Source organism: Quercus robur, chromosome 10 (genome assembly GCF_932294415.1).
Source record: "Quercus robur chromosome 10, dhQueRobu3.1, whole genome shotgun sequence".
In the NCBI taxonomy this organism is placed as follows: Eukaryota; Viridiplantae; Streptophyta; class Magnoliopsida; order Fagales; family Fagaceae; genus Quercus; species Quercus robur.
This window is the reverse complement of record NC_065543.1, coordinates 19,028,615-19,091,846: the sequence shown is the minus strand read 5'-3', so window position 1 is coordinate 19,091,846 and position 63,232 is coordinate 19,028,615. Positions and strand designations below refer to the sequence as shown.

Genomic DNA, 63,232 nt, shown 5'->3' with positions numbered 1-63,232 from the left:
ACTCTCTAAACAGTAAAAAAATTTAAACATGCTCCAAACACTATCTTTCCCTTCTCTCTCTCTCTCTCTCTCTCTCTCTCTCTCTCTCTACCTAACTCTCTCACTCTATTCTAAAAAAAAAAAAAAATCTCACTCTATCTCTTCTCTCTCTCATCCATGAATGATGAATCCACATAGATCGTCAATAATAGAAGTGATTTTTTTTCCCAATTCTTTCTTATCGTCTCTTATTCCAGCTACCACTTTTTCTATTTTAAATTTTTATTGGTAACTTCAATCTTAATATCACGTAAAAGATGTTTAAGTAAACTTTTTTACATTTTGGTTTGGAATTGTAGTCTTGTTGAGTTTTATTAATTTTTTAAATATATTTTTGGTGTTTTGGATTGTTGGGAGGAAAAAAAAAATTGGTTTTAAAAAGTTTGTTTAAAACTTGAAAGAATATTTTCAATTTCTAACATACTTTTTTTCTAATAATGCACAAGATGTTATAAATAACTATTTTTAAGGAATGAATATTTCTCTTAAATTACATTTTGATTTATTGGTAGAATATATATATATATATATATATATATATAAACAAAGTTTAGGTACAAAATTGGTTGTAATCTAAAGTTTCAATCTTACTCAATAAAATAAACATTACTACATATTTTGAAAATATAACCGTTGAATTGCATGTTCTTTATACTTTCAATACACATGTCAAATTTTGTGTCAATCATATATTATTTATTATATAATCTATAAGTTTATATTTTATGCATAATTTTAAACTATAAAAACTTGCAATTTAAACAATTTATTGATGACATTGTTATTGATCTTTAATTTTCTAGAAATTTTGCAGACATGGAGAATATAAGAGGAAGATGTAATCCAATAGTGGATTTGTCAAAATTCACCTCCAATAAAAAGATATTGAATAAGTTTGTAGCCTTAAACTATAACTAATTTTGTAACTAAACTTTGTCCTATATATATATATATATATATATATATATATCATCTTTATATAAAAACTTTTCTACGTATTACATATGTAGATACCTCATTTTGTTTTGACTTATATTCGAGGTCCCCGGTCCCAATAACAAGAAATCAGTTTGCTTCCAAAATGATTAGCATCATGTATGGAACCCAATGAGCCAATAAACCCAAAGGTGGCCTAACATAACCAAGCCCAAACCTAAATGTGACCCAAGAACTAAGCCTAAAAACCCATTTCTGACTAAATTTGCCTGAGGTTTACAAAAGGTTCGTACACTGGCTATGTGATGCATACGCATCTTCTAGATAGAAGTCTCAAATCAGTCCATTTCCATTTTGGTGAGAGGCTAGGGCAACCATCATAATCAACTAGCTGCCCAAACGTCTCACCTAATCCTAGAACACTAATTGTTTTATAAATACCCCGTTTTCACCACCAAAAGGGTCCAAAAATTCTTACCTACTAAAACTCTAACGAAATATAATCATAAATACATGATTTAGAGCTGCAACTTAGAATGGTAGAAGTGGTGGGCATTAGATTGATCTTTAACATTCACTTTGTTAGAAAGTAGTTTCTTTCTTACTAGAATTCTAACTTCTAGTTCATGTCACACCCAAGTTTGCAAGCATAGCCATTTAGCACCCTAGTTTTCAAAATGCTTAAAAGTTAGATTATTTGAAATCAAGCTAAGACAAAAAAAAAATAGTGTAAGACCCCCAAATAGTAGATAATTTAAGCAAAAAGCTAGTTTTTAATTGGTTGTCTAATGCGTGCCAATTTCAAGAGAAGGTATTTTGTGCATAAGGCATATGTAACACTCCTCTCACCCAGGGATGGGTTAATCTAGTAGCTTATTTTCATAATGTGAACCCAAAAACAAAAAATAAAAACTTCCAAAATGCTTAAAGTTATATTATTTGAAATAAAAATAAGACAAAAAATAGTGTAAAACCCTCAAATAATAGATAATTAGCAAAAAAACTAGTTTTTAATCGATTGCCAAACACACACCAATTTCAAGAGAAGATATTTTGTGCATGAGGCATATGTAACACTCCTCTCACCTAGGGATGGGTCTCATGGTTATGGGATCTACTCCCTTGTGACAAGGATGTTACATAAGCTCGATATATATGTGAGTGGTAAATAGTCGATTGTGAACGGTAAAAAGTCGATTTTACATAGACTCATCACTATTATTTTTCCATCACTTACTGTCAACCACTTCGGCATATTGTGAAATTGGATATGTCCTAGTTAGCGATAGAATAGTGTTGAAGAGGACAATGGATTCTGTGGGGGTGTTTTTTTGCATCTTGCAAGTGGAAGGGGTGGAAGATGGTTTGAAATGGGTTGGTGTCGAGCAATGTGGACTTTGAGAGTGTGTGGAAAAAGATAAAAAGCAATTTCATTTTTTTTGCAAAAAAAATTAATTTTTAACTTTTTTATATAAATAATTCTAGCTTTTAACTTTTGTCAACATAAAAGTTACCAATTTTTTTTTTTTAATAAATACTATGCATATAAGATACCGAAAATTGCAAGGTACCCAAACGAACGATTAATCTTTAGGATAAAACTAGTCATTAACCCATGATGCAACGAACAAATTTTATGTATTGAATTTTTGATAGCTAGAAATGACTATTTATGACCAAGAGCCTTGTAATTCAACTAACACTTCTTAGTGTTTCCAACGAAGACATTCAAGATTTAAATCACCACTCCCTCAGTGAAATTATCCAATTAAGAAAAAAATGACTATTTATAAAATATAAAATAAAATAAAAAACCGTAGTAGATGTTATGTTTCCGTTAGCAATTCCAATCAAAATTTCAAGAAAGCTAATTTGGCAATTCTCATGATTGGCTGCTGTAGGGACACGATTATTTAACGGCCCAGGCATGTCGTTGGGCTCGCACATAAAAGATCCCTCACAATATGATTTGTAGAGAGTGGGCTTAAAAGGCTTGCCGTTAATCACGGGGCGATGGTCCGGACCTGATTTTATTCGAACTCACGTAAAGAAAAAAGGTTACCCGGCGGTGGGTTTTTTGTGGTGTGCATATATCGTTAAGGTGTTTTCACCCCTGGAGTCTTTCTCCTAGAGGTGGGATGGGAGGCTCTACTTTTTTGGCCATTATTCCCCCCCCCCCCTTTTCCTTTGGCTTTAGTTTCCTTTTATACTCGTTTTCCTCCTCTCTTTAGGGTCCACGTGTAGAGTTATATTTATGGTCCTGATACTTGTCCCATCAGCCCATCCCTAAAGTCGTTGGGGGTGGTTGTAAAGGCTGGAAAGCAGGGTTCATTTAGTTGCAGAGCACTTAATGCATTGGCAGCAGCTTTTTCTTGGATATTTACATGCTTCTTTTTGTCCTTTTCCTTCTTAGTACTTATCCTCTTTCGTGGAGTGGTCTGATGCATCACTTTTCTCCTCGGCCTGGCCTGTCCGAGGAGGAATCCTTCCTTGGGCTGAGTCCTTGGGCCTTGACGTATAATGGGCTTGGGCCCTGAATTCTCAGGCCCCACAATAGCCCCTCAAAATCCTGCTGCCCGACTTTTTAGTTGGGAATGAGGGTTTTGGTGATGCTGAGCCCACCTCGTGACTTGTTCAAATTCCATGTCTTACTGCTGCTTGTGTCCTTCCATTTGCGCGGGAGATGTGCCGAATTAAGAGGCATTACTTTATTCTTCATCCGCGCAGTGCCTTTTGTCATTACAGTATTCGAGGCGCGCCTTCACGAGGACCTTTAAATCTTGTGGTGGAGGATGGTGTTGGGAAATTGTGTCAGAGCTGCCTTGTCTGCAGCGTTTCTTGGGAATCTGCTCAAATTAAATTAAATGACACCTCCTTACCCTTTATATAAGTAGGACAGGTGGCTGTTCTCCTGGCATATAAACCCTTCTGCTCTCTTCAGAATCATAACCCTTTCTCCATAACTAGATCCCACTTCCAGTATCGTCTCCTCTTAGTGCAACATGTTTGAGGCCAGGGTGAAGGTGGAGGGACTTCACCCGCCGCAGAGGCACCGGATCCTTCCAAGACTTAAGGTGATGTGGTCTGGGCAGGGGAGGCACAGATTTAAGGTGTCCTCTCGCTTGGATATGGTGGGGGCGGTATCCCCCCTCTCTTTCAGTCAAAATTCGAAGCAGGTTCTGGTCACACCAGATTTCTGGTGTGTCAGAAGAAAGGTTTTCCGCCATCAGCGCCGTCTGCGGTACCGCAGGCGTGGTTCCGTGGAGGCTCATCAACCTCCGGTTCCCTGCACCTTTTCTTCAACGGTGCCGGCCCGAAGTCGGGCTCTTTTGCTGCCTGAGTTATAGGCATGTAAAAGTATTGAGGAATGGTTTTCCTTGAACAACGTCTTGAAGCAGCAGCCAACTTCTCCTCTGTGCTACTTCCTCGGCTTTATCTTTATTCTTTTGTATTTTTCTTTTCGCTTATATAGTTAGCTTTAATATAAGCTTATTCCAGCTTTTCATTGTACGCTGTACTATTTATTTATCTTAATAAAAGAGGAATTTATTTACTTGTTTTGAATATTTTTCTTTTTTTTTTTGCAACAATTACTCTGTGAATGTATGTGCTCCGTGTGTGTTTCTCTTCAGTAACACTTAGAGCAGGAAACCTAGAAACATAATCTGACTAACCCTAACTTACCGACATTACCAAGCATAATAACGATAATTCGCAGTAAATTAAACTTAGGAAACTAACCGAGATAACAGCTGAATATTCCGTAATACGTGCAAGGAGACCGTCCGAGAACAATAAACTCTGAATGATTCATCCGAGTGGGTAACTGAACAGTAAGGGACTCCAATTGCGTTTTTGGTAACATATTGCTCCATATTGCATCAATCCCTTTGGTACCGAGGATCCGAGAGCAGACTTGGGAATCCCTGCAGTTTAGGGATTAACCCAATTGTTAATGGAGAGTTCTCTTCAGATGGATTCTAAGGTCAATGCATCGTAGTTTTTCCTTTTGAGTACTTGGTTTTCCCATAGGCTTGAGTCCGAGGACCATGCAAGGCCTTGGTTCTGTCCAAAACTTGTAGTTTTTCTTTTTTGTACTTGGTTTCCCCATAGGCTTGAGTCCGAGGACCATGCAAGGCCTTGGTTCTGTCCAAAACTTGTAGTTTTTCTTTTTTGTACTTGGTTTCCCCATAGGCTTGAGTCCGAGGATCATGCAAGGCCTTGGTTCTGTCCAAAACTTGTAACTTTTCTTTTTTGTACTTGGTTTCCCATAGGCTTGAGTTCGAGGACCATGCAAGGCCTTGGTTCTGTCCAAAACTTGTAGTTTTTTCTTTTGAGTACTTGGTTTCCCCATAGGCTTGAGTCCGAGGACCATGCAAGGCCTTGGTTCTGTCCAAAACTTGTAACTTTTCTTTTTTGTACTTGGTTTCCCCATAGGCTTGAGTCCGAGGACCATGCAAGGCCTTGGTTCTGTCCAAAACTTGTAGTTTTTTCTTTTGAGTACTTGGTTTCCCCATAGGCTTGAGTCCGAGGACCATGCAAGGCCTTGGTTCTGTCCAAAACTTGTAACTTTTCTTTTTTGTACTTGGTTTCCCCATAGGCTTGAGTCTGAGGACCATGCAAGGCCTTGGTTCTGTCAAAAACTTGTAGTTTTTTCTTTTGAGTACTTGGTTTCCCCATAGGCTTGAGTCCGAGGACCATGCAAGGCCTTGGTTCTGTCCAAAACTTGTAGCTTTTCTTTTTTGTACTTGGTTTCCCCATAGGCTTGAGTCCGAGGACCATGCAAGGCCTTGGTTCTGTCCAAAACTTGTAGTTTTTCTTTTTTGTACTTGGTTTCCCTATAGGCTTGAGTCCGAGGACCATGCAAGGCCTTGGTTCTGTCCAAAACTTGTAGTTTTTTCTTTTGAGTACTTGGTTTCCCCATAGGCTTGAGTCCGAGGACCATGCAAGGCCTTGGTTCTATCCAAAACTTGTAGTTTTTCTTTTTTGTACTTGGTTTCCCCATAGGCTTGAGTCCGAGGATCATGCAAGGCCTTGGTTCTGTCCAAAACTTGTAGTTTTTTCTTTTGAGTACTTGGTTTCCCCATAGGCTTGAGTCCGAGGACCATGCAAGGCCTTGGTTCTGTCCAAAACTTGTAACTTTTCTTTTTTGTACTTGGTTTCCCCATAGGCTTGAGTCCGAGGACCATGCAAGGCCTTGGTTCTGTCCAAAACTTGTAGTTTTTCTTTTTTGTACTTGGTTTCCCCATAGGCTTGAGTCCGAGGACCATGCAAGGCCTTGGTTCTGTCCAAAACTTGTAGTTTTTTCTTTTGAGTACTTGGTTTCCCCATAGGCTTGAGTCCGAGGACCATGCAAGGCCTTGGTTCTGTCCAAAACTTGTAGTTTTTCTTTTTTGTACTTGGTTTCCCCATAGGCTTGAGTCCGAGGACAATGCAAGGCCTTGGTTCTGTCCAAAACTTGTAGCTTTTCTTTTTTGTACTTGGTTTCCCCATAGGCTCGAGTCTGAGGACCATGCAAGGCCTTGGTTCTGTCCAAAACTTGTAGTTTTTTCTTTTGAGTACTTGGTTTCCCCATAGGCTTGAGTCCGAGGACCATGCAAGGCCTTGGTTCTGTCCAAAACTTGTAGTTTTTCTTTTTTGTACTTGGTTTCCCCATAGGCTTGAGTCCGAGGACCATGCAAGGCCTTGGTTCTGTCCAAAACTTGTAACTTTTCTTTTTTGTACTTGGTTTCCCCATAGGCTTGAGTCCGAGGACCATGCAAGGCCTTGGTTCTGTCCAAAACTTGTAGTTTTTTCTTTTGAGTACTTGGTTTCCCCATAGGCTTGAGTCCGAGGACCATGCAAGGCCTTGGTTCTGTCCAAAACTTGTAGTTTTTCTTTTTTGTACTTGGTTTCCCCATAGGCTTAAGTCCGAGAACCATGCAAGGCCTTGGTTCTATCCAAAACTTGTAGTTTTTTCTTTTGAGTACTTGGTTTCCCCATAGGCTTGAGTCCGAGGACCATGCAAGGCCTTGGTTCTGTCCAAAACTTGTAGTTTTTCTTTTTTGTACTTATTTGTTTTTCGAAGGTCAGCCCCTAGACCATGGCGGGGAGAGTTGGCTTGAGGCCGGAAGCCCCTAGAGCTGCCCACGCCGTTGGCACTGCAGGGCGTAGCCCCTAGCAGAAGTTTATGTCGGAGCAACAAACTGCAAGTCGCCGAAGATGGAGGAAACCCCGCGAATCTCTGTTTGCTAGAGAATTGACTCAAACGCCACCTGCGCCAACGCGCAAGCCTTCCCACAGACGGCGCCAATTGTAGGGACACGATTATTTAACGGCCCAGGCATGTCGTTGGGCTCGCACATGAAAGATCCCTCACAATATGATTTGTAGATAGTGGGCTTAAAAGGCTTGCCGTTGATCACGGGGCGATGGTCCGGACCTGATTTTAGGCGAACTCACGTAAAGAAAAAAGGTTACCCGACGGTGGGTTTTTTGTGGTGTGCATATATCGTTAAGGTGTTTTCACCCCTGGAGTCTTTCTCCTGGAGGTGGGATGGGAGGCTCTACTTTTTTGGCCATTATTCCCCCCCCCCCTTTTCCTTTGGCTTTAGTTTCCTTTTATACTCGTTTTCCTCCTCTCTTTAGGGTCCACGTGTAGAGTTATATTTATGGCCCTGATACTTGTCCCATCAGCCCATCCCTAAAGTCGTTGGGGGTGGTTGTAAAGGCTGGAAAGCAGGGTTCATTTAGTTGCAGAGCACTTAATGCATTGGCAGTAGCTTTTTCTTGGATATTTACATGCTTCTTTTTGTCCTTTTCCTTCTTAGTACTTATCCTCTTTCGTGGAGTGGTCTGATGCGTCACTTTTCTCGTCGGCCTGGCCTGTCCGAGGAGGAATCCTTCCTTGGGCTGAGTCCTTGGGCCTTGATGTATAATGGGCTTGGGCCCTGAATTCTCAGGCCCCACAGCTGCTATTCAACTTCTCTTGCAACTAGATAAATGTGATTTGTGAACAAACCATATAAACAAGGATGGACCCAGGATTTCAAGCTAGAGGAAACCGGAGTATAAGAAGAAAAAAAAAACTCCAAATAAGCATCCATATAGTATTAACAAGTTATAAATACCCAAAATCATTGTTTCTTAATACATTAAGATGCAATAATTTATCAACAAAGACAAAAGTAAAAAACAAAAAATTGTATTTTATTTTTAACAACTTACTATAATCTTAACAGTTTACTGTAGTTGCAAAAAATTTAGCTTTAACTTCACCAATAACACATGGTTTTTTTTTTTTTTTTTTTTTTGGCAAACTAGTTTATTTTGCTAAAATACAATCACCATTATGAATGTTTTTATTATTTTTCTTAAGTTTTTGAGTTGGATAATTGCTATTTGAGGAGGGCTTAAGGTTTTGAAAGGGGGCATTTATATATATATATATAACAAGTAAAAAAAAAAATTGGACTAGGGGGCGCCCAGGCCCCCACTTGGGTCCGTCCCTGCATGTAAACTTATATAAGATGGACATTGTTTTTTATTTTGTTTTTTTAGAGATTTCAATCTATGGCGTTTAATCCTGATGATAACTCTTTATCATAAAATGAACCATGCTAAGTCTACATAAGTTGGAAATAGTGACTTCTCAATTCAAATTGTGCATGTGTGTAAAGTTGTGTCTTGTGTGAAATAGAGTGTGCCTAACAAGTTTTGGCCTTTCTTTTCTTTCTTTTTTTCCTCTTTTTACTCATACTCGGCATACCTATAATAAACAAACATCAAAACTCACCAATCATAAAACATAATTCATATCACCCACCACAAATTAATGATTCAATTTCAGTTCATTAAACTTTGTGATGTAATAGGTATAAGTTTGCCAAAACTAATCACAAGTAGGAATATTGATAACACACATTGGTTGCATTTGGATATGACGTTGGTGGAGTAAACATAAACATGGAATTCAGTGCAATTGTTGGAGATATATTCTGAAAACTGCTCAAATTAATTAGCAAAAATATAAATCAAATACAATGATATTAGTGGTATGGAATAAGTATGTAGAGAAGATAAACTTATCAATAGCTGAGGCACGAAACTAAATCTGGTGTCCTTAAGAAATGATTTCACCCCCACTGTAATGATATTTGATGCAAATGGCTTAGACAATCGTTCTCCAGGATACAACGGCAACTCTATTAGTATGCACTCACAAACAGAGCTTCAAACTCGTCACAAGATGCCCAATCGGAATTTTCAAGTATGAGAGAGAGGGAAAGATATTAGATTCCGTTCTATATTGATCTTTTTTGGAACTAGTCTTATATAGAAGAGCTGACTTACATATAATAAGAAATTACCCACACTCACGCAATTGGCTGGCTCCATTTGAATTTGCTCTCCATGGAAAAATACCCAATTGCAGCTGTTAGTTTTATGATCATTGAAAGTTGTGACTTTTTTCAAGAGTGAATAAGGAAAGAAAAGAATGATAGGGTTTAGGAGATTCTCCCAACAAAAGAGGAATTTAAGGGATTTCATCCCTTTGATAACATTGTTGCCAAAATCACAGGTTTTAGGAAAGGAAAGAGATGATATTAGGGGATTTATTTACACTGTGTTTGGTTGGGTGGAATTTAGAAAGGATGAAAAATATAAGAAGGAAAATGGGGTGGAAAACTGAGTTTTCCTCTGTTTGGGAATGGGAAGAAAATAAGAAGAGTGGAAAACCCGGGAGAAAATTTTCTCTCCCGGGCCCACAAATTTTTTCCTCCCAAATCGGGAGGAAAATCAATGAGAGAAAACGGCCTCATTGTTATTTTACCATAATGCCCTCCCACCTACCCTCATTCATGCCCTTCACCTACCCCACCTGAAAACTTTTGCCCACAAATCCTTATCACTTTTTCTCATCTTCTCATCTTACCTTCAGCACATCGTCCAGTGGTCCAGGTTCTCATCTCTTTTCTTTTCTTTTTTCTTTTTTTTTTCTTCTTCTTTTTTTTTTCAACGTGATCTATTGTTTCTTGTCCTCATTATACTCCTCATTTTACATTATAATAATAAAAATAATAATATAAATTTATATATATGATGTGGTAAATTTTATATTATATAATGAGTACAAATAAATCTATTTCTTACATATTATGTAACAAATGTATAATAGTCAATTTATATAAATTACATTTTCCATCCTTCCTTTTTTCTCTCCAATCAAACAAAAGAGTTTTCCACCATCCTACTTTTCCACCCCTCCAACCAAACACATAAGGGGGAAAACTAAATATTTTCCATCCTCCCACTTTTTCATCCTCCCACAATTTTCCATCCTCCCACTTTTCCACTCCTTCATCCAAACGGAGCCTTATGCTTTCCACATACTAGCTGACTTAATAAGTCATGGGCTTAGGCTTAATCCAAACATAAAGGGCCATCATAGGTGCATGCAATAGGATAGGAAGGATCCGACCTGTGGGCCTAGGTGGTTAGGATCCGAATGCTTCTACTCTGTTGGTCCTATGACTGACATTGCAATGTAAAAAATCCGCATATGAGCGCCAATACAGAGAGAGAGGCACTAACTAAGCCAATGCTTTGCCCCTAATCAATGGAAGCGGGTAAGGAAGAAGGGAAGCGTGCTATAGGGCAATTCGAGTAGGAACTCTTTGCGCAGTTTCATAATGTTCTTCACCAACGATCCAAGGTTAGAGCATAGTTGAAGTTGAATCTAAAAGATCGACTGCTGGATAGATACCTTTGGCAGCTAATCCTCTTGATAGTACGGTAGTAGCATCTAAATGTGCAAATGTCGTGCCAGGAGCAGGATCGGTCAAATCGTCTGCAGGCACATAAACTACTTGAATAGAAGTTATGGCCAGAATCTTTTCGATTACTCGTTCAAGAACTACGATCTTTGCCTTTGGAACTTAATCATTTCCTTGTATCTGAGAAGAACTTCCAGATGAATAGGAACCTTTAGTACGCCTCCTTTTTGTTCACGCAAGCTGTCTAAGGTAGTGTATCGAGGAGACCGAGAGACACGTCTTTCTTTATGGCATAACCCGAAAAGAGTTGTCTTAGTCTTTCTCCTTCGGTCAATGACTAGTACGTCTTATTCAAACAATTTAGTGGTCGCCTTCGACTTATATAAAAATGGCCATAGGTTCCTTAAGGTGAGTGCAAGAAAGACCCGCCCAAGGGGGCACGAGTGGAACGGTCCTCATTAGCAGCTGTAGGTAGTTGGGCTTCTAAAATAATGGGTTTAGAAAAGTTTTAAATATATCCAACAATTTTAGCCTACATCATCTATTTTTATCTTGAGAGAGCAATGATAGATAAAAAAATTAAAAAAAAAATTCACAATTTTTGAACATGACTAATTATGAGTGGTGGAAGCATGTAGTAACCTTTTACCTCTACTACTTGTTGAACAAAAGAGGAAAACATGTGCAGAAGATAACAAAATTTATTTCACAATATTGACAAGTTGAAAGTATACTTTTACAATGACACGAGTCACACACTCACACTTGCTTAGAGACACACGTTATTTTATTTTTGCCTTTCACGTCTCCACTTATTTACCTTTTACAAGACGCACGTCAACTCACATAAATACACCTAGACACCTACACACACTAGCTCTTGTCTTTCTTTTCTTCACTTCACACACTTCACCTTACACAAGTACTTCAAATAAGTGGGAACCAAATGTTCCTATTTATACTATGGATTTATTAACGTTTGTCTTTAGGGTATAAATTAACATTTTAAGAAAATTTTTATAAGAAATTAAAAAAAGTTGACAAAATTTTTTGTTAATTTTTTCAATTTTTCATAAAAATTTTCTTAAAATATATGATTAACATGTATTTTAAGAGCATTCCAGCCCTTAAAGTTTCTGCAGTAGAGTTTTAGTAATTTCTAGACAATAGCTTTTTTTTTTTATTTAAATTGGCATTCGTTATCATATGCCCTAAGAACACACGATTATGCCAATGTTAGTGGTGGGCCTCTTGTGCGTAGAAACTTGAAATGGGGTGAAAAGGGGTTCTTTGCTCTGGCAAGTGATTGCCAGCAATCTTTTGACATGGCCGGATTTAACTAAGCAAAATTACTAAGTTGTCATCAATTTTTTTTAACGAGACAAAAATGTTCTTTTTACCATTTTCCTTCATCTTCTATTTCATCTTCTACCAATATTTACTTTATTAATATTTATTTTTTAGTCTCCCTCACTTTACCAATATCATAGAAAACACTAAAAGAAGAGTCCAATGTTCAAGGAAAAAAATAGAAAAAGAAATAAGAGTTTAATAAATGATCAAAAAATGTTTACAAAAAAAAATATAATGTTCAAGAAATTATAAATAAAGTACATATATTTCTTTTGTTCTTAATTTATTTTTCAAATATATTAAAATATAATGTTAATATTTATTTATCATTTTTGTTAAATTATTGTAGAATCAATAAATGAAAATTTTGTTACAAATAAAATTCATCAATTAATTCCAATGAATCATTTTGACTTAAATAAATTACCTTAAGAAGTTATACCTTTTTATTTTATTTATAGTTTATATTTCATTTTCACTAGATCATCTACAATTGCATTCTTTTCCTTCTCTCTCCCAATAATCTCGACCTCGCGTGACGAAGGAGAAGATAGAGTCTCTCTTCTCTCCTTCATCTCAGGACGCTGGTTATTAAACTGAAATCTGTCACCTTCGGATGCAATTTTCTCTATTCTCTTATTAACTGCTTTAAACTTAGGCAGCCTTTTTGAACCATATGCAAGCTTGGATAAGAAGATACGTACCAGTTTTAAGCTTCTACCACGGTGCATCAGTTCTCGCCGCAGAGCCTCAGTGGAGAAATCATCCACTAAGTCATCAGCATCATCAAATGCATCTTTAAGCTTTCCAAGCCAAATTTTGACCTCATAGCTCTGAGTGTACCTCTCCTCTGCATCCAAAAGAAGAGGTTGGATTCTGGAAACAGCCTGCTGGAGCCTCCCAAGTTCCTCTTCCACGTTCATATACCCTCTAAATTGCTGGATAGGACTGGAAGTCAAGTTTGAAATGAGTGCTTCTACAACGCTGGAGACAACTGCCTCGGCCATTTCTATTTCTCTGGAGACTACTCCTCAACAGATTACAGATGTGCTAGTGAATACTGTCTACAGATATCACAGAATTGAGTAGTAATGTAATATAACTCGAAGAGGCTGGATTGTTCTTTGCACAGCACTAGCAGAAAGAATAAAAAAATAAAATAAAAGTTGAGTTGGATTCCACATGCGTTAATCACTTAATCAATACCTCTTTCCCCACTTGATAATAATTTTTTATTATTAAATTAAAATATTAATTAATTAATTTTTAATATATACAAAAGTAATGTCTGTCAATTAAATATTCACTACCGATAATAGTTTTTTATCATTCCATTAAAATGTTAATCAATTTTTTTTGAAGGTAAGAGTAAACCCGTCAATCAAGCAAACAGCCCAAAAAAAAAAATTATGGAAAACCGTGATTGACTTTGCAGGGAAGAGAAGATACCTTATGTTGCCTGTGGGGTCCACCTACTGTTCACACGTGACATCTTATAATTATTCTTTGAGTGAGAAATTTTGGTACCCCCATCAAGTGGGACGACATTGGCCACATGAAAGGGTGTTTTTATATGGAGTCACCGTCACTTCTTTATTAACTACAACTCCGTATTTGTTACATGGACAAGTTGCAACCATTATTGTGCCACTTTACGTGGAACAACAACTTTTCTTATTCTTTTTGTGAACAAAGCCACTAACTTGATCATGATGTCGTTGAGAGCATTAATTTTAAGCTAGTCAAACATGTCTCTTTCTTATTTCGGTAAAAATATAACTAAATGCCCATCATACCTCATTCATTATACTCAATACGTGCATTCAACAAATAACAAATGAATAGTCATTCAATACATTTATCGAGCACTGCACCGTCATCGCAATCCAAAATCATCTTTACTTTGGTGAGTGTTTTTTCTCCAACAGTCTCTAAAAGGAAAGAAAATAATGGAAACCTAGTGAAAAAAAAAAAAAAACAAACAAACAAACCCAGAAACCAACGTGAAAAGAAAAGAAGAAAAAAAAGAAAAGGAGAAAAAAAAAAAAAAAAAACCAAACCCAAAAAGTGAAAAGAAAAGAAAAGAAGAAAGAAGAAGAAGAAGAAGAAGGAGAGGAGGAGTATAGAGAGAGGTGTGTCCCAGACATGTGAAAGACAAAAGAAAAAAAAGGAAAAAGTGAAAAGAAGATAAAGTCTATTAGAGAGAGCAAAAAGTCTAACCGTGGGACCTATATATAATTTTAATTACAAAAATGTTATTGAAAACAGAATTATGAAAATTAAAAATAGCTAAAATGTGTTTTCAGTTTTCATAATTCATAACTCAAAAATCAGAGAATTAAATAATGGAAACAAAAAAACTGGAAACAGAGTTATGTGGTTCCTAACGGACTTCTCAGCTATGGGTCCCACCATTTTTGAGTTATAAGTTATGGAAACAGAGTTATGAGTTATGGAAATCACTCATCCAAACAACTCCTAAACTTCTTCTTTTTCTATTTTCTTTTTTTGACTAATGTACGGTCGCTCTCTTAATTTGATCACATACTGTTTATTAGCAAAAGAATTAACAACATATTCACAACGGCTACAAACACAACAAAGGCCAAAGCCTCTCTCTCTCTCAAAAATCTGTAAACTCAAGAACAATCAAAGTACAAACTCAAAAACACAATCTTATCAAAGTACAAATTCAAAAACACAATCCTAAAACTAATCAAATCATAACAACAACAACAACAACAAAAACGAAGCCGATCTGACCCATCTGGGCTGCATTAGGAAGGAAGATGAGCGGTGGTGGAGTGGAAGGCGCATGCAGATTGGCACTATGAACGCCGATTCTCCGCTGGCTTGTATCTTTCGTTCAATAGTGGAGCAAGATCTCTCTCTGCCTCTTTGGCCTTTGCCGTTCTCTCTCACTCTGTTTGTCCTTTTTTTTTTTTTTTTTTTTTTCATTTTTTGATAAGATGAAGCATTTTGTGTGTGGTCTAATTAAAAAGGGTTTAATTAGTGGTGTAGTTTTTTTTTTTTTTAAGGAACGGGTAATGATTATTTTTGTTTAATAAGCCGAGTGTTTCATAAGCCGATTTTTTGGGTTTAATTGTTTGATATAATGGGTTTAATTTAATTTTTTTTAAAAAAATAACTTATAATGATAATTTTTGTTGATAAATTAACGATTAAATTACCTAAAGAAAGGTATAGAGAGATAATATTTAAATAGGATAGATGGTAATTAAAATAATAATAAAGAAAGAATATTTAAATAGGATAGAAAAATTAGCCATAGTGCACGCACTCGCGTGTGCTCAAATGCTCTTTTTTTTTTGTAAAAGTTAATAATTTGTATCAATTATAATTTGTGATTACTATAATTTCCAATCACAAAAAAAAAAAAAAAAAAAAAAAAAACCTAGGGCTGTGATGAGAGTATTATGCGTTTGTGGGTGAAATAATTTGTTCATCATACTCCTAGTTTTTTTTTTTTCGTGATTGGAAAATATAGTAATCTCAAATTATAATAGATGCAAATTATTAACCTTTACCCAAAAAGAAAAGAACCTCTAAGTACACACGTGAGCACGTGCTATGAGGCTAGTATTCTCGTAGTTCAATTAATTGAAATTACCATTTTAATTTGATTTAAAAAAAATTAATGTGTAATGATAATTTTTGTTGATAAATTAATGAATAAATTACCTAAAAAAAGGTATAGAAAGATAATATTTAAATGGGATAGAGGGAGATTAAAATAATAGTAAAGAAATAATATTTAAATAGAATAAATAAATGATAGAGAGTCTATTAGAAAGTATATTTAAAAAAGTGAGTAGTTAAAAAGTAAAAGTAACTATTCATTCTCTAAATAGTAAAAAAATTTAAACATGCTCCAAACACTCTCTTTCCCTTTTCTCTCTCTCTCTCTCTCTCTCTCTCTCTCTCTCTCTCTCTCTCTCTCTACCAAACTCTCTCACTCTATTCTAAAAAAAAAAAAAAAAAAAATCTCACCCTATCTGTTCTCTCTCTCATCCATGAATGATGAATCCACATAGATCAGCAATAATAGAAGTGATTTTTTTTCCCAATTCTTTCTTATCGTCTCTTATTCCAGCTACCGCTTTTTCTATTTTAAATTTTAATTGGTAACTTCAATCTTAATATCACATAAAAGATGTTTAAGTAAACTTTTTTACATTTTGGTTTGGAATTTGTAGTCTTGTTGAGTTTTATTAATTTTTTAAATATATTTTTGGTGTTTTGCATTGTTGGGAGGAAAAAAAATTTGGTTTTAAAAAGTTTGTTTAAAACTTAAAAGAATATTTTCAATTTCTAACATACTTTTTTTCTAATAATGCACAAGATGTTATAAATAATTATTTTTAAGGAATGAATATTTCTCTTAAATTACATTTTGATTTATTGGTAGAATATATATATATATATAGACAAAGTTTAGGAACAAAATTGGTTGTAGTCTAAAGTTTCAATCTTACTCAATAAAATAAACATTACTACATATTTTGAAAATATAACCGTTGAATTGCATGTTCTTTATGTTTTCAATACACATGTCAAATTTTGTATCAATCATATATTATTTATTATATGATCTATAAGCTTATATTTTATGCATAATTTTAAACTATAAAAACTTGTAATTTAAACGATTTATTGATGACATTGTTATTAATCTTTAATTTTCTAGAAATTTTGCATACATGGAGAATATAAGAGGAAGATGTAATCCAATGGTGGATTTTTCAAATTCACCTCCAATAAAAAGATATTATTAAATAAGTTTGTAGCCTTAAGCTATAATTAATTTTGTAACTAAACTTTTTCCTATATATATCATCTTTATATAAAAACTTTTCTACGTATTACATATGTAGATACCTGATTTTGTTTTGACTTACATTCAAGGTCCCTGGTCCCAATGATAAGAAATCAGTTTGCTTCCAAAATGATTAGCATCATGTATGGAACCCAATGAGCCAATAAACCCAAAGGTGGCCTAACATAACCAAGCCCAAACCTAAATGTGACCCAAGAATTAAGCCTAAAAACCCATTTCTGACCTAATTTGCCTAAGGTTTACAAAAGGTTCGTACACAGGGTATATGATGCATACGCATCTTCTAGATAGAAGTCTCAAATCAATCCATTTCCATTTTGGTGAGATGCTAGGGCAACCATCATAATCAACTGGCTGCCCAAATTAACGTCTCACCTAATCCTAGAACACTAATTGTTTTATAAATACCCCGTTTTCACCACCAAAAGGGTCCAAAAATTCTTACCTACTGAAACTCTAACGAAATATAATCATAAATACATGATTTAGAGTTGTAGCTTAGAATGGTAGAAGTGGTGAACATTAGATTGATCTTTAACATTCACTTTGTTAGAAAGTAGTCTCTTTCTTTCTAGAATTCTAACTTCTAGTTCATGTCACACCCAAGTTTGCAAGCATAGCCATTTAGCACCCTAGTTTTCAAAATGCTTAAAAGTTAAATTATTTGAAATCAAGCTAAGACCAAAAAAAATAGTGTAAGACCCCCCAATAGTAGATAATTTAAGCAAAAAGCTAGTTTTTAATTAGTTGTCAAATGCGCGCCAATTTCAAGAGAAGGTATTTTGTGCATAAGGCATAAAATAGTATTTTGTTACACATGTTTAGTTTGTCCAATAAAATAATATCACCTGACAAAATAAAAATGACGTGAATAATAGACACAATTGATACTTATAATAAATTTACTTTTCACGATACTTATAATAAATTTCACAATAAATTTCATTGTGGTTAAAATAATTAACTGTGATATAAACTAATAAACCCACCAAATTTACTCTATAAGAGGTTGTTTGGTGGTAGAGTGTTGTTTTCGATTAACTTGTTTGAGTTGTGTAACTTGTGTTTCAACTTTCGAGGAGGAGGAGAAATGAGTGAAGAGTAGTTTGGTTTCTTTGAAAAAAATATAAATAGTCAGATGCCTTTCACTTATTCCCATAAAAGTCATCTCTATCGTATATAAAAGCAAAACAGTACTAAAAAACTATTCCTAAATATGTACAGTTAATGTAAGCCCTAAAGACATACATTAACCGAACCCTTTTTAATTTCTAACCCATGATAGCTTCTAGAGTATTCTTCTTTTTGTCTCTATAGTTTCAGTTCTACAATCTTCTAGGCTCTAGCTTATTTATTTCTTGTCCAAATCAACTTTTAGAACAATAGTCAAATTATGGCTCTACAAAGTGATGTCTGGAGAGAGAGAGAGAGAGAGAGAGAGAGAGAGAGAGAGAGAGAGAGAGAGAGAGAGAGAGAGAGAGAGAGAGAGAGAGAGAGAGAGAGAGAGAGAGGCAGTGCTTGATGTTTAACACTACCAACAACTCGGCATGTAATAAGTTGTGGCAAAAGTTTTGGACTTTTTTGTGTCCCTAGTATTTCCATTTTAAGACAACTAAAGGCAAGTAAAAGTACTAAACCAATGCATGGTGCTTGGTGCATTATTATTATTATTTTTTTTAGTGATGTGGAACCTCTCCATGGCGAACCTTTGGACCCACACGTATTGAGTTAACCCTCGGGCACAAGCCACCTACAGAGACCTATGCATCGGTTGAGTCCGAATAAATTCTCAGTTAGGTTCTTATTAGCTACACTCAATTATGCAAACTAGTAATCATGCTTAGGATATTAGTCAAAGTGGTCAAATGAAATAGGGTAAAGCAATCCTAACAATGTGTTTGAAAGTGTGAAGGAAGAGGAGAGTAAAAGATACAAGAGAAAGCAAAGGTGGGGGAAGAAAAAGGCTATTTATTTCCCTTAGATTTGATGTTTTAATCATCTAGGGGGATGTAACCTATAACACTTTTAACATTGCCAATTATACCCCTCATTTATTTTTATTTTTATTTTTATTTTATTTTGGATAATTTAATATTTACAATGGGGAAGATTGATTTAAACTTTAAACAAATGTTGTTAAAAACGCGCTTAAGCGTACTTAAGGGTCAAAGCCCAAGGTATAAGTGCTTTGTTTGGCCAATGCAAAGCTCATTTAGTGAAGAGCACTTTAGGCATGCTTTTTTTGGAAATGCACAAAGCATGACTAGACATACTTTTTAAATTTTATTGCTAAGATATGAATCATTAAAATTAATTGTTTGATCTTGAAGGAAATGACATGAACCGTTGACTTATTATACAAACACTGTTCTTAAGGTGTTGTATTACACAAAATAAAAATGATTTAAATGTCAAAAGATATGAATAATGTTATGTTGATTGAATCATGTAGATCATTTGATCATAAGTCTTAACTATTACTATTAAGTATTTTTATAAAACAAAAGAGTTATATAAAATGTTATATTTAAAATTTCTATGATTAGAAAATTTACTATATTAAAATTTTAGGAAAATTGAAATAATTTATGTAAAATTAAAACTTACAAACATTATACAATTGCACGTACCTAGTGAGTAAAATATATAAATTCAATTTATATATTTTAAAATTATATGATATGAATATTTCTTTTAGAGTTTATTGGATGTAATATTTGAAAAATGTCTATTTAGTGCTTGTGCTTTATATTTTGTGCTTAAGATCTAAGAGACTGGTGCTCTTAAGTGTGTTTGACACTTTTACTAACATTGCCTTGAACCTCCCCCTTGACCCAAGATGCGTCAATTGAGCTTGACAATTATATCACAAATTTGTTAAAGGAAAAAGTTAACTAATACCCTAAAGGCATTGGCTAAAGAATATTTTTTTAAAATTTTTATAAGGAAAAAAAAAATAGCTAACTTTTTTGACAAATTTTAATATCTTTCATAAAAGTGGTATTAGAAATTTTCTAGAATAATTTATTAACAAATGCCCTAAGGGTACCTGTTAACTAGATTCTTTGTTAAATTTAAAGCAATAAGGATGAAAAAATAAGAGAAATCCCAAGTCAATAAACACCGGTATCCCTTACTAGAAAGTAGAAACCTAGAAAATCCCTAACAATTCCGAAACACTACCTCATATTCCAATAACATTAACATGGGAAACCATTATAATTTAGAGAATAAATTCAATAAGGACAGGATGTAAACCCTTTAGTTTACACCAACCAATAAGGACATGCCACATCAGTGTTTTACTTAAAACTTATTGTAAAATCAATACATCCTAATACACTTAATAACATCTCAAAAAAATTAAAAACCCTATTTCACATTTTTTAAACTAGACGTGAAAAAGAGTTCCTAAAATTTCATCTCCCCTCAACTCCTCCGCCTCCCGCCACAAACCTCGCCAGAGCTAGCTCTGTTTACCATCCCATTACCTCGCCAGAGCTCTGTTTGTCATCTACATTAGCTACAGATATTGTTATGTGAATTGTATAGAAACGTATTTTTTGGCTTGCCCCAGATGAAGGCAACAACTCCGGCTGCTTGACGATTGCAGATTTCATTTTTTTTTTTTTTTATTAAATATTTGGGTGAGTGAGTTTTTAATGGGTTATGATTTGTTGTATCAGGGGCTACTCTTTTATTTGAAATTATTTGAAAAAAGCTTACGTGTCATTGTCATATTAGAGGGTGTAAAACTGAGTTTTAACACTAGGTTTTTATCAAATTCGGACTCTATAATTTAATTATAATACCATCATTATTGGCAGTCACAGCATCAACAACATATTGAGCAACACCAAAAAAAAGTGAGGAAGACAAAATAGAGAAGAGATTTAAAGCCGGTGCAACATCAAATCAAAACCTAATATAAATAATTTTTTTTAAAAAGCCCAGAAATCAATGTAATTACAATCCCAGAAAAATGCCCGAGCAATTCATTGTACGAAAGAATACGTATTTTCTATAAGTATTTCTCTACCAAAAGAATATGTACGAAATTCATTCTCAAAAAAATAACGAGAGACCATCTTTTCTATGAATATTTCTCTACCAAAAGAATATGTATGAAATTCATTCTCAAAAAAAAAAAAAAAAAAAACGAGAGACCATCTTTTCTATGAATATTTCTCTACCAAAAGAATATGTACAAAATTCATTCTCAAAAAAAATATATATATGTACGAAATTCATTGGATAGTTCATACACTAAAAGAAAGGGAATAAAATCAGTTAATACATTTGCGTGGTCTCCTACAATATATCATATCCATTACACAAGAATTGTAATAGTTCTCGATGAGCAATTTAAATCTAAAGGTCTCATTCAAGCAATCAAATATGATGTTAATTCTAGACTTATTACAAATCGTAAAAGAATGTCAAAAACTGAATTTCATATTGGGGGTCCTTCCTTGCATACTGTAGTGTAGCATATGAAATGTATCTTAATTTTTATAATTCTGGTTTGGTCTAATATTATGATTGGAGTAGGGGTATAGTATTGCAGCCCATGTTAACCTGTGGTTTTGTAATGTTTTTACTTTTTAGTAGTTTGATTCAGCGGGATAATTATTAATAACTCCCCCCATATATTACGTACATATTAATTTGCTTAATAGCAAAGACTCAACTGGGGTGGTGGCGCAGTTGGCTAGCGCGTAGGTCTCATAGCTTCTGAGTGATCCTGAGGTCGAGAGTTCGAGCCTCTCTCACCCCAGTACCCCTTTTTTTTGCCTATTTGTTTTTTCATACAAAAGCATTGAATCTACAGTATTGATTATAAATTAGTATATAATTGTGGGTTGATCTCACCATTAAAAAAGCAACTGTTTTAGACATCAATTATGCATTCAATAAATTGAAACTCATTTGAAGAAAATATTATTACGTGCCAGACTGCTAGTCAAATATATATTACATAATTCACATCTGTCTACCAAGCAATTCATGAAATATATATGTAATTGGTAGAGATGTTTGCTTGCAGAGTTGCAGAGTTGTAACATCTGTGTACCAATACAATCACCTAATAAATGTCAATTTGACTTGCAGAGTTGTTTGCTTACCGGACATGACCCCCAACCACCATAGCAATTCGTTGTATTTACTACAATCCCAGAGAAATGTCCCCAACAATGCTACATATACAGAAGAATTCATTATATTTTTCACAATAATTGAGTTGACAAAGCATTTTACTGGTTCTCATTTGAGTTCACCACTAACATCACTTTTTTACCTACCACTAACAATCTGCCACATCAACAATTGTCAAATTTTTTGTATCCAGCTTTTCTCAAAATGCCCAAGACCATCACAATTCATTATGCTAATAATCCCCCTAATTGTAATGACAACCCCTTCTTAATGTATAAATCCTGGAAAATACCTTGGTTCTTTTTTTCTCTATTCAAAAAATAAAAAATCGATCAACTGCCATCCTCACCAGTCACAAATTTTGGATAGAAAAGGTTAAATGCACCATACGTGTAGCTCAAATAAGCCACTCATTAATCATGTAGAACACTCCCCGTTCTTAACATCAATGCTTTTTGAAGATGCCGATTACTTGAAACCAAGAGCAGAAATGCAGTTAAAACTTAAAAAGCAATTAGAAATTCTAATTTCGAACTTGACGTATCACTATAACTTCTTTGAACAATTTCTGTTCTCCAAGATGCACCTTGTATGTAAATAAAACTGCTGATTCGCAAGCATCGAATCTACAGTGTTGGTAATAAGAACAAATAAAGCAACTTTACAAAGAAAAATTCAAGCCTACTAATTTTCTATCAATTTCTCTAGTTTATCATTCTCACAGATTTTCATTCCGAGTCACACTCTTATTTCTAGGGAAAAACTTCCCAAACCCATTTCGGTTTTTCTCAGAGGCATTGGATGGGTTTGGTGATAATGATGACTCACTTTCATAGCTGTTCTTTGAAAGACTTGAACCATCACTGACTATTTTCATAGAGTCAGAATCTCTTTTTGGCAAATTCAGGTTGCTAATTTGCAATTTCAATGGTTCTCTACTATTTTTAGGCCCTTGAATTCCCTCACTAGTGAGTTCCAAAGGCTTTTCAGAGTCAATCAGGAATTCTTCCAGTGTTGCAAGAGACTTCAACTGCTGGCCAAGGGATGCAATTGTTTTCTGACACTCTGCAAATTTACTCGCAGCCGCTGCAAGTTCCTTTTCCTGTCATAAACATCAAGATATCAAACCAGTATATTGAGGAAAGCAGTTGGTATTAAAAAAATAAATAAATAAAAGCACTTATTTGCTCAATTGGAAATCTATAAGATGCAGATTTGTCAGGCCTCTGATTTCTTTTTTTCTTATTGATAAGTTACACAAGTACCCAATGGGTCTTGAACCCAGGGACCTCACATCTCTTATAGTCCCAATTCAGTTTAGCAGTTTAATGGGGTCTTTCAAGACATGACTTCTAAAAACTGCTCAGTTAACTTTCAAATTTACTTTCTATCAGTGAAGGCATATTTGCTTTCATTTGGTTGGGAATGTATCTCCAAATTGCTTAACCAAAAGTACCTTTTTTTACTTTGTGGCAGACTTAAATCAAGTAGCTTCCAGAGAAGGATAAGACTCTATTTGGGAATGAAGACATTGAACTTGAAACTAATTGGCAGAATGGCAGTTCTGCAAGCAGTATCATGCAAAGACTAGTTAACTAAAATGGGCAGCACATCAACAGCCATAGCAGATGGTAATAATCCATATCACGTACCTACTGCATGGTAGCTTTCAGATGTACTTTTACAACTTAAAAGCATAATTGCTTTTATTTGGTTAGGGAGTAGGGACCATCTTGAAACTGCTAACAGGAAATACCTAAATCTTACTTTGTGGTCAAGTAGCTTAACAGAAAAATTGAAAGACTCAGTTTCAGAAGTTGAAAATTGAACTTGAGGCTAATTGGTAGTTCTGCAAGCATGGTCATGCGGCCTAATTAATGAAAATGGATTATCGCATCATCCACCTACCAGACATAAACAAGTAATAACATATCTCTTAAGTATTACATAATTTGCATTGTAGCACATGTCATCTTTTAAGGAAGACTTTCCGACAGAGACTGCTGCATATGCTTTCTTTTTCTTGTAAATACTTGAAATGGGGTCATAACAGCCGTATGAAATCAGTAGTCACTACCAATCATGCGCTAATAATAAGGCATTCATGGATTTTAAACAGCCAATGTGTCATTAACATTTAACACTACCGGTACTGTTTCCTAATAGGAACTTAACATGATTTTCTGCATTTTAAATATATTAAAATTGCAAAAGGAATTTGATGAGTTTTCAATATATATATATATATATATATATATATATATATTCCTGTATTCTAAATAAGAACAGATTATTATTTATGTCTTAGCAAACTAACCTCCTTTATCTTCAATTCACCATTAGTGTTTGTCAAGCGCTGGAGCTCAGCTTCACGGTGGAGCTCGGCTTCTCTTTTCATTCTTAAAAGCTCATCCTCCAATTTCTGATACTTGACCACATTTTCTGCTGAAGAGGCATGCTCCTTCTCAACCTCTTCTTCTAATGAACCAACTTTCAAATGCAAGGTTTTGACCTCAGCTTCAACAACTCTGAGTTGTGACTCTGCCATTTCCCATTTTGTTTGGGTAACCTTTACTTCTTGATCTGCCGCCATCTTTAATTCGTTCACTAGTGCTAACTGAGTCTGCAGTTCTACCAACCTTACCTCTGCTTCCTTAAGCTGACTCCTTGATGTCTCCAGCTGCTTTTGGCATTCAGTTAAAACTATCTGGAATTCCACTTTTTCGGCCTCCAAATTCTCCAACTTTTCCTCCAGTTCAGCAGTCCTGTTAATCATGGCTTCAAGTTCTGCTTTCATAGGGCTTTCGGCAGCATTGACTTGATCCAAAGCAGGCCCTTTTTCAAGGGAACGGCTCCCACTTTTTGTGTCTGGCAAAGCTGCAAGCCTTTCCATTTCAAGGAAATCATCCATGAGATTGATTTCTACTGAAGAGACTGTAAGGCTCCTCCCAAGAGCCTTCTCATTCTTATGCTGATCAAGTTCTGTGATTAGAGCAGATGCCCATGAGTCAGAACGGCTTGATTCACAATAATTAGGTTCCAAGCGACTCATTTTGCGCAAATCAGTTTCAACCGCAAGTAGCCTTTCCCCACTGTCCGACTGGCTATCCGTGAAAGATTCCACACAAAATGAGGAGACAGTAAAGGACTTGTGATCATTAGCAGGGAAAGCTCTACGAGCCGTAGCTTTTAGCCTGCGGCACTCAGCTTCAAGCTTAGCCACCTTCTTGATGCTTTCTAGATGTTGTTTGCTGGCTGTTTCAGCAGCCTGTGTGCTCAAGTCCCTCTCCATAATCCTGAGTTCTATCTCCTCAGCTCGAGAAAGAAGATCAAGTTTGAGGGCTGAGTTTTCTTTCTCTACAGCCTTAAGCTTTGGGCGGAGATCAGAATTAATTGAAGCAGCAGCTTCAGCTTTAGCGGCCTGAAGTTGAGCCTGAAGCTCAGAAAGCTGTCTGTCAAGCTCAGACTTTGTAGATTCCCATTCATGAGTTTTCTTCGCAACAACTTCGGTGATCTTATTATCTTGATCTTCTCTGGATTGTCTAAGCTGCCTCACACATTCTTTCAATGCTCCATCAAGATGACCAACACGATCTTCAAGAGCTGAGTTCTTCTTGTTGGCAGCCTCAAGTTGTTGCTTTAAAGCTAATACTTCATTTTCAGACTTCTCCCAGCCTAGCATTAGAAAGGCAATCAAGGAAACCAGTTTATTACACACATATGGTGGCCACTAAAGTAAATTTAAAATCAACAAGTAATAGCCCCTAAAAGGAGGAGCTCACCAAACACCAACCAAAAAGTGTTCCCATAATAATTAAACTTTAAATATACCTATTTAAGATTGGTGAATATCTTTCCTAACTTATTAAAAAACAAAAACAAAAACAAAAAGACTCCCTAAACTTTGTGTTCCTGGAAGTTTTAATATCAATTCCTGATTAATAATTCATGCGAATACTTGATAAATATGATTTAAGGGGAAAAATGTAACAAAAATGTATTCTTTTGAAATAAACATCATAACATGATGTCTTGATTATAACCTCACACGTCACTCCTCCCTCAATATTGTTTAACAATATTTCTCCCTGAAATTTGTTCTTGGACTTTCAGAAATGGTGTGACCCTAAATAGACCTTTTCACAACACAAGTTCAGATTTATTTGATGTAACAAAAATAATATTGCAAACTAATTTCCAATGGGAGTTCTACATCTTTTTTTGGCCACCATTGTTTAAGAGAAATTTCATGAATAAAAACAGTTGAAGAAAGAATACCTGAGACAGCTTCTTCTGCAACTTTGGCATGCTGCTTTACCAAGTCATCTTTGGCACTAATGTTCAGAAGAGCAGCAGATAGTTTCTCCGTTAAGGTCTTCACACTATCATTAGCTTCTTCATCAACAATTGCAACTTTAGATGTGACTTCTGGTGATTGAGTACTTTGAGCTGGATATGCCTTTCACAACATAGTAAATAAAATAAGATTTTGTCCTACCACATCATTCAAAGGGCAAAACCAATCTGAAACTTACAAGAGACCAAAATCATGCAACATTTCTAGATCACAACATTCATCCTTTAAAGGAATTATAATTGAGTCAAGGAAGCACACAACACCACAAATTTCATACAAAGCTCATCGAGACCACTCACACTGCAAGGAATCACATATATATTTATAATTTCAAATGATAACTAATATCAGAGAATAAAATATATTCAGGACATGCTTGATTCAGAACACTTTCTAACTAGTGGTGAGAACAAGAAAACCTATCTACAGCTAAAGTTCCCATATTGTTTTAACATCTCATTTCCTTTGTTTTCTTCAAAGGAACCCAAGGCTTAAGTTGATAATATCGCATCTTTTATTAGTACATTCCATCCATAGCTTATGTCACCTCCGAATCTGATAAGGTGAGAATTGCAGAATAATTTATTCTCACGAGACCATGAAAACAAAGTGATCGATAAAGCCCTTGTTCCTTGAAAATTTCATTGCCAAACTGATTTGTGACTTCTTGATATTGAAGTTTGCAGCTTCACAGTGAACTAACTCCAACAGCTAAAGATGAAATTTCTGAACTCTATTCAATGTTCTCTATTTTCCATATCAACAATTGTTGCCAATGACCCTTTCTTTCATTGTTTTATCAGTTCAACTTGTCTAATTTCACAGAAAAGTGAATGTTTGAAGTAAATACAAATTGAGGGACAAAGGTTGATTCAAAGTATTGAAAGAAATGAAATTATGAGTGAAGATAATATGAATAAAAAAACAAGAATCAAAGTAAAACAGGCAATGAGAATGATGACCTAAGAATTAAACATATGGAAAAATTGACCAAGAAGATAGAAAGAACACTTTAGTAAAAAAGAAAGCCAATGAGGGAAAATTAATATTTGTAAAGAGAAATAACTCTGAAGAGAAGTTTGTATGTGCTAGGGAAGGGAAGATGAACTCCACATACAAAATGCATCCAAAGATGTGGACTAAAAAGCTGAATTATCTCATCTATCTGAATAATCATTAAAAGATTTGTTAGGTCTTCCCCTGGTTATGAGGAATATTCCGTGATAATCCTATATGAAGTGATAAAATAAAAGTTATGGGACAAGGTATCTTGAGTTTTTTTTATACTGTTTGCATCTTTGGGTGTATAAAAATTGGACAAAATTTAGCTACAAAATTAGTTATAGCCTAAGTTTACAAATTCACTCAATATCTTTTTATTGGATCTAAATTTTGATAAATCCACCATTTGATTACATCTTCTTCTTATATCCTCTATGCTTACAAAATTTCTAGAAAATTAAAAATTAATAGCTATGTCATCAATAAATTGCAAGTTTTTGTAATTTAAAATTATGCATAAAATATAAACTTTATAGATCACATAGTAAATAATATCCAATTAACACAAAATTTGATATGTGTATTAAGAACGTAAAGAACATGCAATTTAACAATTAGATTTTCAAAATATAATGTTTATTTTATTGAGTAAGGTTGTAGCCTAATTTTGTAGCTAAACTTTGTCCATAAAAATTCCTATTCTAAGGTATCACACTTGAAAGTTGAAAGAGGAAAGGTAACAGGTTGATAGTTCTGTTACAGGAAAACAAGCCAAGCTTCATGTGGAAATGGCTATTAACAACTTTAGTTTTTGGTATTTCAACTGAACAATTTTGTTTAGAGTTTAGACAACACTGATATATTTTAATAGTCAATACTTTAGATTAATTGACCGGTTAACTGAATATTATGAGAGTCAATCACATAGAATGTAATCAATCAGAGAGCAAATTCATCGCAGACTCACTGTTGTATAACCCAACCCCTACCCCTCCCAGCAGGTGATTACAGTTTTTTCTTGTCTTAATTTATACATCAACTAGTATAAATCCATGCTTTAATCTTCCACATCCACACACTCACATAACTATTTTCATGGACACCCTGGAGGAACTCAAGAGTCAAGACATGCACTTTTAGAATTGCCACCTTTTGCTTCTGTGATCACATTGGTCTAGATAGTTTTCGTCATTGCAGAGCATATTTGATACATGGAAAAAAAGTCCCATGACACCAACTTTCCAGCGTCATTAATAAGTAAACAAAAGAGGAAAAGGAAAAGAGAAGAAAGAAGTGGTTTCTGATTATAATGGCATGAATATTTCAACAAAATGAGTTAAGACATTTGAACTACATTTAATATAATTCCTTTTTTGTACAGAAAAGAAATTGCCTACAAATAGTCATTAACAAAAGGGATCAAAAAGAATGAATTGGACAAGAAATGATCATTATCTATGCAAATCCCAGTTTTTCATACAATTCAACAACCCAATTCATCGAATGGATTCCTTCACACCACAAATCCCAAAACCACCTACCTGCTCATCAGAAAATCTTTCAGAATGAGAAGATAATGATCCCGAACTCTCGGTCTCACCAGGACTCTTCTCTGAAGACTTTCTTCGCCATAGCCAGCTCCGCCTGTCCATTTCAAATCCCAGCAAAGCCTCACCTCAGTAGCCTCTCACATAGATTTTCATCTACAACTTCATAAATAAAAAACCAGCAACCATAAGTGCTACATTGAGAAACAACCACCAAATAACAACAACACCAGAGCTAACAAACTTTGAACCTTCACTGATTGAAATTCAAAATGAAAATCTTACAATTAAAACCAGGGAACAAGCACATCATCCACAACTATAAAAACCCTGTCATGGGTTTGTGTTGTATGGGAAATTCTGAGCTTCCAAACGGTTGTAAGCAACAAAAAGAAGCAATAAGATATGACCAACTGTTTAACCCAAAAGAGGTTGGATATATTGGTAATTACCAGCTTTACTTACAATTCACTCCACAGTCCAATCTACCCTGAACAAAATTAAAAAAACTTATAAACCTTTTTACACCAACCCAGAAGAAAGGGAAAGGCCATGTAGTCTGAAATAGAAAGGGAAAAGCAATAACAGCAATTTATTTGAACCGTATAACTATTTACAATTACTTACTTCAAGCACAATATTCTATCAAACTGTTTATCGTTACCTACCAAATTCCCCAAATTTTACGCCATACGATATGTGTGTGCGTGTGTATGTGTCTGTGTTTGTGTTTGTGTCTGTGTCTGAGAGAGACAGACAGACAAAAAACCCAAAAAAAATAAAAAGTTGGGAGAGGACCACAGAGGAGTGTGAACTAGACAATACCCACATTTCAAAATATCTTGAAGAAAACTAAGAAAGAGCCAAAGTCCCACTTCGAATACAACTCAAAACATATCACATGATGAAAACCAACAAGAAAATGAGAATACCCATTTCGAGATAGCTGAAAATGTTGAATCCCATCCAAGCCAAACCGCAATGAAAATCAGAGAACGCACACAAGCTTTGACAATGTGCAGAGATCTGATGAGGAATGTCAGAAGAAAATGTAGAGTATTGTATAGGGATTGATGAAGAAGACAGACACATGGAGAGAATATTGAAATACTGTACTTCGTATTTGTTTTTACTTTTTAACTTTATTTTTTGTTTTAGTTTACTTTTGTTTCTGTGTTCAAAAATCAAAACAATTGAGAAAAAATAAAAAGTGGGGCCATGTGAGAACATGTAGTTAGGAGGAGTGGTATTAAAGAAGTCTACACCTACGTTTGTAACTTAGTTTTTTTAATGTTGCTGAGCTTAGCTTATAGGTACCTACTTTTTCAAATGGAGATTGCATTATTCCCGCCCTTGAATATGGGACTTGTCACTTCTCCACAACTGTTCTTGTTCTTCATGTTTTAGCTGCGCTTTGTTAGAAAATAAAAATCATAAATAAAAAATAAAGCATAACAAAAACTTATTTTTATTCCTTTAATGAAAAACAATAATTTCTTAACTACTCATTTTAGAAAATAAAATGGAGTGTTTTTTTTTTTTTAAGTGAAATGGAGTATCTTTTAAGAGAAGGTGATATGGCTCTGGCTTCTTTTTCTATTCTTTTTTTGGAGATCTATGACACTGGTAATTATTAGCAATTAATCAGTCCTTTGATCAATTATTTCTCTTTTTTTTTTGGCTGATCAATTATTTCTCTAGAATATTCGTTTCTGAGTCCAATTAACAAACTAATTGCAAATATGTGTAATGTTATTGTTTGGGGACTCAAAGATAAACAAATTGGTTTTGATACTCACAATTAAGGCTCTTTTATAAAAATAAAATAAATAAATTATGAGGTCCCTAATACAACAACAACAAACTTGACAAGTTAATTAAACAATGTTTTCACTTGTACTTCATGACCTGTTTAGAATTGGCTTGCTTCTAAAGCTCCACTACAATTAATGAAAGTTTTGCCCAAGTTGTTCAATGGGTTTTTCCTTTTGGAGGCACAGTCTTCTTGAAGCATTTGGCTCTTTTCTCTACAGATCACAACTTGATACTTTAGCATGTTGTGAAATTAGGTGTGCAATTGAGATCTCCATTGTAAATAATATTGTTCAAGTGGGATTAGTGAATAAACCTTGGGGGTAGGGGGGGTCTAAAAGCTAACAAAAATTGTGATGCCCCTGATTTTTTGAGATATTAATTAAGTGTGTGCTTAGTCCTACATTGGGCATAGACTAGGTTAGGGTTGTCCAACAACTTATTAATTTAATAAACCCATTCAACGTACCATCGTCCAAATCCAAACTGAAATCTATCCAATCCAAGCTATCCTTTGGTAAACTGATAGTTGTTGATTGACAATAATTGATATTATAGGTTCAAATGGCGAGTTCTTCAGGCAAAGACCCGATTTTGATCGTCATAAGCTATCATTGTCCTCCACCCCTTTACTCTTCTCCATTCAAGTTTTTGTCAGATCCGTGAAGAACATCACTAGATCCAACAAAGATCTACTAGTTTCGATGAGTGGGTTTTTGAGATATTAATTAAGTGTGTGCTTAGTCCTACATTGGGCATAGACTAGGTTAGGGTTGTCCAACAACTTATTAATTTAATAAACCCACTCAACGTACCATTATCCAAATCCAAACTGAAATCTGTCCAATCCAAGCTATCCTTTGGTAAACTGATAGTTGTTGATTGACAATAATTGATATTATAGGTTCAAATGACGAGTTCTTCAGGCAAAGACCCGATTTTGATCGTCATAAGCTATCATTGTCCTCCACCTCTTTACTCTTCTCCATTCAAGTTTTTGTCAAATCCGTGAAGAACATCACTAGATCCAGCAAAGATCTACTAGTTTCGATGAGATCTCCACCAAATTTGGTGAGATCTTCATCAAATCTAGCCAGATCATTGCTAATCTAGTGAAATCTCATCAAAATTCAATGAAGATTTAAGATATGACACAAAACTACCACCATTGAAGGAGATATTAGATTCGATCGATCTGACAATTCCAAATTGGGGGTTTTTTTTTTTTTTTTTGTTCGATTGACAACCCATATTCCATTACACTGCAACGAGTGCATGGTTCTAACACCCAATCCAATCGGGTCAAGCACAAGTTTAGGGGGAATCCGACTAAACTCAACCCATGGACACCACTATATTGGGTTAATTCGAGATTTATTAACAATTATAAGAATCCTTAATTGTGACTAGACTAGTATTTTAGGGAAATAGTATAGATTTGGCTAATAATGCTTTCATGAAATGCCAAAATAAAACAACTCTAAATTTAAAAGGTCAAAAGTGTATTTTAATATATATATATATATATATATATGTATTTTTTTTTTCAACTTATGATCAACAATATACACGGTTCAAGTGGAAACTAAGATTAAGTACCCATTTGAAGGGTTTTTTTTTTTTTTTTTTTCTTCTTTATAAGAGTGATTAAATCTTTTTTTTTTATTTTTTAAACATTTTTTTATTATTGTTTTTTTTGGGGGTGGGGGGGGGGGGGGGGGTTCTAATAGGCTTTTGGAGTATTTGGTGAGGAAGAAATCAGCTCCTTTAATAATAATAATAATAATAAAGTTTGTAATGAAACTGGTGAGAAGGGTCGCATTTTGAAAAGGTGGACTTTCCTTTTACAAGAAAAAGCTCCAAATAGGCTTAAAATTAAAATGATAAAATTTTGAATGATAAAACTATATCATGTTGAACTTAGGTGGCATTTCACACTTATGTCTTTAACAAACAAAGATGAAAGGACAAAATTAAAAATAGACCAAACGTTAGATATGAAAATTCTAAATTCTAAACATAAAAGAGTAAAACCAAAAGATCCCAAACTTAAATAGTGTAATTTTCAATTTAGTTAAGAGTTTCTAAGAAACATGGAAAAGCCACAAATGAGAGTGCGTGACCATAGATTTCAAATATTACCTACCTATCACATAGTCTAGAATGAAGAGGTTCAACCAATTTGTAGTGGACACAAGTTAAAGGATTATTGACCAACCACGAATCACGGATCTCAAATCTCCTTACTTTGATGAAGAAGATCCAATCTGATCTATTTTTCATTTTCAATTTGACTAATGATAAAGTTTTGGATGAGTTTATGAAGGCACTTTGTACACATTTGGCCCTACCATGTATCATGTATCATGTATGAAGCTTTTGACAATAGTCACAATACGAAGTGCAAGACTGTACTATTTTGACCAAATAATTTTCGATTAGTTGCTTTGTGAATGGACTAAAGGTCTATTCATTGTATTCAAGCATGAATTTTTTAGAGTTCATGTTTCCACCACCTATATGATGGCCGCTATTGATTTGGGCGAGGCTTATAAAAGAAGATCAATTCTCAACCCTTTGGCAAAGCAAGGTTGGTATCCAGCAACAATCAAATTATTAACAGCTAAGGAAACAGTCAAGGATTGTACTATAATCTATAATTGTCATGAGAAATTTGGTCTTGCTTATCTATGTAAAAAGTGACAATTATTTTTTGATAAATCCAATAAATAAGACAATATTTCAAACCTATGACATCTACATTATAATGATTTTATTATTATTATTATTAAGTCAAAACATCAATTAGTTTTTAGAATAAATGGGATTGAATTCTAAATCTCTTGTTTTTATTTTTTATTTATTTTTTATTGAGGCTATTAGTTGGTTAAATGATAAGCAAAATAAAGGGGTTGAGGTTTTTTTTTTACAAGAAAGGGATTGAGAATATTGGACAGTCCACCAGCAATTTCCACGTAGCAGTCATAGGATCCTAATCCTAGCAATCACACTCCACTGTCAAACGGTGCATCACAGACTTGCTTACCATGCAGTATATTCAACGTTACATCAATTATTTGTCCTTATAGGAATTTGTATATACATTAGTAAGAAATAATGGGATTAGCAATTTAGCATACGATATAACCTTGATAATCTTTCCCTCTCTCTCATATTTGATTGAGCAGAATGATATCCAGGTAAAGAAATATGTAATAAATGCTGTGTAAATACTATTTGTTGGTTGATTTGATATAGACATACTTGTCATGTGAAAGTCTTTTATAGGCTTTGTATTTAACAAACATTCTCATAACCCCCTTACCTTTTTCGTATTTTTAGACATATCTAGTTCGAGAGTCTAGCTTCATTAATTTAATATAAGCTCAATATTTTCTCTCATGGATGTGACATTAGGAGTGACATCCAACCAACAAATGGTTTTATTGGGATGTGAGGATAGCTCTTATTTTTTTCGGCACCCAAAACAAATTTTGGCTAAAATACAATTTAGTCCTTCAAAATTTATAAAAGATCGTTTAAAAAAAAAAATTTAAGATTACAATTGCATCAATTTAGTTCCTGGGATTTCAATCGGATCAATCATTCACGATTACAAATGTGATTAGTCTAGTACTTTTTATATATTTTCTTTTCAAGAGCTCAATTGCATCAATTTAGTTGCTAAGATTTCAGTAATCATTTACAATTACAAATGTTTTCCTCCAAATCAGTTTGGAGGAAACTTCTCCAACCAATTATATGGCAGTTGAAAAGATTATTTAAGTGTATTTTTAGTTATATGACATTTTTAATTAGTCACGTAACTTATTTAAATAATACACATAAATAGTTTTATGAATCACCACATAGTGGGTTTGAGAAGATTTGTCCATCCCAAAAATGTCAATTACTAGTCAGATCTAACTACCGCCATCGTCCACCTTCAGATTTATTCAGAAAGAGCTGCAGCCCTGTCAGCATAACCATCCACTTTGTTCATTTAGCATTGTTTTGGTGTACGTTTGGGTAAAGGTAAAATGTTTATTGCTTTTTGTCTCAGTTTCTTTCCTTTTTTTTTTTTTTTTTTTTTTTTTGCAAGTAATCTAACTTTTAAGTTTTAACATTTTTGAAAATCAACTAGTTTTTTTTTTAATTTTTTATCACAATTTTAACATAAAAATTACAAAAAAAAAACTATATAATTGTTTTATAAACATTATACAAATAAGCTATCAAAAACTATGAAGTATCTAAACAAACTTTTGTGAAGTATCTAAAGCGCACCTGAGTTTCATTCATTACTCAGGATGCTTTTTGCACAATTTTTTTTCTCTATGCTTAGCCATTGACTAAGTTTAATTTAGTTTTTTTTTTTTTTTTTTTTTTAAATGATATTTTATTAGTTTGTTAGTGTTAAGAACATTTGTTTTTCAGTAGTTAATGGATTTAATGGGACAAAAGGACCCACATTGACAAAATGCCTAAACTTCAAGCATTAAAATGAAAAAGTTTAAAGTACGAAAATGACAATTCAACAGATGGATGCATTTGTATTTTAACCAAAGTTTTTGTTTCTCTAACTGTAAGCATAAATTTGAGTGTATAAAAAATTAAAAATTAGAAAAACAAAACCAAAAAAAATAATACATTGGGCTTAAGATGCTTACCATTAGTGTATAAAAAATTAAAAATTAGAAAAACAAAACCAAAAAAAATAATACATTGGGCTTAAGATGCTTACCATTCTTTAGTTTTGGTTTGACTTTCTGGGTGAGTCAAAAAATCATTTATTGCATTCCAATTTAACCATTATTAATGTTTGGGGGATGGTTGTGTACATTATTACCTAGCCATGAACTTAGAGCATGGGCTTTGTTAAAAGTAGGGATGGTAAAAATTGTCCGACCTGCAGTTACCAACTTGACCCGCGAAGCAAATGGGGCAGGTTTAGGTTTTAGAAACCCAACTCGTAGTGGGCTCGGGTCAGGTGCAGGTATTATACATACCTGACCCGTATACATAAATTATATTGAAAAATTTTAAAAATTCTAACTATAAATACTAAGGTCTTGTTTGGATCCCTTTTTTTCATCACTAAATTTCCGTCACTCAAAATAAAAAAAATAATTAAAAAAAAAAAAAAAAAACCCAGTGAAAGAAGAAAGGGAAAAAATAAAATATAAAAAAAACCCAGATCAGATCATCGAACCCAATGAAAAAAAAAAAAAAAAACAAAGAAAAAAACCCGAACCCAATGAAAGAAGAAAGGAAAAAAAAAAAGAAACCCAGATCAGATCACTGAACCCAGTGAAAAAAAAAAAAAAAAACCCCAGATCAGATCACTGAACCCAGTGAAAAAAATAAAACAAAATGAAACCAAATCAAATCGCTGAACCCAATGAAAGAAGAAGAAGAAAAAAAAAAAAAACCCAGATCATCAAACCCAGTGAAAGAAGAAGGAAAAAAAAGGAAGAACTGAAGACTGAACCCAAGAGAAGAAAGGAAAAAAAAAAGAAAAAAGAAAAAGAAAGGAAGAACTGAAGACCGAACCTAGGAGAAGAAAGGAAAAAAGATAAAGAAAAAAAAAAGGTCAAAAATTGCGACTGACCTGACTAGTGGGTCTCTCCATGTGTATTTAATTACAAAAATGTCATTGAAAACAGAGTTATGGAAACTGAAAACAGCTGAAATGTGTTTTCAGTTTCCATAACTCATAACTCAAAAATTAGAGAATTGAGTGATGGAAACAAAGTTATGGGGTGCCAAACGAACTTCTCAGCTATGGATCCCACCATTTTTGAGTTATGAGTTATGGAAACAGTGTTATGAGTTATGAAAACAACTCATCCAAACAGCCTCTAACTATCTCTAACCCTAATCCTAATCCTTCTTTCTCATCACTCACTCTCAAGTTTTAGCAGCCTCGCTTTCCTTCACTTTCACTCTTACTTGCTGCCGCCACCCTCCTCCACCTTGCCGTTGCCAGTCCCTCCTCCACCTCACCGGTCCATCCTTGCTGCCCCCTCACCACGCCGCCACTCCTCCATCTCGCCACAGACACCAATCCTTCCTCCCTCCCTCACTGCGCCACCACTACTCCACATCACCACAGACACTGATCCTTCCTCCCTTCCTCCTTCACCTCACCTTGATTGGAAAAATGAGGGGTTTTTGTTGGGTTTTCTAGGTGTGTTGTGGTTTTGTTTTGGGAGTTTTGGAGGGGGCCGAAATAGTGGGGTTGTAAAGGGCAGATTAGTTGTTGTTTTGTGTTGGTGTAAAAGGAAAAATGAAGGATTTTTTTGTATTTGTGTTATGTATTTAGGATTTTTGTATTTGGGTTTGTAATTTTTATGTATTATTTCATTGTCAAATTTATTTTGATGATTATGTCTTTAGGATTTCTGTATTTGGGATTGTGATTTTGAAAGGGAAAATGAGAAATCTAAAATTAAATTGTTTTAGATTTGTGTAATTTTGTTGTCAAATGCTATCGATTTAAAAATTAAATATTAAAAAAAAAATTACCACGGTTCAAGCCCTTTAAAGACTTAGGATTGGGCCCTAAAGTGGCAAATTTGGGCAGGGCCCAACGGGGTGGGTTTGGGGGTTAAAAAAACTAGTTTATTAAACGGAGCGGGTTCGGGTTTTAGGGGCAGGTTTAGGCATAAAGAAACCCACCTTAAACCCGACCCGTTGCCATTCCTACTTAAAAGTACATTGCCTCCTTATAAGCTGAACCTAATTGAGTATTGATGAAGGGTTTCTTTTTTGAGTGATGTCCTCAGGGTTGAGGCAAGTTTACCTGGTGTATTGTAATCTTCTTTTCTTGGAATAAAGTTTTTTAGTTCATTAAAAAAAAAAAAAAAAAAGAAGTTGAGTATCAATGAAGGGCTTCTTTTTTTCGATTAGGCTGGATGACCTTATTAATAGGGAAAAATGCACTCACACCTCCTAAACTTTAACGTAGTGGCCATTACATCCACTGAACTTTTATTTTAGTCAAATTACTTCCTAAACTTTACTCATGTGCCAAATTAGTACTTCAGTTGGTCTGCTATTAATAAACTAACAAAATAATCACATGACATGCATATGAGCATTAAAATCACCCAATTCAATCGCCTGAGACCCATAGAGATGAGAGAGAGAAACCTAGGAGAGAGACGATCCACACAATCAAGTGTCAATTTGAATCTTAGGAGAAAGAGAGGATCATGGTCCCGCTGACAATCTCGCCATTCATTTTTGTGAGAGGAAAACATAAATTTGAGATGTGGGGGTTAAATTTGGGTTTAAATCTGAGAGGCTAAAGCTTGAGAGTTTCAGATATGGAGGCTAAGGTTTTGGCTAGAGAGAAACAAATCACTAGAGAGAAATTAGAGAAGAGACCTGTAGTAAAAATAGAGGTCTTGAGTCAGCCATGGTGGTTGACCTATGAGTTTAGAGGGAGAAGTTGTAAAAGAGGAGCGTCAGCTTGGGTTTGGAAACCAGAAATGAGATGTAGAGACTGAAAATAATTGTGGCTTTCGTAATTATTTTTTGGGACCTTGTAGGTGTATTTACAATTGTTGTACATATTACAAATTATTTGGATATAGTCAGATATAGATAACGATTGATTACAATTTATTTGATAGAGTTTGATCTGATTAGTTATGTTGTTGTGCTTAAGCTTTATCTGCAGTGGGAGATAAGGATGAGGTTGTCTTTTTTTTTTTTAAATAGTTTTTCTCTCACCCCTTCCCAAATGGTGTAGACGTTTGTTTTTGTTTTTTTTTTTTTTTTTTTAAATTAATTTTCACGTGCGTGATAGTTCTGTTAGTCACTTAACGTTCTGGCTAACAAATGATCTATTTGGCACATATGCATAGTTTAAGGAGTAAATTGGCTAAAATAAAAGTTCAGGGGGTGTATGTATTGGCTACTATGTTAAAGTTTAGGAGGGTGTCAAAGCATTTTTCCCTATTAAATATTTTATTTTTATTTTAGAACAAAGATGGACCCAAAGGGGAGCCCAAGGGGGCTCAGCCCCCCTGGCCCAAAGAAAAAAATTGTTTTACTTGTTTCATTTTTCATTTTTTGAGTTGGACCTCCTTTTTCAAAAATCTTAGGCCCCTTCTTGTCTAATCAGACTAGCCTAATTAACAACTATTCAATCCAAAAACAAAAAAAGCATTCACAATAGTGATTGTATTTTAGCCAAAAAAAACTATTTTACCACCCAAAAATCATGTGTTATTAGAGAAGTTAAAGCTAAATTTTTTGCAATTACAGTAAATTGGTATAAATACCAGTTGACTATAGCAATTTATTAAAAATAAAATACAATATTTTATTAAGATTCTCTCTTTTCCTTCAATTAAAAAACTCAAACTCTCTCTCTCTTCCTTTATTATTTTAAATGAGTTTTTTTATATTATTTTAAATGAAGTGGTAAAAAAAATAGATAATTTAATGTTGAATGAATTGTAAAGTGGGGTGGTAAAATAGATAAAGTAATTTTTTGAGGTGCTAAAAGCATTCACAATGGTGATTGTATTTTAGCAAAAAAAGCTATTTTACCACCAAAAAACCATGTGTTATTAGAGAGGTTAAAGCTAAATTTTTGCAACTACAATAAATTGATATAAATATTAGTTGACTATAGCAAGTTATTAAAAATAAAATACAATATTTTATTAAGATTCTCTCTTTTCCTTCAATTAAAAAAACTCAAACTCTCTCTCTCTTCCTTTATTATTTTAACTAGTCGGAAACCCGTGCAACGCACGGGAACTTATCTATTTATAATAGACTAAAATAATTTTATAAAATTTTAAATTGATTATGAAACTATACTATTGCGTGAATTGCTCCTATCTTTTTGAGTTATAATTTGATGAATAAGCCAAATTTAGATATTGAAACAAAAATAACTAAAAAGTTCTGATGTTAAAACGTTCGAAAGGGGAAAAAAATCAGAAAATTTACTGGCACTGCCCAGAAATTATTGAAATAAAACAAAATATATATGACTACCAAATAGAGAAATATAAGAGAAAGATAGGTTACCTTCAAGAGAATAATCCATAGTTATAACAGTTGAAATTTGCTAAACTGTTTCAAATATTGCAAAAAATTGAACCTAAAAATTTAGATGGTCAAATTTTCAAAAGACAATAAAATTAAAAATCAAAACAAAAAAAAAGTCATTATTGCGAGACAATTTCAGTAAGGATGGAAAACTTTGTTTTTTTTATCTAATTCTTCCTAATTGATGAAAAATTTGGTTCAAACATTGTCGAACACTTTGAAGGTGCAAATAATATAGGCTTCCAACATAATCTTTAATTAATAAACAAAGAAGTATGACACCATAAGAGAAAACATAAGATAACATATAGTGCATATACTTTACTCCACAACTGTGAGAAAATATCCACACAAAAGGAATTGAAAACTTGTACATTCGTCTCCATAAGGTAAAGCTTAAGGTTATATAATCTAAAATAATATAGAATATAACATCTTTGAACCACACAAAAAGTTAGCAAACTTACTACAATACTTGTAGTTATACTATATATTGTAAAGTACTACTCCATACAAAACAAAAGCAAAAAAAACTAATTCACAAAAAAGAGAAAAAGCAATAGCAAGCGTACCAAAGAAATTGAAGTTTAGGGTTTTCTCTCTTAGTGGAGACGGACAGAGGAGATTGCTTTAGGGTTTTCAAAGATTTTTTCTCTTATATATATATATATATATATATATATATAAGAGACTCCTGTTAGGACTCTCTCACTATTTAGTTTTAAAAATTACAATTTTTTTAAATTAAAATGATGATGTGGAAAATTGTGGGAGTTTTAAAGGTTTCGGTTATATATATATATAGATGAGTTTTTTATATTATTTTACATGAAGTGGTAAAAAAAATAGATAATTTAATGTTGGGGGAATTGTAAAGTGAGGTGATAAAATAGATAAAGTAACTTTTTGAGGTGCTAAAGCTAAATTTTTTAGCACTACTACTGTGATTCTGTGAATGGTCTAACTTAAAAAAAAAAAAAAAAAATCATAACCAACCTAATATTAAAATATATATATATATATATATATTTTTTTTTGTCTTTGTTGGTAGATGATTGCATCTTATTATATTAAGATACAATGATTTTATGTGTTTATATAATTTGTTAATACTATACGAATGCCTATTTGAAATAAATTTTTTTAATTATTTTTTTGCTTATACTCCGACCTGTTCTATCTTGAAATCCTGGTTTCGTACTTGTTTTAGAATTCTCTTATTGAATATTGAGCATCCACGAAAGTTTATCTCTTCTTCTTCTTCTTTTGAATTTTTCTAAGGACATTAAATGTATAATTTTTTTTTTCATTTTTAATTATAAACATTTTTTTTTTTACTTTATGTTATAAAGATGGGATGTCTAAACATGACTATCCTTGGACGGTGTCAAGAAAGCCCCAGGCCCCCAAGATTGCATGGATAATCATCCACGTAGTCCGCGGATGGACAATCATAACAAGGCCCATGTTCTTCGTATGGTAACTACCAACTATGGAGAATCCTCACAGTTATGCCCTCTTCAGGCGCCCAATTTGCCAGTATTGAGGGTACATGGGCTGAACTGTTGGAAATTAACTTTTGCATACTTTCCATATAAATCCATCTTCCTCACCAAGCTATGGTAAGACTGGTTTCGATACTCAATTAAATAGATTGAGATCTGGTATAATAGTCGCTATTGCACCATGCAATACCTTCTTAACGGTTCATATCAAAAGTTAAAAAGTTAACTTTTGATATTAACTATTGTATCAAGAAAGTTAAAAAAGTTTAAAAAAAAAAAGGTTGAGAATTAACAAAAATGTTAATAATTTTTAAAAAATGGAAATAATGTGAGAGGAATTGTATGGTGCAATAGTCCTAGCTATAACATTGTATCCTAATCTCCCATTAAAATATATACTCTTTCTTTCTCTAAGGGCATTATCTGATTGGTGCCGACACCATATTGGTGCTCTCAGTTGAAGTTTTGTGTCCTGATTATCCACCACTCACATCTTGTAATTTCAATAAGTTATAAAAAAAAAGTGGTGTCCATAACAAAGTCGCATTCTATTTTTATTTATTTATTTAATCTTTTCTATTCTTTTTCTCTTTGCCAGGTTCAATTTGGACTTAATCCAAAAGATGTTGTTTATTGCTAGCACATAAGCTTGGATTCTCTCAAAAATCTATTTATTAATATATCATTAATGATGTACTTGTATTATATTATACATTACACACACACATACATACATACATATATACTCCTATATATATATATATATATTAAAATTATTTATTCAATATATGAAACCAAAATACTCTAAAAAAATCCACTTTTTCTATAGTTAAACATAGTAAATGCACATTAAAAGTTGTACAAAATAATTTTAAAATACAAGTGGGTTCCAATTAACTCTACTAGTAAAGTCTCTGATGGTTGTATAAGAGATCTGAAATTCAATCTCTGCCTACACCAAAAACTGATTGGTGTCTTGGTATGATAATAAAGAACTATCATCAAGAGTGGATACCATAAGTTGAAACTTTCTAAAAATAATTTTAAATACAAATAACTTAAAATTTAAATATCTTATATATAAGATAGTTTATACATGATCATTTCGATATTTTAGAAACATAGTATAAAACACTAGCCTCATCACACACGCTTAGCGCGTGCTCTTTTTTTTTTTTTTGGTTTTGTATCATAATGTTTAAAAGTAAGATAAAGATAGTGTCATAATTTTTAGAATTTTTCTCTACGTGATTTTTTTTTTTCAATTAGTTATTTGTAAGTGAGTTTTTTTTTTTTTTTAGAAAGTATTTGTAAGTGAGTTAGTGATTGATGTGAATGTAAGAAACTATTTGAAAATTTGAAATTAATATAAAAGGTGGTAATTTAGAATGGAGAAGAGAAAGGAAAAAGCCTAAAACTTAGGAACATTTTTTAAAATAGTAAATTACTTTTTTAACATGTTTGTGTTTTTTAATTTAAAATTATTTAACTAAAAGATAGGGGTATTTTAGAGAGTTTAAGAATTTTTGTGAGGATATTTTAGTATGCAAAATAATGAAACCTAAATATGAAATCTTTTTTTTTTTTAAGGAAAAAACAGGGAATCTTGTTATTAGGGGGAAAATGGGCATTTGCCCTTGTGGGGTCATGGGCCCAGATCATACAATTGGGTTTTGGGCTTAAGGACCAAGCCGAGGATAAGGGGTCATCCGAGGATGGGTAAGTATAGCCAAGGAAACCCATGCTAGTGGATAAGGAAGACAATATTGAACATAATGGACTAGGAGTTTGTGCCGAGGATGAATTTGTCCTCAGCTAGCCAAGGCCGAGGTCTGTAAAGGATGCCTGCCATCTAGAGGTGCGATCCATGAAGTTCTGGAAATATGGATAAGCATTGCAGGAACAAAAGACAAAGAAGAATCCCAAAATATCTTGGGAAAAATTGCTATCACCGCATTGAATGCACCCCAGCTAACTTCCTGGCCGCATTAATGAGGAAGTGACCTCTGCACAATATTATTGCAGCCTTACAACCACCCCAGAAGACTTCTAGAGGGGGCTAATGGGACAAGTATCAGCATAAATCATCAACTATCCACGTGTAGGGTGGAGATGAAGGAAGATATGTGGTATAAATAAGAGTAGAGACCCTAGAGATCGGGGGGAGAAAAAGGAGAAGAAAAAGCACTGTAGCAATCTCAACAACTCCTGTAACCATTATCATCCAATATATACTAGAACAGAGCTCCTCAGATTGTGCCGAGGACAAACTTTCTTGTACAAACTTGGTTCGTTTCTGTTTGATTGTCTTGGAAACTCATTATAACTGTTATCACATTCACTAAAGCCTAGTTCTTCTATCCACTCTCTACAAATTTATTGTACTGGATTCACTGGGCCAGTATCCCATACATTTTGGGCCTGGGCTGAAAATCGTGTCCCTACAGACTTTAATTTACAAACTATGTAGTAAAATGTCCCTATTCTGAAACTATTTAGCAAAACATCTCTGCTTTTTAAACTTGATTTTAACAAAATCGAGTTACAGGTGGAACTCGATATTAGCATGTTGAGTTTAATGCATATTTTGTCACTTATTTTTTATTTTTTAAATTTAAGTGGAATTTGAAACTGTCGAGTTCCACTTAAAAATATACATAGAACTCGATTTTAAGAATATCGAGTTTTACATAGAACTCGATTTTTGTTAAAATAGAGTTTAAAAAACAGAGGCATTTTGCTAAATAATTTCAAAATAGGAGCATTTTGCTGCATAGTTTGTAAATTAGGGGTAAATGCCCATTTTCCTTAAACTTTGAGTTTAATTTCATCTTTCACGAGATACAGGCCCATAATTTGAAATTCCAGCATTAATTTTCAGTCGGAAATTAGCAAGGTTACCATGATAGTAAACATTTTTTTTATGAGACATAGAGATTAATAATTAGTAAGGCTCATGTTAGGCTCCTAACATTTTTTCATCAAACCCCTAGTTTTTTTTTTTTTTTTTTGTGATTGGAAAATATATTAATCCCAAATTATAATTGATGCAAATTATTAACCTTTACCCAAAAAAGAGAAGAGTCTTCACATGCGTGCTCAGAGGCTAATTTAACTAAAAAATATGTGTATTTTAAAGAGTTTAAGAATTTGTATAAGGATATTTTAGTATGCAAAATGATGAAACCCAAATAGAAAATCATGTTATTAGTAGTATAGGTAGATACAACAATAAGTATATATATATATATATATATGTAGGGATAAAGGGCCCAGAAATAAATATTGGGTCATGGGCCGTGTCCGATGACATTAAGTCGTCCGAGGACAAGTAGACACTAACGAGGACATACAAATTGGTGGGCTATGGAGGAAGTCTGATCGTAAAGGATTGAGAGTGTAGTCCAAGGAGAAACACCTCCTCAACTAAGCAGAGTAGAGGTCAAAGGTCCAACCTTTCATCAAGAACAACACACTAGACAATCATACTGGTAAGGATAAACACCAAAAGGGAATAAGACAAAGGAAAACTGAGAAATATCTAGGGGAAATCTGCTACTCCGCATTGAATGCTCTGTAGCTAACTCTCTGGCTGCATTAATGTGGAGGTGATACCTGAACAGTAACATTCAGCCTTACAGCTACACACAAAGATTTCAGGAAGGGGCTGATAGAATAAAGATTAGAACTAGCAATTTGATCTACATGTGAAAGACTAAGATGAAGTAAAGAAGGGAAATATAAAGAAGAAAAACCCCATTATAGAGGGGGATCAGAAAATTTGGAGAAGAAAAAAACACTGTATACTTAAGAACTATAATTGTCCTAAAGTCTAAGAGAAATATATAAGAATTGCTTTTCTCGGACTTTGCCGAGGAGGATTTTCCTTACCTAAAACCGTTTATTCTTATTTTCTAACATCATTTAACCTATTGTGATTGTTGCCCAACTCATTGAAGTCCAGTTTCTAGCTCACTCTCTACAAATTTGTTGTATTGAGCTCTTTGGGCCTTTGTCTTTTTCATTTTTGGGCTTGGGAACCAAAACGTGTCTTTACAATATGATGATGCTGAAAATCATCAAAAAGTCACACAGTCCTCATGTGCTCTAGACAACACCTGCATAACACAAAACAAGAAGACTTTAGGAGAGTACCGATGTGGTACTGGCCAAAGACCCTCCGAAGGTTAAGTTAGAAAGCTTCACAACTCTAGAGTGCTAGAACTGGGTAAATTATGCGTACTTTGATTTCTGAGAGCTTCGGGTTTTTATAGTAGGACGGAATCGACCTTCGTTTCTTGCATATGAAGATATTTCCTTATGAGAAAGATCTTCATAAATGTGCGTATATTGCGGGATTCTTTCCATGTTGGGATTCCCTCAACTAGGATTAATCGTGGGACGCAAGATATTTCCATGTGGGGTTTACCCAAGTTATGTGAGTGCCACATGGCCTTGTTATCCGTCGGCCTTGGGCCCAAGAACCTAGAATCCGTTCATATAGAGGGACTATCCGTCTATTACGAAGAGGGGTCCATCCGTTATGTGGTCTCTCTGTCCACTGCTTCATTTGTTGCCTTGTTCCCGACGGCTCACTAATTCAGTACCGTTAGATTTATTTAAACGGATCCATTATCCTTGATTTTCATCCCCTTCACAATATATATATATATATATATATATTTTTTTTTTTTCTTTTTCTTTTTTAAACTCATCTAATACTTATAAAAAAATAGATGTATTAGTACTACCATGTTTAAAAATTTAAAAACTCGTTCTTTAACACACGCACCAAATTGTATGTCCATATAATATTGTTTTCTATTTTACTCATAATGTTATGTCCAATGAAAATTTTGAAATACAAATAATATGAAATTTAAAAGTTTTTATATATAAGATTTATTTATTTATAATTATTTTAATATTTTGAAAACATAGTATGAATGAGACAATGTAATCCAACAATAAATTTATGAAAAAAACTCAGCAAGTACAAAACATAGTGGCAGAACATTACAAGTGGTTTTATCTGGTGTTTTCTTTCATCTGGAAAAAGCCATATGTTGTTGTTTCCAATTAGGTATTGTCAATTCTTCTAAAGAAAAAGGTCTTGTCAAATAAAAAATAATTCCAATACCTCTCTTTTTAATACAGTGATAAATACTAATAACTCTTAAAGGAAGTATTAAGACAAGAAAGTATCCATTAAATAATATAGTATTGATTATAACCATTTTTGATGATAAATTCACAATTCCAAAGGTCATTCTTGCATATTCTATAGTAGAAAACTATTAATGGCTATGAAAATAAAATTAACAAATTTTTTTTTATATATATATATAATTTTAGTTTTTTTGGGATGCATCAGGACATGGTACTTTCTATGATTAGAAATTTACTATGTTTGTACGTTTAGTTAATAGATATAATTGGAAGACTGAATAAAACTTTTTAAAATCCAAAACTCAAACCTAGCTTTGATTAGAGATGGAGTTAGAGCCAAACCCTAACCCTGACCCTCTCTATTTTTTATGGTCTTTGGTTGTGAAATTTGAGAAAGTAAAAAAGCTTAGCTTTAACACATAAAAGATAGTGAGCAGTCAAATCGCGCTTGAAGAAATAGTATGTGAAAAACTATATATATATATATATATATATATATATACCGCTAAGATAGTAAAAGAGTTGATGTTTATTTATTGTGTCTATAACCAAATAATAGAAAAAATATAGTAGAATATTTAATAAAATAAGAACAAAAAAAGAGTTATGTGGTTGGCTTTAGAGCTACCCCCACAGACAATGTCAAGAAGAAAATTTGACCAAATATTACAAAGGTGGCATGAAGAACATTCTTACAAGACTCATGCCACAAAATCACTCAAAGCTCTTTCAAAACAAAAAAGAAAAGAAAACACACGACAAGAGAAGGACAATCGCCTCCGGTTGAACTCTTGCTACCTTTTTGAAAAAGAAAGACGAATATATTTACTAGTTTGCAATTGGGTTAGCTAGCCTTGCCTTATTGCCAATCCATGAGAAGGAATAAATTCCTTGAGCTTGAGGTGATAACTTAAGAGCCTTTCCTTGCTAGTTGACTACTTGGTAGGATAAGAATTTCTAAGGGCTATTATTTTGTGTGGCCTAGGATATGTGCACTTGGTCCACCTCATATTTAAGCCACTAGTCAAGTAATATATGAGTACTTCCACTCCGTTATTTCGCTGTCAAAAGTTAAGAAAATGTTTTCAACATTTTATATTATTTGTTTCATTGTAAAATTTAATTAAATCTTAAAATGTTTTCCGTTGATTGAAAAACTATTTGTAAAGATTTGTAAAACATTTTATCCCAAAATTGTTTGTTAAACATTTTACAAAACTCGCTCACATTCAACCCTCCCCCTTCTCTCTTGCACAAATTGCCATCATCTCTTCCCTTTTCTCTTGCAAAGACACATTTGAAACAAAATTAAAATATTAGAGATTAAATTAACATGTTTGAAATATTAGGAACCATTTTGACACGTAGGTCAAATGTTAGGGACAAGGAACAAATAAAAGAGGTTGAAAAAAAATCTAAATAAATTATTAAGAGTGCCATAAAAAGGATGTGTGGATTAAAAAGTGATAAAAAGTATAATTTTAAATAAGATAAAATAACGGATATGAATATAAATAAATGATCCTGATTCACCTGTTAAGAATCCATGAACCACTCAATAATAGTATTAAGACAAAGGCTTCGTTGTTGTCATATTTATCATTTAACCTAATAAGGCATAAGAAATGGACAGATTAATACAAAAAATACTAATAACTTGGACGAGAATTTAGATGAACAAATCCAACCACTGATTCTAAGCGATCTTTTTGATAATAAATTAACAATTCGAAAGCCATTTCTTACCTGTTCTTTGATAAACCAACATTTATGTATAAATATAGGTACCTCTGTTTATAGTACAACAATAAATACTATTACCATTATTCAACATAAACATGAAATTATCGCCCACAATATTTGTAATTATAATCAGTACTCTCTTTTAGAAACCATTTTCCCTCCATGTCCATGGCTTAGCGTGCAGAATCGAATAGTCACATCTCATGGCCACCCTCGAAACCAACACGACGAACAGGTGAGGCTCATACAAAAAAAAAAAAAAAATCATATGTAACAACCGTAAAAACTGTATCTTTTTATCTTTGTGGTTACTTTTTTGTTTGTTTGTTTGTTTTTGGTTGGTAAATACTTACAATAATAATGGGTAAAGCCGTAAAGGTATCCTCTGAAAGACAAAACAAAAGTTTAGGAACATTCTTAAAAAATTCAAAAAAGAAAAAGAAACAAAAAAAAAGCTGATTTGATTTTTTTGAACTCCCTTTCAATTCAAACTTTGTGAACATTATAGAGTAGAGAGAGAGAAAGAAAGAGAGAGAGAGAGAGAGAGAGAAGGGTTAGAGAGGCAAGAGGCAATAGCGAAGCCCTAACCCTAACCCTCTCTCTCTTGATTGAAGAAAGGAGGGAAGAAGAAGAAGAAGATGAGTGGACAAGTGGGTCCTACTACTGGTCCAAGAAGGAACAGTGTGACCCAGAAACAACGTGGTCCTTCCACCGTCAAGAGATCCTCTTCTTCCGACAACAATGGAAATGGAATTGCTCCCAAACCCTCTTCTCCTCCTCTTCCTCAATCGTCCGTAACTTCCCAATATTATTACGTTTCTTTTCAACAAAACTCTGTGTGTTGTTTTTGTATATTTCTATATGTATGTGTGTGTGTGTGTGTGTTTTGATGTTGTTTTTGATGGGTTAGATTGATTTGTGTAGTGGTGCTGGCGTGGAAAGGACGGTGAAGAAGCTGAGATTGTCGAAAGCACTCACGATTCCTGAAGGAACCAGCGTTTCCGATGCCTGCCGGAGGATGGCGGCTCGTCGCGTCGACGCCGTGCTCTTAACGGATGCCAACGCCTTGCTTTCTGGAATCCTTACTGATAAGGTTTCCCAATCATTTCTTGTCCTGTTTTATCCATTCATTTTGTTAGAATTATTGTTAAATGATTAAATTAACTGTTTTGTAATGACTTAAGCTTTTGGAACAAGCTATTAATTTATCATGGAGCCGGTAAAAATCCCACATGTAGTACTAGTGCCCCACTTATTAAGGGCGAGTCTGGACCCACATGTAATGGGAAGTATGAGAATTATAAAGTAATTAAATTCACTGTCTCTTAACAACTTGAGCTTTTGAGATTACTAAGAATTTATTGAATTTATTAAGTGATTTTAGTGTGTTTATTTATTTATTAGGAAAAGTTATCGGATGCCCTAAGGGAATTGGTTTAGGAAATAAGAAACTTTTTATGATTGGGGTATAAAAACTTTTTTAAAATAGTCTATTAACAAATGACCTAAGGGCACCCCATTAACTGAATCCTTATTAATTTAAGTTTGGTTGCATGTATTGGTGATCAGGACATTGCCACAAGAGTTATAGCAGAGGGTTTGAGACCAGAACAAACGATAGTATCGAAAATCATGACGCGTAATCCTATATTTGTTACTTCAGATTCGCTTGCTATTGAAGCTCTTCAGAAGATGATCCAAGGTCTGGTTTATATCTATATATATATCTCTACTTGTATTTCTGTCTGTTATGCTTAGTTTTGGGGGCTTAGTCAACTTGGTTTTTTGTTGTACTATATGGCTTCAAATTGACACAATGATACATGGGGTTGACTGAATCTTATAAGAAAGGAAGTTCTTACATATGTTTGAAATGATTGGATAATAGACTGAAAAGCAGGAATATAGAATGAGCTGGAGAGTAAAAGAAACTATTTTAAGTCTCCTGTTTTTACATGAATTCATGATGTACAAGAAATTATTTTTTTGATCATTTTTCTTAGCATCCTGATATCTCTGTTGGTCACCACATGATCTCATATGATCTTTCTTCTGTGAATAAAATCTCAGCTAAGATAGTTGGACCTTGGCTGTACTGATTTTCCAGGTTGTGTGCTGCTATATTACAAATCTATGGATGTTCTCTCCTCCTCTCTCTTTTGGTGCTAGCTCAGTGGACTTTCTTTATATAAAAATTTAAACTTTTTTTCTATTTGATTTTTGGTATGTTAGGTGTGAACACAATTTCTGGAGTTTTTTTTGGAACACTAAAATGTGTGTTTATTTTAGTTAATGCAACATTTGTTTGGACTGTTCCATCACATTGACGTACTTATAACCATGATCTGATTTTATTTTTTATACTGTCACTTGATTGTTAAAGTGTTTTGATGGTAAGACAATGCAAATTTTCCTTGCGTTGTTTCTCATCTTGTTTTTTTGTACATCTTATTTTCTTTGTATATGTACTATTTTCTTCTATTTGTAATCTCAGTTTTGGTTAACAGGCAAATTCAGACACCTACCAGTTGTAGAAAATGGTGAAGTAATTGCCTTGCTAGATATTACAAAGTGCCTTTATGATGCTATATCTAGAATGGAGAAGGCTGCTGAACAGGGTAGTGCAATTGCTGCTGCAGTTGAAGGGGTGGAGCGCCAGTGGGGAAGCAATTTTTCTGGTTAGTTGTCAAATTTGCATGTACTAGTAGCTAAAATAACATTTATAAAACCCTCATGCATGTACTAGTTGCTGAAATAGCATTTATAATACACTCATGCATTCCTGTATTAATCACTTGCAACTGGTATTGTTGTTTTAAGTTATAAATAACGTTTAACCTTAATTTTAATGCTTTGTTTTTTTTGGTCAAAGTGTTTTCCACATTTTCCTGTGTTTGGTATGGTAGAAAACTCTGGTCAATAGAAAACAACGGGTTTTGGATGGAAAACCTTTTCCACTTTTTTAGGATTGAAACTGCCAGAGTTCAAGCATTTTCTGTTTTGGTATGTTGATCTATTTCTTATGGTTATGTGTGTGTGTATATATATAAAATGTTTTCGAACTAATAAATATGTATTCAAAACAATAAAAATTAGGTTGATTTTCTTGTCTACGTAATGTTCATGTTTTTTTGGTTCGTATAATTATTTTTTAGGGTCACAATCAAATATAGAAAAATTACTGAAAAACTCTTTTCATTAAAATAAATGGTTTGATGTGTTCGCTTTTTTTTTTTTGGGGGGGGGGGGGGGTTGTTTGGAATGGAAGTTCTTATGCTTTATAATATTTTTTAATATTTAATTTTATTAGTATGAGTGTACTCTACCTTTTTGCAAAAGGTTGTACAAGCACCTGGCTTGCAAATTTGGGTACTTAATGGTTAAACCTGTTTTATAGAATTTGTGTTTGATGTTTTTGACATGTAAAGGGGCCATAGTCTTCTGCAACAGTTATGTCTTGGGCTGTCAAGTGCAAGTGTGCAAGTTCGAGTCTTGAGAGGCCTCTTCATGCAAAAGATGTGAAGGGTTGGGCCACACCCAAGCCACCCCTCATAGGAGCCCACTTTGGGATAAGCTTGGAGTAAACCTTTATATGTTTGGACATGAAACTAAAAAGTTATATTTAATGTTCACATGTGCTCAGGTCATGGCCAAATAACCTGCAAGATTAATTGAGATTTTTGCTACTAGTAATGGGCATAAAACGCTCATTAGAATTCTAGTACCTAAAAAACATAAGTTTTAAAGCAAATTTCTATGTGGATTTATTGGTAATTGAGACTGGAATGGGACAAATTTGAATGGAAATCACCTGATTCACTGGTCTTATACATTCACTTTCTAGAAATTTTCACTTTTAATTTTCCATACTTGTTGTAAACGTCATGCAGCTAGTCAACTAAATCACAAAGGATAGGATAGTGAACCCTAATCCTTTTTCCAGTAATTATTTTTCTTTCCCTTTTGGGGGCTACCATTAAGACTCTTTTCCCCGAAAAATATGTGTGGGGCATAATCCCTGAAAAACCTCTATTGAGTTCACTACTTGAATAAACTATATACATTTGGTTTGAGGCGGTCTTTGGTCTAAAGATAAATTTGAGCAAGTCAGAGTTGGTTCCTATTGGTTTGGTGCATAATTTTGACTTATTGTTGAGTGTCCTTGGCTATAAACAAGGTACTCTTCCAATGAAATATCTGGGTCTTCCTTTGGGAGCTAAATTCAAGAATAAGACAATATGGAACCCAATTTTGGAGAAGATAGAATGGAGATTAGCAGGATGGAAACGTTTGTACTTATCTAAGGGAGGTAGAGTCACTTTAGTTAAAAGCACTCTATCTAATTTACCCACTTAGTTTCTATCTTTATTTCCTATACCTGCTGCTGTGGCTAACCGAATTGAGAAATTTCAGTGGAATTTCTTATGGGGTGGCATTGGTGACAAACCAAAATTTCATTTGGTTAAATAGGCTACTGTTTGTACTCCCATTTCTTCTGGCGGCTTGGGGATTAGGAATGTAAGACTTTTTAATGAAGCTTTGCTTTGGAAGTGGCTATGGAGATTTGGGATGGAGAAGGATGCCCTTTGGAGGCAAGTGATAGAGATGAAATATGGCTGTGGATGGGGTGGCTGGTGTACTAGGTCTGTTAATGGTCCGTATGGTGTTGGCTTGTGGAAATATATTAGTCGGGGATGGCCTTATTTTTCTTGCCACATTCTATAAGATATTGGGGATGGGTCTAGGGTGAAGTTTTGGCAAAACTGTTGGTGTGGTGAGACACCTCTTGCAATCAACTATCCTGCATTGTTTAGATTTTGCCGAGATAAAGAGGCTAGTGTGGCTGAGCTTATGAAGTTTGCTAATGGAGTTATCTTTTGGGATGTAAGTTTCTTTAGGGGTGTGCATGCTTGGGAATTAGAGACATTATCGGGTTTCATGGATACCATATATGGTGCTTTAGTGAAGGGAATTGGCGAGGATAGAGAGAAGGGTTTCATGGTTAAGGATTATTATAGTCTTTTAGTGGGCTCCAATGACTATTGTTTTCCTTGGAAAAGTGTATTTAGAAACAGAATATTCCTTCCCAAGTAGCTTTTTATGGTTGGACTGTTGCTTTAGATAAATGCTTAACGATTGACAATTTATGAAAAAGGAAGGTTTGGATATTGGATTGGTGCTACATGTGCAAGTGTAATGTGAATCGGTTGATCATCTTTTTCTTCATTGTCCGGTTGCTATGGATTTGTAGTCTATGGTGTCTGGTTTGTTTGGAGTAAGCTGGGTTATGCCGCAATCTCTAGTGGGGCTTCTAACATGTTGGCAAGGTAGATTTGGTCGTCATTGAAATGGGTATATATGGTTGATTCACTTGATTGTTCCTCATTGCTTATTGTGTTGTATTTGGAGGGAGAGAAATAATAGGTGCTTTGAAGATAATGAGAGATCCATACCAAACCTAAAGTTATTTTTCTTCAGAACTTTAATGGATTGGTTGGCTGCTTTGCAAAACCAATCATTTTTTTTTTTCTTTTCTTGATTTCCTAGATTCTTGTAATTTTTGTTCTTGAATTGTTTAACCCCTTGTACACTCCCTGTGTACTAGGGTGTTCCTTTTTTGATATCAATAAACTTCTTACTTATCAAAAAAACAAAAAAAAAGACATATTTTACGTATCATGGATGGTTGGATGAATATTTTTGATTTTCTTGATAATATTAATATCACCATATAAAATTGTCCTCAACAGTATTCCTTATTTGATTGTTATCTATGTAACTTACTTATTAAAAAAAGTATTCCTTATTTGATTAGGGATTTGTTTGATCAAAGGTTTGTTATACAACCAATTATAGTCCTAATCCCCCTTAATGCCTTTCCTTAGATTTGTGGTCTGAAATACTTTTCCAAAGATTTGTCACATTCAGTTTTCTTAATCGCAAAAGTTGGTCCCAGCACATGCCTGTACAACACACACTTATCCAATCAAATCCATTCAATTTTGGGTATTACAATCTGCCCCACTTAAATTTATAATGTCTTCATCAAGGCCCACATTGTGCTGTAGTGGCCTCAACCACATGGTGTTACTAGGTTGGCTTTGATGCCATTTGTCACAATTCAAGAAAACCACTAACCACGTAAGCGCTATACCCCCAAAGGATTAAGATACAATTGTGGCTCCTTGTAATTGCTTGCATAAACTGTTGCTGCCTTTTTTTGGGCGACCTTTCTAATATCGACCTGCATTCAGGTGATGAGCGTTACTTTAATCATGTAAAGATAGAGAAGTCTTCATTATCAGAATCTAATGACTTTGGCCAAAGTGCAGCCCTTTAATGTTTAGAAGACTTCACTTTTCTTACCAGAACTACTGCAGTATATTCTCTTTATTTTGGTTACTACAAATCATATTTGTCACAGAAATTTAACTTTCCTGTTTATCATCTGTTTCAGCTCCACATGCATTTATAGAGACATTGAGGGATCGGATGTTCAAGCCTTCCTTGTCAACTATCATTGCAGAAAATGCGAAGTACTTTATTAAACTTTACTTGCTTATGAGTCTGTTCACTAAGGAATAGAATTTATATTCTGATCTTGTAGCATTACCAAATTTTGTAGCTTTATATGTTTTCAGGGTTCCAATTGTATCACAATCAGATCCTATATGTGTTGCTGCAAAAAAGATGCGGGAGTTGCGGGTTAATTCGGTTGTCATTATGATGGGGAACAAGATTCAGGGGATACTTACGTATTACTCTTTCCTTAGTAGAATTTATCTTTTGTGGCATATATTCTGTATTTTGGGGGCATTAGATGTCTCTAGTTCTATCTGAAAATAAAATATACATAATTATATATGATTACTTCACAAAAAAGAAGCATATATGGTATGTCTGTGTGTTTACAATCAGGAGTTGTGATGTCCAACTACTTGTGTTTATGTTGAAACAGATCACTCACGCCTGTTTCCTTGCATTATAGCTTTTGGGTGAAATTTAATGTGTCTTTGAATATCAGTTAGTGTTTGCTTATGGTTTTGTGATACCACTGTATTACAGTTCGAAGGATATCCTCATGCGAGTGGTTGCACAAAATCTCTCTCCTGAATTGACTCTGGTGGAAAAGGTTCAGTGAAAATCCTATATGCTTCTTATTTTTTCAATATGCAATTAGCACATTTTTTTTAAGAGCTTCTGACATTAGTGTGATCTCACTGCTGATGTTGTTGTGATTGGTGTTTTTCTTTTGCTCTCCTCTGTCTAATATAAATCTCAAGGTAATGACACCAAATCCGGAATGTGCAACTTTAGAGACAACAATTCTTGATGCTCTGCATATAATGCATGATGGGAAGTTTTTACATCTTCCGGTTTTAGACAAAGGTGAGCATTGGCTTTTGATTTTTGGTTAATTGTTTTGGCTCCGAGGGGTGGGGGAAGGAGAGATTTAAATTATTGACCTCTGCCTTATCCTCAGCTGATGGTGTTATCCCTTGGGGTTTAGGAGCATTTTTTAATCCCAGATCTTAAACCAAGTATAGCAAATTTATTATTGACAAGTATTTTATTATTAGAATATTGATACATCTCTCGTGCAGATGGAGGTGTCGTGTCTTGTGTTGATGTCCTACAGATAACCCAAGCGGCAATCTCCATGGTAAAGTATTCAATTCCTAACGCTACAGTTGCATGCTTAGAATATCTATTTTCCAGAATAAAATGAAGCGTTTTAAGTTTCTCACTCTTTTAATATTGATTATGTAAAATGCAAAGGTATAGGCTAGTTCAATGTAATTTTATCTTAAAAATATCGTCTGATCTAAGGTTTGGCCCCTATAATTGTAGCAAAATTTCAATTGGGTCTTTAAGAGTTCTCATTGAGTAATTAAGTCCTTTAACTTGGTCAAGTTTGTCATTTTTATGAAATGGTTGGTGTCTTAGTGAATATTGAAGGAACATATTGATGGGGCTTTACCCATACAAAATTGGATTACTTCAATTGAATCGGTAAGTTATGTCAGCATCAGCGAGGGAGTGCAAATTGCCCCAAATCAAACTCACTAAGTTCTTCGGGCCTGAAAAGAATAGCCATGAACATAAAAGTGCGGGAAGCCATGACATTGGGAACTTATTTGTGTTTTTGTATCTTTTTCATTTAATTATATTTAGAGTATGATTAAATTGTAATACTAATCTGTTTTATGACCATTAGGTTGATGGTAGCTCTGGAGCTGTTAATGATGTGGCAGGCACCTTGATGCAAAAGTTCTGGGATTCAGCACTTGCATTAGAGCCACCTGATGATTATGATACTCATAGGTATCCCTTTTGCTCCCTTGGCTATGCTGTTATTTTGATTATCTGTTATCTGGCTGGTTACTAATCCTGCTGGATGTTGTTTACAGTGAAATGTCTGGATTTATGGCTTCTGATGGGGCAGAGCAAGGGAAGCTTGGTAGCTATCCATCTCTTGGTCTTGGAAATTCATTTGCCTTCAAATTTGAGGATCTAAAGGGTCGTGTACATCGAGTGAATTGTGGTAAGTGGTTGAGGACAGGATCTTTGCAATTTCATGAGATCTGAATTCCCTTTTGTACTTGGATACTTTTTTCATCCTATTACAATTGTGTTCTTTGAAAAACAAAAAACGCACGTGAAGGATAGCACTTAGTGCTTTGACAATTCAAACGATTTGTATGTTGCAAAATTATATGTGTTATTAGTTGTTTGATGAGAAGGGTAAAAATTCCAAAGTGTAAGGAGAAAGGGGAAGTACGAATTTTAAACTTCTTTTATATGGGACAGACAATGGCAAAGAAGACACATTATGTGGGATGGAGGGAGTATATTCTAACACTAAAAGTGTAAGCATCTTACAGAATGATTTCTAAAAGTATTTGAAGAGGTGAGAATGCAAGATGTCTCACTATTAGCTAGATTTGAATTGAGAAAAAGATTTTGATGAATTTGAAAAAATATGTTTTCTAATCTTTCTTGTGTGTGTGTGTGTGTGTGTGTGTGCACGTATTCCAAAAGATAAGTTCTTTTCATCTCTGTCTCTCTCTGTCCTGTTTTGTTCCCCTTGTCCGATAATAATAGGTCATTTTTCCTTTAAATATCCCAAAATATTCCCATTGACAAAATTCTAAAGATTCCTTTTGTTTCACTTTTGACGATATCCTTTTTCTTTAAACTAATCTTGTTCCATTTTAAAATTTAAAATTGTAATTTTGGGATATAAATATCGGATAAGTACGTGGATTATGGAATGATTTTAGTTCTTTGTTCCTTAAATTTTGCATGTTTTCAAAATGGACGCCTTTATTGGGATAGTAGAAATATGAAGTAGTTGGGATTTTTATTTATTTATTTTTGCTTTGTGGGGGAGGGTTGGTGGTGGTAGGAAATATAGCAAGAGGATGAGGATGTTCATGGGGAGAGTGTGGTGGTATGAGGGTATTCATGGATCATGGTAGCATGGACTGATGGTAGTGTAACAGTAGTAGTTGGGTGTTTTGGACCAATGGAGCTGACACAATGGTACAATTGGTTGTTGAGGAATGCTCGAGGATGGAATCAAAACAAAGGTGTGAAATTGGTTGTTGAGAATGCGCACAATAGGTTTGATAGTGAAGTTGGTGATGGCAGAGATATATTATCTGTAGAGATGCTTGTGTTGTTTATATATATATATATATATATCTGATGCTATATATAGGTTGCATAGTGACAGTCCTGGTGGTTATGTTGGAATTTGGGGCTAGGCAAATGCATATTGGTGGTGCAAAATGGAGGGGGGTGGGGGGCGGTGTGGGTAGTAAATGAATCTTGTGCTTTTAAAAGCTGCATTTTTCACTTTAAGCAAAAAAGCTTTATTGAGATTTTGATTTCTTTTTTAGTCTTTTGAACACCAGGAGTATGTTGGAAATGCTATCCTACTGTACCCAAAAATAACATGTTGGTTTTGCTTCTGGTTTTTCTTCAGCCGCAGAAAATTTGGATGAGTTGGTATCTGCTGTAGTGCAAAGGATTGGTGCTGGTATTCACACAGATCATCCTCAGCTTTTGGTGAGCTTCCAAAGTTATTTGGTTTTGCTCTGCTTTTCTTTATGTTGTAGGACTTTTTAATTTGTTAATTCATTAATTTATGTATTTTTGTTTTTCTTAGTATGAAGATGATGATGGTGATAGAGTTCTACTAGCAACCGATAGTGATCTTGTTGCTGCTATCAGTCATGCTAGATTAGTTGGACAGAAGGTGATGGTTTTGGCTTGTGTTGACTGTGCTGTCTGGATCTTTTATTTATTTATTTTTTTTAATTTATATATTTTATTTTGGATAATTCGATAGTTATAATGGGGGAGGTAGGATTTGAATCATGGACTTCTTTGATGGAAACACTAGGAAGTGCCAATTGTGCTAATAAGGCTCTTGGTGACTTTGCTGTTTGGAACTGATCCTTTTGCTTTTGAATTTGTGGACTTCTCTATGGAAAATGAACTGACTTCTATCAAGTATCAATGCTCGATGCCTCTTTTTTTTTTGCTTGATTCATTTTTTATCCTTGAGTTTCCATTTGGCATTTCAGTGTTTGGAGGTACTTTCTTTATTATAAGAACCTTTTTTTTGGTTGAGACCACCTTTGTTTAACATGCATTAGTTGCTAGAGTTACTAATAGTTTAAAGTAAGATCTCTTTGTGAAGAGGCTAGGATTTTCTTAAGACACCAATATGGTTTATTTTTTAGAACAATTTTTTGGCATGTAGTTCTTGATTAGTGTTGTATCTTTTTAGATTTTGACCAAGTTTTCTGTCTCAGGTTTTGAGGTTGCATCTGGACTCTTCTGATTCAAGCCAATTGACAAAACCAGAGTCAGGTAGTTCTACCATGAACGGATATGGTGGGATGACTCTTCACTTCGGAATTTTGGCAGGCGCGGTTGTTTTAACAAGCATCGGTGTTTTGGTCTACTTAAAGCGCTCTAAGATCTGAGGTTATGCTGATTTTATGGAAGCAAAAATATTAGGATCATGAGGTTAACTGAGGGCTTGATTCCAGCATCTGATAATTGTTGAAAAAATAATTCAGCCCAAATCATACGGAGAACACTGCAAATGTGATAATTAAAGCAGGTCATGTTATGCGTGTTCTATTGTAAAATTGTGAAACAGATGCATATTTTTTTGTGCAAGAGGAAATTATTAAGAACTAGAGCCATTCTTATGTCCAGTAATTTGGCTTCATACTGCAATCCCTTAATACGTTGTACGCAGAACGATGCTTTTGGTGCAACACCTTTGGGATGAAATAATGTCTCATATTAATATAGATGATACTGTTCACTGTTTCAAATTGGACTCAAGTTATATCGAATGTAACTATTGACAAAACTGCTTAATGATTTTTTTACTAGAGGTGCATTTTGATAAATTCACTTATGAGTTATATTTTTTTAGGTTTGCAAAATTTTAAGATAACTAGAGATTAATATATATATATAAGTATATATAGTTTAAATTTAAGTTGTTTTTGGGTATTGGTATTTTACAAAATCATGAGTGGTGAACAATAAATAATATTTGATTAATACAAAATATGGCATGGTAAGCATGATGATAGCTTGTAATCAAATCCAATGATAGATTTTTTAAAATGTAAATCTATTAAAAAATCATTGTGCTGTGTAATATTAATAAATAAAAAGCTATATCCTGTGTATTTTGTTCGTGATTGAAGTTTCTCAGCAAAAGAAAAAAAAAAGAAAGATCGTGATTGAAGTTTATATTGATTCTTTTTACCACTGAAATGGTGGTTGGATTGTTATAATGAAGTATATAATGCGTACACTTCAATATTTCCACTTTCAAAAGCAAACTTTCTTTTTTATCTTTTTAAGAGGACTACAATTTATAATAAAAAAGAAAAGAAAAAAGATTTCAATTTCAAAAGCTAAACTAGCAAAACACTCTTTAGTCTTTACCACTTTTAATGAACTCCATACTTGTTTTTATATTTAAAGATACTTCTTTGAATTTGGGACATTAATTTTAATGGTTCAAATTCCATTTTCATTCTTTGAATTTGGGACACATTGATTTTTTTTTTTTTTTCATTTTTTTGTTTTGTCATTTCGTTGATTTGTCATAAACGAACTTTCAGTAGAAGATAGACAAAAAGATGTCATTATCATTTTTTAATTTTATTTGATAATTCGATTATTACAATAAATAAGGGAGATAGAATTTAAACCTTAGTTATTTAATAAAAAGAGATTGAAAATTTTAAATTTTAAAGAAAAATTAGATTTTGATGAATTTTAAATACAAAAACTATATTTTAGTCTTATTTTAAATAATTTTGATATATAATAAAAATTGTTGAACAATATCAAAATTATTTTGAAATATCAAATTATTCAATCTAACATTATCAAGATTTCAAGAATTTTGTTTCATTGTAAAATATTTTACGTCAAAAATCTTATATGGAAAATATTTTTAGGTGTTTGTTGTGACATGTACAATTTTTCAAGTATAAAGCACAAAAACCTGAGCCATTGGTGTCTAAGATCTAGGAATCAGATTGTTTGCTCTAACAACTGAACTGCTGGCATTGACTATTGAATCAGCTGCCTAGCCATCAGATGAGGGGGGAGAGTTATTGTGTGTTTTTGTAAAATGTTTTACTAGGTTTTTAAAGTTAAAACATTTAACAAAGAATTTTCGGTCAGTTTAACCAAATTTTACAATAAAATAAATATGGTGAAATGCACAAAACATTTTATAGTGAAACAAATGGAGTGTTAATGATAATTTTTCAATTGTCGAAGAAGATGAATTCAAAATCCATAATCTCCCCTTATTATAAAAAATAAAAATGAGGGGAAAGAGCCATGGTGTGTTTTTGTAAAATATTTTACCAAAATTTTAAAATGAAAATGTTTTACAATATTTTACAAAGGATTTTAGGGTCAATTGAAAACATTTTCAAATTTGACCAAATTTTATTATTATAAAATAAACAAAATAAAATGCTGAAAGTATTTTTTGTAAAACATTTTATCGTGAAACAAAAAAAGTGATATTTTTCAAGAGTCCGGTTAACAAGTGTTCTTAGAATATTTATTAATGGAGTATTTAAAAAAAAATTTAATACCATTTTTATGAATAATATAAAAAATAAGTTTTTAATTTTTTTTTTTAATATATCAATGCTACATTAACTTTTTCCATTTTTCAAAGTATATAAATTCGAATATTCTTCCCTTATTATAAAAAAAAAGAAGAAGGGGTTGATGGGAATGATGGGCTAGTGGCCATTGGCCAAGAAGGTACTACGTGTAGGTGTGAGGATGTAACGTGAAATATCCATGCTTTGAGGTCATACAGAAACAGAGCTCTAGCTATTCGGATTTCTTAACAAGTTAGATGACGACGTGACGTGGCACGGAGCCTCGGTATATGGTCTTGCGTATTCGACGTCGTTTTCCTGTCCACTCAATCTACCAACAAAAACAAATCAGCTTCATCCACACAAGAATGGGAGTCATAATCAAACTGAAATTAAATACAAAGCTTGATGAGAAAAAGACAGAATTAAAAAATAAATTTTAGGAATTAGATAGAGACAGAGTAGTGGGGCTTATCTATATATGCTGATTTTCTTTATTCCCAGCCTCTTTCTGCTTACCAGAGTCTGCCACGAGAACATTATGAAGGCTATGGCTAAAAAGGGCCAGGCCAGCAAAACTAGAATAAAATGACTTCTTTGGCATCTTGAGGCAAGTTGTAGCCAGAAAGAATTAACTAAATTATCATATAAATAAGATAGAGTTTCATCTTATAATGTTCGTGTTTTTGTCTGTTTTAGGATAATTGCTCTTTCTCATCATGCCAAGATTGAGATGTGGTGTAAGTGAAAGTTCGAATTCCAAATTTGTTAGATAATAACAAAAGATTTTATTGGTTGAGCTAAAACCCACGTCTAAACTATTAAGTATTAATTCTATGATTATTCGTGAAATTATTTAGTGTATCAGTTGTATTAAGTACACCATAATTTTACAAAAATATGAATATTATATATGAGTCTCACTTATAAATCCAAATTTATGTAAGAGGAGAATATAATCTACCACTAGTAACTAATAATTTGAATATTAAATTGCCAATAGTTTTGTGATTTAATTATGTTTTGTTGGTATTTTCACTAGTAATGTTTAAGGTTTAAATTCTTTCTCTCCTAAACCCTAACTATAAAATCATAAATAAAAAAAAGATGTCAAAATCATCGTCATTAAATTGATGTACTAAGATATACTAATCAATTTCTCAACCAAAAAAAGAAAAGAAAGGAAGAAAGAATAAAAAAAAAATATAAAAATTGTAGTAGATATTAATTGAGAAAATCAAATCCATTTTTTGAAATATTAAAAAATCGAACTTATACAATGAAAACAGAACTATTTTCAACTCGATTATACATGTTATCAATAGGTTTCATTCTACAAACTTACCCTTTATTCCCTTTTATTGCCCGGAATAAGTGATAGTACCATTATTTTTAGATAAATAATTTATATGAAGCACAAAGATAAAATAGTTCAATTTATTTACATCTAATTTAATCTTATAATTAGCTACCATGTTGACATGTCATAAATCTTCATTTATCTTTGAATGCTTGCACCTTCAAAAATACTGTGTCAGTGTAAATCACTCAAAGTCAAATGATTCATCAAAGTTGGATGTACGAGTATGATGTATTAAGATAAGAAAATAGTAATCTTCTTTTGAAAAATTCAAACATAATTATTAACTTTATTTTTACTATACATGAACACGATTATTAAGAAGCAAGCATGAAGTTAAGTAAGTATGAATAAAAGGCCCACCAAACAGGAGAAAGTTTGGTTGG

At 33.6% G+C, this 63,232-nt stretch overlaps 2 protein-coding genes and 1 non-coding gene across 4 annotated transcripts; 2 read left to right on the top strand and 1 right to left on the bottom strand.

Annotated features, from left to right (window-relative positions):
• The first annotated feature begins 21,633 nt into the window (after nucleotides 1-21,633).
• TRNAM-CAU (transfer RNA methionine (anticodon CAU)) lies at nucleotides 21,634-21,718 on the top strand. The gene is given in 2 exon segments: nucleotides 21,634-21,671; nucleotides 21,683-21,718. It is a non-coding gene; the product is annotated as a tRNA-Met (tRNA).
• An 883-nt stretch (nucleotides 21,719-22,601) lies between these two features.
• Nucleotides 22,602-30,110, bottom strand: LOC126701591 (filament-like plant protein). 2 transcript variants are annotated; one of them, XM_050399789.1, is made up of 5 exons: nucleotides 29,937-30,110; nucleotides 28,999-29,166; nucleotides 26,377-26,557; nucleotides 24,416-25,773; nucleotides 22,602-23,200 (listed from the first exon to the last, which is right to left on the bottom strand). In XM_050399789.1, the coding sequence occupies exons 2-5, from the start codon at nucleotides 29,107-29,109 to the stop codon at nucleotides 22,817-22,819; spliced, it is 2,034 nt and encodes a 677-aa protein (XP_050255746.1). In that variant the 5' UTR covers nucleotides 29,110-29,166; nucleotides 29,937-30,110; the 3' UTR covers nucleotides 22,602-22,816. The 2 variants fall into 2 exon arrangements, with proteins under 2 accessions (XP_050255746.1, XP_050255745.1); XM_050399788.1 differs by lacking the exon at nucleotides 29,937-30,110 and adding an exon at nucleotides 29,290-29,600.
• Nucleotides 30,111-48,789: 18,679 nt separating this feature from the next.
• LOC126704389 (CBS domain-containing protein CBSCBSPB3-like) lies at nucleotides 48,790-59,668 on the top strand. The gene is made up of 14 exons (XM_050403375.1): nucleotides 48,790-49,098; nucleotides 49,233-49,401; nucleotides 49,878-50,010; nucleotides 50,816-50,986; nucleotides 54,766-54,844; nucleotides 54,950-55,063; nucleotides 55,374-55,440; nucleotides 55,592-55,697; nucleotides 55,913-55,971; nucleotides 56,527-56,633; nucleotides 56,720-56,853; nucleotides 58,300-58,382; nucleotides 58,483-58,572; nucleotides 59,135-59,668. Exons 1-14 carry the CDS (start codon nucleotides 48,947-48,949, stop codon nucleotides 59,306-59,308), a joined length of 1,638 nt encoding a protein of 545 aa, XP_050259332.1. The 5' UTR covers nucleotides 48,790-48,946; the 3' UTR covers nucleotides 59,309-59,668.
• Nucleotides 59,669-63,232: the final 3,564 nt, after the last annotated feature.

Coding starts and splice junctions, on each gene's coding strand:
- LOC126701591 (XM_050399789.1), bottom strand. CDS start 29,109: ATGGACAGGCGGAGCTGGCTATGGCGAAGAAAGTCTTCAGAGAAGAGT. Junction 26,558..28,998: donor AAAGATTTTCTGATGAGCAG/GTAGGTGGTTTT, acceptor ATGTTGTGAAAG/GCATATCCAGCTCAAAGTAC. Junction 25,774..26,376: donor TGCAGAAGAAGCTGTCTCAG/GTATTCTTTCTT, acceptor TTCTAATGCTAG/GCTGGGAGAAGTCTGAAAAT.
- LOC126704389 (XM_050403375.1), top strand. CDS start 48,947: ATGAGTGGACAAGTGGGTCCTACTACTGGTCCAAGAAGGAACAGTGTG. Junction 55,064..55,373: donor AAGATTCAGGGGATACTTAC/GTATTACTCTTT, acceptor ACTGTATTACAG/TTCGAAGGATATCCTCATGC. Junction 58,573..59,134: donor CTAGATTAGTTGGACAGAAG/GTGATGGTTTTG, acceptor TTTCTGTCTCAG/GTTTTGAGGTTGCATCTGGA.